Raw genomic sequence first — 72,089 nt, forward strand, 5'->3', positions numbered from 1 at the left:
TGTAGCAATGATCATTAAGAACTAGACATTAGCACAGACTATGTTGCTAATGAATAAATTGAATAAAGTTTTTTGTTTTTTAAAGATTAAGACTGGCCTGGTGAATCTAAATATTCCCATCACAGTGATCTGTAGCTGATATGTATATGCGTATTTAGTTGCAACTTCCTCTTAAAGCACTGCCAGGGATTTTTACTGACTTTAATCCATGGCCCTATTAGTGGAAAACAAAGAGAAACTACTGTACGAGGAGACACTATCACTACCTGACCTAGCCTATCTTCAGCTAACAACATTCTTTCAGCAGCTTTAATATCTTCCTCCTAACAAGCACCCTTGTGACTTGGGTTGCAGTAGCCTGCAGCTCAGTGGTAGTGACTGCCAAAGCAGTGCGCTGCCTGCTCCTGCCTGCTGCTGTGCTGAGCTCGGTGAATCTGCACTGTCAGTGCTTGGAGCAGGATGGAAATGTGACTTCAAATATACACAGTGCTGCAAAGTTCAAGTTTGAAAGCAGTTTTGGTGCATGCAGATCTGTAGATTCTTGTTTGCACATTTAACTCTAGAAATCAGTTATTTATTCTGATGATTAGTGAATATTTTTGTGCAAGGAATATCACTGTTGAATTCACAGTGTGTCATTGCTGTTAACTGGGGCAGAAAATGGCTTTTCAAAAATTTATGCAGCTTATCAGCTTTAAATAAATACTTGAACAGGTATGTCTTTATGATGAATGTTTAACTTGATAAGAAGAATAGTGGGGTTTTATTGGTTTTGTTTTTAAAATATAGGTTGCAGTGTCGTCATGACGGGACAGGAACCCTGAGTATAATGTAACTGTAATTAAAAAAATAATTGCATAAAAAATGGAAGCATAGCACTCATGATAACTGGAAGTAGGGGAGTTGGTGAGCTCAAACTATCTAATGAGTTGTGTTCACTTGTGGTCAGAAAATACAATTATATATTAAAATTATTGCTTTACCAATTACGTTGCACTTGTCTGAATCTTTTAATTTTAAAATACATATTTACTTCATGATTTGCATTTTTAGAGGGCACTTAATCTGAGGAATATTGATCATATGAAAACCTATTTCAGAATTATTATTTTAGCTCGTAAGTATAGATGATGAGCGATTTCACTGTAAAGAAATAAATGTGGAAAGTCAAAATTCTAATTTTTCTAACACTTCAAAAGCCACATCATAGCTTATATTACATGCTACATGGAATGGGCAGGTATAAGAGAAGAAATCCAAATTAGAGAGAAATTGCATGATGCTTTAAATAAAAGTTGAAGTGATGTGGGCTCAGGGGTAGAGAAATATGCTGAGAACTCCCTGCTTTTCCCTTTTAGGATCCTTTATAGTCTATATATTTCTAAAATATACACTTACACAAATTACATGACTCTATAAAAAATGGAAGATGGCATAGAATCAGAACGGTTTGGGTTGGAAGGGACCTTTAAATGTCATCTAGTTCAATCCCCCCTGCAATAAGCAAGGACACCTTCCCCTACATCAGGTTGCTCAGAACCCTGTCCAACCTGACCTTGAATGTTTCCAGGGATGGGGCATCTACCACCTCTCTGGGCAACCTGTGCCAGTGTCTCACCACCCTCACAGTAAAGAATTTATTCCTTATATTTAGTTTAAATCTACCCTCTTTCAGTTTAAAACTGTTACCCCTTGTTCTATCACGACAGGCCTGTCACCAAAATGGGATAAAAGAACCTATCGACACCAACGTGATGTAGATAAGCAGACGCTCCTTTATTAACGGCTGGGTGCATAGGGGGGTCCTCTCACCACCAACGCACACCGAACCCGTGTAGCATGCTGATTATATAGGATACAGTCACACATATTAATCAAGTTCTCATACATAAACATTTTAATTCCCATAACTCTTTTTCTTATTCCCACCTCTTTCCGGTCATGTGCACTTGAGTCCTGAAATGAGTCAGGGGGCTGCTTTAGTGACCACCACGGACTACTGACCTAAAAGAAAGACTGTCCAATGCCCTTGACTTAAGGACTTTGGCTCACATTGCAATTTTAACATGCTTTGAGGCCTTTTCACAACACAACTTTTAAAACACCTGGTCTACAGGGCAATACCAGGAACTGGTTGTATGGTTACTTTAAACTAAATACGTCTCTATGACTACTTAAAGCATTATACCACTATCTTCTATAAAAAACAGTATTTCTGTGAGATTCCTTTTATTAGTCCTAATCTTCCTTATCAAAATCACCAAAAATCATCAACTCAAATTAATAACAAATCAGTAACACCCAGTAACAGGCCCATGAAGAAAATCATAACCCTAACCTTTCCCTCAGTTGCTAGTACAGTCCTTTGTGCCCATATTGTTGGTTACCTGATTTTTGACCTGATTTGTGTAGTGAAATGAAACTGATTATTGTAGATACTGAAGGAGGTTTAAATCCACGTTTTACTGCACAGGAATCACACATACTAAAAAGAAAGCAACTGAAAGACAATTTACAGAGAGGTTAAGAGCACACAGAGTATGAGAGTAACAAAATTGTGGCCCCTGTGACAAAATGGCCCCTTTTAGGAAAGGGAGGTGCTTTCTGGGTCTGAAAAGCAGCCAGCCAATCAATGGATCACATGTGGCACGACACTGTGGAGAAATGGCAACCCCAGCGACAATAAGGTGGCTGCCTCAAACTGACACCCCAGAATGGTAGCTGAAGGAAAAAGGCAGCCCCTAAGAGGGGATGTGGGAGGAGCTTTCTGGCTGTGATGTGCTTCCAGGTGGAACAGGAAGGCGGAGGTAGAGCTGCCATCCAATCACAGGACAGCCTGAGAGCATGTGGATTATGGCATGGCAGAGAGGGTGTCCTCCAGGGGCAAAAGTAACCAGGATGGGGGCGGGGGTCCCGTGGCTGTGAGGTGACCTGGCCCAGTTTGGCAGTGGAGTAAGCTGGGCTCCAGTACCTGGCGCTTGGGCGGGTCCTCCTGGAGGAGGCTGAAATGTGGATGGATGCTGGAAATGTCAGGTTTTTCTGTGATATTGTGAGAAGGGTGTAGAAGACTGGCTCTGATCATTTCAGTTGAATATTCTTAATGCCCAAAGGTGATGTTTAGTGAAAGCTGGTGTTCTCACACTTTTTGATTAATATTTTTGTTAATACCAACAGAAGTAATTTAGTACCTTCAATGAAGGATTTTATGTATGCACATGGAATACCTTGACTTCATTTCTAAGAGAAAAAACACCTAATTAACTGTTTAATATTGCTTTTGTTATTTCCTTTATGATGTTCATAATTGCATTGCTGATTTTTAATTAAACATGTATTTCGTGAAATATGTCACATAAATAATCCTACTGAGCCATACTTTTAATAACTATTCATCATTCATTTAGTAGGTACAAAGGGCAGTGGAAACAATTACTGAAATATGCTTATACAAGGCAGAACAGAACACAGGAGACTTTACAGATCATCCCATTGTCTGATGGGTTTACAATGGACCCTATTTTAACAGATAAGATAGAATTATTGTTGTCCTTATTCCTTGTTATTAAAAATAATATCCTAATTTTTTCTAGCTAGTTTAGTTTTTTTAAGTATTACTTTGACTGTTCATGAGCTAAATATTTATGTCCTGAATGTCTTTTTTCTTTCTTTGGGACTTTTTGTCCTGCTTTGTTACAGATGGAGTTGTATGTACAGTTGACTGATCAGCTATTTAGATACTTTTTTAGATTCTGTTCTTCTGCGTGGCATGCAGAACTTTAAGATGAACAGATAAATTATGTGTATTTAATGAGACCCAGTTACCTTTTCAAATGCAGTGAGAAATTTCTGTGTTCAATGTAGTTGAATTCCATGTGATTATGTTCAGTGAAATGTTTCGTGCTTCAGTACTGTTCTGTTCAACCCAGAAGGTCTAATACAGGAAGAAGAGGTGGTGACAGAAGTGCCATAGGGCTGATCTTGCTTTAAATTTTAAGATTTAATTTTTATAAATTTTAACTATCAGGCATTTTTATTCAAAATGATTTTTAAAAAGGAAAAAAAGATTTTGGTATATTTTCAAATTTAAAAATACATTTAGCTGACATTCAAGTCAAAGGAAGATCACAGACATGCCTGAAAGCTTTTCTGAGTAGAAAAATTACTTTAGATTGCCTTACACATCCGTCCTTTACCAATGCCATAGTTACCATTAAATACTGGTGTTTTCCTGATCATGCTTACATTTAAATTGATCATTACCTTTTATCCTTATCTGCTGGGATGAACAGCAGTTTCATCCTCAATAATTCTAATATAGTTATGATATTTGTGTTCTTATGTGAATCCATTGAAAAAAACATTTAGAAGAACTTCTTTTGTTACATTTGCTTAACAATAATTATTTTTCAGCAGTCTTTTCAGCAGTTGAGATCAACTCATCACTACCTAGATTAACTTGGCAGTTAAATATTCTTATGAATAGGGTGGGCACATTTCCTTCATCTTCCTAAGATACACTGAGCTTCATAGAATCATAGAATCACAGAATGGTTTGGGTTGGAAGGGACCTCAAAGATTGTCTAGTTCCAACCCCCCTGTTATGTCAGGGCCACCTCCCACTAGAGGAGTTCACCCTTTTCTGTTGCCATGTACAGGAGTAATTGTTCTTTTTTATGGTTTCATGTTGAAGATCTTCCTTATGAGTTTACAGTTTACTGGTTTCTTTTGTTTGGCATATGTCTATGGCTGATTTAAGTCTTGTATGTGCATTTTCCTCACAATTTCCCATGGAGCATCTTTTTTAGACTTTGCTAAACCCAGCATAACTTTCATAGCCCAGTAAATACAGTATTGCCATAGTTTTTAGTATGCCACAAGTTTTATGTTAAACTAAAAACATGGTTCTCAGGACTTGTCAGGCTTTAGATTTGTCTTGGGCTGCTTAGAGATTTGTTTTAGCTTGTTTATCTGTAACAGTAACTGACTAATGACCACGTAATTGTTATATATACAGTTCTAGCTTTGGTTTAGCTTTATACAATTGTGTGGTGTAGAACCTATTTCTATACATATTTTGTAATTAATAGTAATAATTATTTTGTGTAGAAACAACTGTGATCCTAGAATAAAACAGCGTAGAGGAGTACAGATATAGAGGATAACAGGATCCTTCAAAGTACAGATACAGGACCATATTGGAGGCCCCAGGGCTATAAACAGTATGTCTGCAAGTCAGTTATTGGTCACCAAAGGATTGCAGCCCTGGGAAGTGGGCAAGACCAGTCTTAGGGGTAACAGGGAGAGTAAATGACAGGTACTTAATGTTTATATCAAATAGCAGCAGGAGCAGGGAGGTTCCAGAATGGAGGACAAGATGAGAGCTGAGGGTGATCTAGTATCCGCAGTGCCCTTTATGCCCAGGCTCACAGGGCCCAAACACGGATGGCAGAGACGGGGGATGGTGAGAAGGTCCATTGCTAGGACAAACCAGGTGCAAACCATCCAGGAGATATGGGGGATGAGGCCAGAAAGAGGGCTGGAGACTAGCTGCAATATACATTCCAGGGGTCTGCCCAGGAGGCAAGTTGCCTACGCCATAGGTCCAAGGTCCACTGAAGAGGCAGAGGCATAGATGGGTACACCTACAACATACATGACCCAGGCAGAGACTGAAGGCCTGAGCTTAAATGGGACTCTTGGGCAATTGACAAAACATGACAATGGGGTGGCCAGTTAAGGCTACATCAGGGCTGCTAAGGCCTATCTTGGAACTCTGACACATATCATAAATTCAGAGGTAATGTCCACTTGCAGACCAATAAGAAAGATCAAGGTGCAGTGTGTTAGTAATCAAAAATATGACCCTAAAGTGAGAATAAAGAAGTTATCAGCTTCATCATCATCTGCCCCTCCTAGTGAAAGATGCTGGTGACTCTCTGTATTCCATTACCTTATTTGAAGTAATTGACCCCAGGACCAGTAGGACAGGGGAAAGGCAAGCATAACGTCAGAAAAAGGGGCAGGTCCTAGAGTTTTTGTATATATTATTTTTTACTGCTATGACTTCTGAACTGTAAAAATTAGAATCATTTAAGTTGAATTAATAATTATTATTTGATTAGACTGTTAAGTTGTTAATTGGAATAACAGTTCTTGCTTTTGCATATATGATAGGTTTCTTTTGACTACAATGCGATTTTGAGCATGGCAAACTAGTGGAAATTTATGTAATGCATTCTGTATGGTTGATGCAGCGAACTGGTAACACCAGCATACAAATAAGCATTTCTTTGGCTAACCCAGATCACTGAGTCACAGATACGAAGAAGGAATAAGTCAATTGCATTTGATAACCTTGCTTGTATTAAGGGAAATTTAGGGGAAGGTCTAATCATGACTATTATGTCAGACAGTTCCAGGTTATTTGTTGCAAGAATTCTTTAAAGAAATGCATCACATTCTGACAGATTTATCTACAGAAAGGGCTTTATAATCAATGATGAACATTGGAAGACTATGTTCCCTATGTTTATAATAAATTCAAATAGGACTTTTTTCCAGAGGACTGACAGGTGATGCTAGACTAAAAGACCTGGGAGACAGGTCTGCTCTTCACCTCTGTTTTGCTTCTGATGACAGTTATTTTACTTAGACATGGAGCAGTGTTGTGGGTTAACCCCTGTAGGCACCACACAACCACTCGCTCACTTCCCCTCCCCACCCCCAGTGGGATGGGGGAAGAAGAAGAGTAAAAGCAAGGAAATGTGTGAGTTGAGATAAAAATTGTTTAATAATTGAAAGAGAAGTAGAAGAAGAGAGAAAGAAAGCAAAACAAAAGAAGTGATGCAAATATAATCACTCACCACCTTCCACAGGTAGACTGATACTCAGCGAGTTCCTGAGCAAAAGTTGGCTAACATTCCTAAACACCTCATCTCTGTTTTATTTCTGAGCATGATGTTATATGGCATGGAATATCTCTTTGGTTTGTTTGGGTCATCTGCCTGGTTGTGTCCCCTCCCAACCTCTTGTGCAGCCCTATTCGCTGGGGGAGGCAGAGTGAGATACCGAGAAGGCCTTGACACTGTGCAAACTCAACAGCTAAAACGTTAGTGTGTTATCAGCATTGTTCTGGTCACAAATGTAAAACAGCACCATGTAAGCTGCTATGAAGAAAATTAGCTCCATCCCAGCTGGACCCAGTACAAGCAGGCGTACACTAGGGAGGTGATTGTGTCTATTTGGCAGCAGATTTATCTGATGCTGAATAATAACCGATGATCCAATAGATTAATTATTTAAGAAGATGTTCAAATTTTCCTCGATATCTTAGGTATTTTAAAATTAAAAACCTTTTGGCTGTATAATTTGAGAGAAGAATTCGTGGTGACTTCTCCATATACCACTCTGTGTGGAGGTTGTTTAGAACATACTACTTAGGACAGAATCACTCCTTATGTTAAATACTGATTTTTAGAAAACAAAGATTTAGGATGAAGTTCTCTGGAAGGCATTTGTAGAACCCTTCAAAAAAGAGACTGTTGGAAATCATCTCAAATTTTGGCAGAGTTATAACTGGACTCCCAAATCTAAGCATTCCTCTGCAAGTATTCTACTCTTGAATGTTTTCCCCCAAGATTTTTGTTTTCACAGCAAGTATTATTAAATAAGCTGAATGAGTTACAGCTCTGCTTTTGCTTGGATTGATGGTAGTTCAACCTTTTGTTTAATAGCAGGTGCCTCTGGGAATAAAATGGTTCAGAATTAATTTCTTTTTCTTGGCTTTTCATCCTGTTCCTCACACCTGTTAATTTTATGGCCTGTCCCAAGCATACCTAAACATCTGGCAGCTTTCCTCTATGTCCTGCTGTATAAAAGTCTCCAAATTGTGTTGAAAACTTTCTCTCAGCCTTCCTTCCATTCCAGGCTCTTTACAGTTAAAGTAGAATCCATTTTCATAACACAGATGTTGAACTCTAAAACACAGGGACAGATGTCCCATGTGTATCATATATATATAAAAAAACAAATTTTCATTCAGATTTAGGAAGTTGGTCCACAATGGAACTGAAAAAGCAGTTTAGTTCTGAATTTTGCTTAGCCAGCTAAACCAGTTAGTTTAGGTTAAAGTAGCATGAAGATTAGGGAAGAGATAAATTTTTCTTTGAAAATCCAAGGGAGCTGAATCTCATTATGCTTCAAATATTTGACAATTAACAATTTAGTTTTAAAGCATGTTTATGTATGAAACCTGAATTCCAAAGTGACAGCCAGCCAGTAGTTCCCTGTCCCCTGAGGAGCAACATGTTGCTGATGATGGGGTGAAAGTAATGAAGACCATGCAGCCCACTTGCTAATGCTCCTGCTGTCTCAACACCTGAAATCTAAAACGTTGAGAGGAAACAAATTATTAAAGTAAATGCTGTTATGGATAATGTTTGCATAGAATGAAATAAGAAAACATACTGTGTATACTTTGGTAATGCTTTATTATGACTGTATCAACATCTGACAAAAGTTGTCAAACTAGTAATTAGACTCTTTAAATCCTATTCCAGCTGAAGAGAGGTTGTAATAAGCAAGCAAAATGATTTACAGAAGGAAAAAAACCAAAAGCTTCCTCCTGCTCATTTTAAAAATAATGTTCCAGAGCTCTGGATAAATGCAGCAATGCACAGGTTTCACCAGTTTAAATGAGTTCAGAGGGCAGCTGCTCTTTTGTCTTACAGCCTGTATTTACAGCTTGGGTCCTGCCAGCACTGCCAGAGACAGTGCAGATAATTACACTGCTTTATCCTGGATGTTTGGCTTCTTAGCGCTGAGAAACAGATTTTGACTCTCTGAGCTGAAAGGTAGAAAACATCTGCAATTCAAGATGTTCATCTGGCTTAATATTAAATGATATGTGTAAAAAGTATGTTTCTGAATGAAGACAGAGTGAAAATCCACATTTTTTACAAGACCCTCTCAATAATATATCAGTACACTTTTATTCAGAAATATTTCTAAGTGGATACAGAAATTTCTTTTCCAATAAAAGCATCAATACTGTCATAATCTTTAAACAAATGCAGAATCTATCTGCTGTGGATCTGCCATTGGATGAACTGCCATGTTAAAGGCATTCAGAATGTCATTTTTTAGTTAAACTTCTGGGTGAAAGTAATAAGTGGAATGAAATTTGGGAAGCAGATACCAGGCTAGAAGGGGCTACAAGAGACAATCTACTTTTTCTCTAGTATTGACTGTACCTTGCATAGTGAGCATTGGTCCAGCTTTAAGTAAACATCAGTAGGGAGAGCTCTAAAGATCCCAGGAATCTATCCTAATTTATGATTATTTCTATAGTCAGAATAAACTGTTTATCTCCTTTTTGTAGAAACTTTATGTGCTTGAAGAATACAGTGTTCCCTGTTTTTTTTCTCCATCTATGTTAAGCAATCCCAATATATTCAATCTTTCTTAAAAAAAAAAAAAAAAAAAGTTTGGAAAAAGGCTAGTGAGATAGGACAAAACATTAAGACCAGGAATGAAGGACATGTAGCTCAAGGCTCATCACAAGGAGTAACTGCAAACATCAACTCTCTCACTCTTTAGTATTTGCAAATGAAACAGAAAGAGGAGAAGGTGAAGGAGACAAAACTTGAGATTAAAGTAATATGTAATGACTATTTGGAGCTGAGTGTTTGTCGCTAAGACCCTGTTTAGACTTTAGTTCTGAGTGAGTCAATGCTTATAGCTTCAAGTGTCAAAAATAACAGCACTAGGACCAAAGAGATATCCAAACCTCAGCTGGACGTGGTCCTGAGCAATCTCATCTAACTGTACCTACCTGCAGCAGAGGATTGGATTAGATGACTCCCTGAGGTCCTTTCTAAACTAAACTTTACTGTGGTTCTGCAGATGTTCATAACAGTTTCACCAGAGCAATATAATTCATATGAAATAGAAAACCAAAAAGTTTGTTTGTAGTGATGTAGGTGGAAATTTGTTACATTTCAATTCACTTTTTCATTCATTTCACATCACACAGAGATACTTCTGAGTAAATTAACATGTTTTGCTGATCCTTAAATGAAGAGTTTTACCCTAATTTATGTATTCAGCTCTTGAGTTGTTTAACTCTTACTTCAGTATTTTTTAAAAAAACTCAGTTCCATGTCAGGATGGTAGGACCAAACAATAATCTCTAAATACAAAGTTAATAGTGAAATAAGGCTAGACTCATAAAAAGCTGTTTTTTCCTTTATTTTCTAAATTAAAACTTGCTATTTGCTACCCGAGTTTAAATCTAAAATTACTGTAATCTAAAATGAACTGAAACAACATATTTTCCCTGTTAGAATTCATTTTCCAAAATTTAGGCTGGCTTTAAAAGTCATTAGAACTGATAGAAGAGTACAAATTGAGCAGAAATTTTTTTTGGTAAGCAGCCAAAGAAGATTTGGAGTTGGTATCTGTGGTGGTTTGACTTTGGCTAAATGCCAGGTACCCACCAAGTCGCTCTATCACTTCCCCCCCCTTCCCATTTTTTTCTCAACAGGGCAAAGAGGGGAAAGAAAATAAGATAGGAAAAAAACCCCAACCCTTGTGGGTAAAACAAAAGCAGTTTTAATATAAGCAAAGCGAAGCAAAGGTCCGCGCGCAGAAGCAAAAAAAAGAAAACAGATTTATTCTCTACTTCCCATGAACAGGTGATGTCGGGCCTTCTCAGGAAGCAGGGCTCCAATACGCGTAGTGGTTGCCCCGGAGGACCAAGGGTGACCCCACCCCCTTCCTCCTTTCTCCCAGATTTATACTGAGCAGACATCAGATGGTCTGGAATATCCCTTTGGTCAGTTGGGGTCAGCTGTCCTGGTTGTGTCCCCTCACAAGATCTTGCCCACCCCATCCCACTGTGGGGGGGGAAATTTTGGAAAGAGCCTTGGTGCTGTGTAAGCACCACTCAGCAGTAGCCACACCACCAGTGTGCTATCAACACCCTGCCAGCTCCCAACATAAAACACAGCACCATGGGGGCTGCTACAGGGGAAAACCAATCCCGGCTCAGCCAGACCCAGTACAGTATCCTATGTTTTGAAGAAACGTATTTGTAGGCTAGGGAGAAGGTAACTCAGCACATATTTAAATTGATGTAAACATGGAAATAGTGGGAATGGAGGAAGCTATAGAGAACAGAAGCTCTAGAGAAATCATAGATAATTGCCACTTATAAAGCCTCCTGTTCTAGTGTCCCCAGATAGTGTGGTGCTTAGCACATTGATGTTACATGGCATTTATATGTAAAAATTCAGCTCCTCTTTAAGTTAGTGGAGATTTTACTGTTTAATTATGAATTAGAGAAATGTGTAAGTGTACAAGTGGAATGAAAGCCTCACTGACCTAGTCCATTGAGTTCTCTGTGCTACAGCCTTACCTTACTCCAGAACCTTTGGCATGGACTCTGTAGCGATGTTTGTGGATAGGTGAGTGTTTTGCACAGTGGTTAACACAGAAAGAAAAAAAAAATCACATAAAACTGAATACTAATTATCTGAAGGTCTCTTAGTTCTTTGTAAAAAATGTGTAGTAATGCACTAGCTGTATAATGTCCGATTCTTGTCCTCTTTATCCTGGTTTAAATTAGCTAAACTCTATTAAAGACAGCAATACCAACTTAACTGAAATATCAGGAGAAAGACCAGTAAGTTCCAGCCATTTATAGTTAAATTTATTTCTTCGATGTTTTGTTCTTTTTTCTTGGTATACATCCCACATTCCTTGGTCCAGAATTTGAAGTGGACTTCCATACCTATGATAGACAGGAATATTTGAAATTAGTAAACTAGCTTTGACCATCTTTAGTGACACACTTTTCAAATGAAAACAAGAATCTGTTAGAGGCTCTGCTCAGTTATGAAACGCAGAACTGTTTTTGAACTGAATATCTTCCTTAGATGAACTAGTGCTCTAGAACACCCAGATATATCATCTCTGAACACGATCAGCAATGAAGGCGAAATATATTCCGTGCTGTAATATCAAGAGCAAGTCAAGTGAATATTTTATTTGTTTGGCATTTGTGAGATTTTATGTGGAATATAGCATGAAGATTTGGGTACCCTGCTGTACAAGGGAGATTTTCCCAGCTGGAGAATGTCAGGTCATTAGGTAGGAGCATGTAATATCTGAGGAAAGGCTGAAGGAGCTTGCTTTGATTAGCCTGGATTAACCTGAATGGGGAGAATCTGATTACTGTCCTTGATTGCATAACGGAGGGTCCTAGAGAAGACAGGGCCAGACAACCAGTGAAAGGACAAGAGACAGTAAGCAGAAGTTGCAAAAAGGCAATTTTTGATTGGACATAAGGAGCATTGCTAAGCTCTGTGACTGATTGCCAAGAGAGATGTATTCTATGGAGACTGCCAAAAGTCAGTTGGACAAGCCCTGAGAGACCTAATCTAGCTTTGAAGTTAACCCCTGCTTTTAGGAGTAGGTTGGTATAAAAACTCCAGAGGTTCTTCCAACCTAAATTTTTCTAAAATTGTATTTATTTATGTTCTCGGAGTAGAACAAACAAAACATTTATATCATTGCTTGCAGCTGACATACAATTCTGGAAAAGATTCCCTCGAGAACAGTCCTCAGTTGTCCACTTTAAAACTCTTCAGTGTTTGGAGATCCAGAGAAAATTCACACATTCCTGGGTTACTACAGTCCAAAGGACTAGCCTAACATAGAGACATAAGCTTTTATTATTGAAAGCATCAGGAACCTGAGTGCATCATCGTAATTACCTTGACCAGCCTGTATAATCATCTTTCTTATCCTCTGCAACCTTTTCCCCCATTGCCTCTAGGAGTAGCTGTTTAGTCTGCTGTGGTATAGGGTGCATCGGTGTCACCTTGTGGCACACTTCTGTGAAAACTTTGAGAGCGAGCTGTGAGAAACTTCTTCAGAGACCTTTATCTATGCACCATCCACCTGTTGGTTTGGAAGCTGCTTAAGCTCAGGCCCTTGTCCTTGATCCATATCCAAGCAATGTTTTAGGTATGCTGTGCCTGGTCTTGTATTTGTCACTTCTGGCCTTGCCTTGCTGGCTTGATTTCAAAGCTTGACTTCTCACAGAATTATAAACTGAACCCAGGACTCTTGGCTGGACTGGATTACTATCCCCAGACCTCTCTGCTCACCTTGCTTGGGGTTGGTGGGATGGCACCTTGATCAGTGGGGATACTGACCTGCTGGCCTTCTCATTACCCCAGGCTCACGTTTCCACTCCTGCTGGTCCCTAACAGAAATCTCTAAATTATGTCCGAGATTATTGTACTTTGCTACTGAAAGGTAGTATGTTGTTACTTCAGGAGAAAGTCTAAATCTTTAGCATTTAAAATAATGATGGAAGCTGGAAAAAAAGCCAACTCGAACTGCTGTCACAAGGAGTACCCTAACTGCTAGAATAAAAATCACATTCTGTAAGAAAATGGCAAAAGAAGTTGCAGAGTTGATTCTCTGTAATGAAGGACTGAAGCCAGTTTCAGCGTATCTTCCCTTTTATGTCTTACAAAAGTTGCAGTTGCCCACTGAATCCTCTCAATGTATGTCTCTTGGGATCCGAGTTGAAATTATGGATATGAATCAGAAACAAGAGAAAATGAGAAAAAAATGTGTGTGGTAACATAAATCTTACCTAAAATGAGGAACTGCGAAAAAACAGCCTTTGTGTTTTTTGTTTTTTAATCAGTAAATACTCATATAAATAATTTATTGCAAGAAATGAGGATGGAAGCATTAACAGCAGAGGAAGTTATCAATGATTGTTTCCCTCAATTCTGAATGGCTTTCCAGTTCAGCTGAAAAGAAGTCTGAGTTCAAGTACTCTTCCCAATTCCAATGAAAATAGTTTTCATCTATGCCAGTAGTTAGCATGTAGGATTTCAAGGATTCATGGAACAAGATGTTTCGTGGGACATTTTGGTTCACTAGTCTCGTTTCCTTTACATAATCCATAGATTGTGTGATTTCCCCTGATACGGTAGTGTATAACTAAATGGAGAATAGCTTAGAGTACAATATACCTGAGTGTTACAAGTATGTTTACTCAAAGACAATCTTTTGCAATGTCCTATTTGTATTTACGTGGTACACCTTTCAGGTATATACAGTCATGTAGAGACTAAAGCAAGGATCAGGGTTTTTCCATACCTTGGCACTGATTACATTGGAGTAATAGTAAGGGGCAAGAGCACAAGGGAAGAGGTGTTATATCCTTTTTATGGAGAGGACACAAGCAAAGAAAAATAAAATTTGAACACAGCGCCATAGGAAAGGTTTCAACTGAACCAGTTCTTTAATACGAGGAGACAAACAAACTTTAAATTCTTTGTGATTGTAAAGGAATAATCACAAAATCCTTCTATAAGTGACATAGAGATTAGCCACCAAAACTCTGTGTAGAAGACAAGCTTGGTGGCATAGGTTGTTCTAAAACACTGCATGTGGTGCTAGTCTGTTGCAGGATGAGGGCCTACTCTAAAATAGAGAGGCATTTTATTCCCCCTAAAGATGACAGATTAAAAAGAAAATGTCCTTTAAATGTCTTGGAAACAACAATTCTCTGTTTTATTTAAAATAAATAGGAAAAAAAACCTCTCGGATTTGAAACCCTCTGAGAAGAAGCTGGGACAAGTTTTATTCATAAGCTCTATTTTAATTATTGGACAAATGCAAGAATTGATGTAATGAGTGTAAAAAGTTCATTTGGAATAGATTATTTTATATCTCAATATTTTAGTCTATATAATTAATTTTTAAGCTTCCTGTAATATTTTAAAATAAAATTAATTTGGTAGTTTTCTTTAAAAATAGAAAACTGAAAATTTTAAATACATTGTTAATTTTAAAACTGGTGGGAACCAGTTAGATCCTCATTTACCATCAGTAGAAAAGCTGACCTATATTTTAAATGCTAATGATGCTACTGACATTTGGAAGAATTTTATTCCAAAAGTTAAAGAAAATACATGACTTAGTCTAGTGGTAATTTTTTATTCTCTATAATGTTAAGCCTCATTTATGCTTTTAAACTTCATTAAAAATAACTGCATGCCATATTATTTTAAATGGCCTCTCTGATCAAAGAATGTATTTTTTTCCAGTATAATTTTCCTTTCCTTGTGCTAAGGACTTTCTATGGATTTTTAACTGTCACCTTACATATAATGTTATTTTTTCTTAAATCATAGAATTTTTTTTTCTTTCTGAGATATCTATTTTAAGCTCAAAATCTGACTACATGGAAGAGAATAAGCATTAGGAAACTGTCCATGTTATTCTTACATGCTGCAGAAATTCCTGTAGAAATTCTCTTCTGTGTCAAAGGACAATTAAACCACAGTTACTAGATACAGCATCATGCAATTCCAAATACAAATACAGGCTGGGCGATGAGTGCATTGAGAGCAGCACTGCAGAGGAGGACTTGGGGGTATTAGCGGGTGGAAAACTATGAGCCAGAAATGTGCGCTCGCAGCCCAGAAATCCAGTTGTGTCCTGGGCTGCATCAGGAGAAGTGTGGGCAGCAGGTCAAGGGAGGGGATTGTCGCCCTCTACTCTGCTCTGGTGAGAGTCCCCCTGCAGTGCTGGGTCCAGCTCTGGGGGCACCAACATCAGAAGGACACGGATCTGCTTGAGCAGGTCCAGAGGAGGCCACAAAGACGATCAGGGGGCTGGAGCACCTCCCCTGTGAGGACAGGCTGAGAGAGTTGGGGGTGTTCATACCAGAGAAGAGAAGGATCTGGGGAGACCTTAGAGCGGCCTCCCAGGACTTAAAGGGGCTACAGGAAAGCTGGGGAGGGACTCTATCAGGGACTGTAGTGATCGGATGAGGGGTAATGGTTTTAAACTGAAAGAGAGTAGATTTAGATTAGATATAAGAAAGAAATTCTTCCCTGTGAGGGTGGTGAGGCCCTGGCACAGGTTGCCCAGAGAAGCTGTGCCTGTCCCCTCCCTGGCAGGGTTCAAGGCCAGGTTGGACGGGGCTTTGGGCAACCTGGGCTAGTGGAAGGTGTCCCTGTGGCAGGGGGGTTGGAACTAGGTGATCCTTAAGGTCCCTTCCAACCCAAACCATCCTGTGATTCTATGGTTCTTTGCACTGCCTCTTGCACCAGGAAACTTCCTTTGACCATTCTGAGCTGAAGAATGGGCATTTTTAACAAACCTTACTGCATGACTCCTACCAAGAAAAGATGTTTTGCACCTACATAAGGCTGGCACAGTCTAGCCATAATCTCAAAGTATTATGTGACCTTTAGAAAAAAATATTATGATACCTCTTAAAGGATTAGAACTCATTTATTTTTCCTCTTTTCCAGTTCCCTGTATATTCAATTTGTTACAGTATCAGCTGGCTCATTAAACATTCCAGATAAATTTATCGGGAAACTGGGAAATATGGCTAATGAATTGCCATGATCAAAATTCATGGCAAATTCAAGTTAGAAGACACTGGAATGACTGGTCAACTGTTTCAGTTCAGTCATTCAGACCTTGTAAACTGGTATCTCTCAGGTTAAATTCCTCAATAACTGTAATTTAAATTTTTTTTTTTCATACAGCATATATTTTTAAATTTTAATTACTAATGAACATGTTTTGCCAGACCTATTTGAAATGAAAAATGAACAAAAAAGGTCTTTTGCCCCTCTTTGTCCTGCTGCCAACTTAGCTCCTTCCATGCCTTCAGGAATTTTTTCAGGACATCTCCTGGTAAATCCTTGATAACAATAAGCACAGCAAAATCCTGCTAAGTCAGAACTCCCGTTCTGAAGCTGAGAGGCAGTGGATTGATCTGGACAGATGCCTGACCTGAACCAATATGGTTATTCAGATTTTCTTAGCAGACAAAAGGGATGTTGAATTGGATAAAATAGAATTCTGCATTGTGCCTCTACCAATGCTGCAATTAAGATCTATTTTCTGATATTATTCATCTTGCAGACGATTACTGTTTGATAGCAATATATTCTTATGGAAGTCTCTAAATTCCTGTAATTTGCCATGACTCCACTAGAATGATACAATGATTATGATGCACCATCCTGTTTATAATTTTTCTCATGTTACAGTTGGGAAGGAATAAAGATCAGTCTGGAAAATCCTAATGAAATGGAGCTTTATTAGATAAATTTAAAAAATGTATCTAATGCAGAACAAAGACAGTGAAATTAGATGATTTAAAACACTTTCTTTTAATGTTTTCTGATATACAGAAAAGAACTCATTTTTATGCATAAAAATCTTCCTCGGTTTCCTAAACTTTCAAAAATCACCTCAGGGGTATCCAACAATAATCGGTACATTTGATCTTTTCTTCCTAGACAATGCTTTTTTTAATTATTACTAGGTAACGTTCAGTGCTGATAATGGAGATATATTTGAACTAATGTGTTTCTGAAGTCTCAAAAAGTACTTAAAATAATAGATACTAAAATAATAGTACTTAAAACATAACTTAAAATAATAGTACTTAAAAAATAGGCCAAAATTCAAACTGCTATATTGCAAGACCCTTCTGTGGGAGATAAGTAATGGCTTAATGATTTTTGGGCCACTACAGTCAAATAAACACATAAATTCCGAATCAGTGAAATATTTCAAAGTTTTTATGGATAATTTTAGGTGAGTCTTATGGCTGAGTGAAATTACCCTCTTAAAAGAACTGTTTTATGAAAAAGAATAACATTTCTTTGCAAAAGTACTTAGGATGACATCTGCAAATATAAGTTACAATCAAAATGGCAAACCAGGGAACAGCTGGTCTTTCTTGTAATGTTTGTAAACTGTACTTCCAGTGTTTTTCTGGGATTGCCTTGGTAGTAGGCAATAAACTTGGTTCTCTGAAATCTCACTTTTTTTAATTCTCTCTTACCATATATACTCTACAGTCTTACAACTAAAATATTCTCTGGATAACCTGCCTTTCCTTTAGCTGATGTGTTCTCAAGCTGCCTAAGTAATTAGATGAGAACAGATGAAAGGCTAGTAATAGACATAATGAGAAAATTAGTAAAAAACCAGAAAAATTTGAGTATTTCATTCCATTCCTGATCATGAACAGTTAATTCAAGATAGAAATATGTTTAAAAAAAACATGTAAAAGCTGATCTCTGCTGAAATACTTTTTGGGTTTGTTTCCAGTTTCATAATTCTGGGAAAGCATAATTTCTAAAACATTATTAGTGCTGTGCTTTCAAGTCTCATTTCAGAAGATAACTCAAGGTTATTGTAGAATAGGAAATGAAAATATTACAAAGTTTTATAACTTTCAGCAATGTTTGTTTTTTCTTAAGGTGGTCAGGACAAATTGAAGCTGTGTTTTTTGACTATGCATTTTTTTTACACCCCTTGCACTAGTATTTGTTGTCTTCTTTAAAGTGATCTCAAATAATAAAATAGTCATTTTCAAACAGTTTTGACTTCAGAAAACTCCTGTTTCTTCTAATGTTTTCATTCAGTTCATGTTGATTTTATGTTTTGGAATGAAAGCTGTAATTACTGAATATAATTAATAATAAATATCCCAAGGTATATTAACTTTCTAAACAAATAGATTAATGCTTAATATCCATAAGTAATATCCATTTTTATGTTAGGAATAACATTAAAAGGAATGAATCACAAAGTAAATTCACAAAGTAAACTAGCTTTCACTTAAAGCTGAAGGCTGGGCTGGGTTATACTCTTAGAATACTGGGCTGTAGATATCAAAAGCAAAGATAGTTACTTTATCTGCTCTGCAATTCCCTGTGCCATTTCACAAAGGTAATATGTGGTAAACATTTGAATGAGTTCTAAATAGTTATTATAGTATATTGAATAAATTCTTCTCTGGAAAATAGTTTTATTTGCTGAGAGAAAAATAACAGAGCACAGGACTTGAAGTTGAAAATCTCTTACAATGTCTTTTTCTAAGAAAACTGATTATAGTGTAACTGTTTGCAAAGTTTGTTCTTATGTTCACGATACAAACCAGAGGCTGAAAGAGAACTCTAAAATGAATGAATATGATTGAATTAATAGTTAATTTCAACAAATGAGCTGTCTTCCTGAAAATAATTTTCTGAATAGTTCTGTATAGGCATGGAAAGAAATGGAAGACCCCCAAAATCATCAGTGAAGTAAATAAAATCACTTTTGAAATTTGGCCTGTAACTGTTCCTTTAACACAGAACTGGAAAAATGTTGATAAAATCTCTGAATGCCAGATGGAGATTCTCCCCCGTAAACCTTTACATGTAGTTTTGTTTCGAGCTGGTGTGATACATCATGGGAATATTATATATATATATATAATATATATATATTATATATTAGATATATGGTTATATCTATTTTACCAAATAAGTATGTTAAGACAGGAGTATATCTGTACAGAAAACCAGTGCAGATTAATAATAACCATTCTGAATTTTGAGGACTTTGGTTTAAACTGCCTCTAATCTCATACCATGGATTGAATGCCTGTTAGTGGCTGGAGTGCCTTAGATATACTTCTGGAAAGCATTTTCTGGTTTAGATTTTTTCTAAAAGGACTTGAATTCTTGTGCTCCTAGACTTACGAAACATGAACTGAATTGTTAAATGGGGATGATGAAGAGTTACTTCAAAAGTACTCTTCTGGTCGAAGTCAGTGTAGATATAGTGTATGAAAATCAGCCAGCACTATTAAAGTAAGAGTGCATTTTTGCCTAGAGAGCTATTCCGCATAATTTAAGACTACCAGAACCCAGACCTTAAACACTATGTAGTGTGGTATAAGTAAAATTATAATTATAAGCAAAATAAGTAAAACCATATTAACAATGAGCATCAGTTGCTACTTTTGTAAAATTTGATCTAAAGGAATTCTCAGAATCAGCTGTAGCGACCGTAGCATGGATTAGGATCACAAAGTACATCTAAACTTTTTTATATTGGAGACTTAATATCTATTGTCAAAGGACTTTGCACAGAATGACAATAGATAGTGTGTGCAAAACAGCCTGCAGCTGTACACTGAACAGCAAAGAAAAAAGTAATTACAAGCACTTCAGGAAGAACTAATAAACGTTTCCTAAATCTGTTTTAAAGGAAACTGGAAAAGGACTTTGTCAGCATTCAGACAGCCCTCCAGGAGAACACAGCCTCTGACATTTTCATTGAACTATCTTTTCCCCACTCCCAGTTACCTTTAGGAAGAGGGAGATTTTAGAAGTTTGATTTGAAATGTTGAAGGTTTCTCATGAGTATTTCAAAAATGTAGCTCCTGAGAACTTCTTTGCCACAAATGTTTCTCCTAAATTGAAGAAACTTTACTGAAAAATTGAAACAGTCTATAAAATAGAAAATGTAGCTTCTGGGAGAGAGCTTATGGGTCAGGGTTAAAGGGAAGACAGGCCCTCTATAGACAGATAGGAGCAGCTTCACATTCACAAGCCCTGGTCCTAATGGGGGACTTGAACCACCCTGATATCTTTTGGAGGGACAACACTGCAGCACATAAACAGTCCAGGAGGTTCCTGGCATGTGTTGATGATAACTTCCTCCTCCAAGTGATAGAGGAGCCAACTAGGAGAAGTGTTATACTGGACCTTGTTCTCACCAAAAATGAGGGGCTGGTGGGGAGTGTGAAGCTCAAGGGCAGCCTTGGCTGCAGTGACCATGAAATGGTGGACTTCAAGATCCTTAGGGCAGCAAGGAGAGCGCACAGCAAGCTCGCTACCCTAGACTTCAGGAGAGCAGCCTTTGGCCTCTTCAGGGATCTGCTTGGCAGAGTAACATGGGATAAAGCCCTGGAGGGAAGAGGGGCCAAAGAAAGCTGGTTGATATTCAAGGATCACCTCCTCCAAACCCAGGACACGTGCATCCTGACAAAGACAAAGTCAGGTAAGAACACCAGGACACCTACATGCATGAACACGAAGCTCCTGGACAAGCTCAAGCATAAAAAGAAAGCCTATAGAGGGTGGAAGCAAGGATAGGTAGCCTGGGATGAATAAAGAGAAACTGTCAGGGTAACCAGGGATTAGTTTAGGAAGGCCAAAGCCCTGACAGAATTAAATCTGGCCAGGGACATGAAGGGCAACAAAAAAAGCTTTTACAGGTATGTCGGTGATAAAAGGAAGACTAGGGAAAATATGGGACCTCTCCAGAAGGAAAAGGGAGACTTGGTCACCTGGGATATGGAGAAGGCTGAAGTACTCAATGACTTTTTTGCCTCAGTGTTCACCATCAAGGGCTCCAGTTACACAGCCCAAGATGCAGAAGGCAAAGGAGGGGACTGGGAGAAGGAAGAACCATCCACTGTAGGAGAAGATCAGGTTTGAGATCATTTAAGGAACCTGAAGGTGCACAAGTCTATGGGACCTGATGAGATGCATCCAGGGGTCCTGAGGGAACTGGTGGATGAAGTGGCTAAGCCACTATCCATCATATTTGAGAAGTTGTGGCAGTCTGGTGAAGTTCCCACTGATTGGAAAAGGGGAAATATAACCCCCATTTTTAAAAAGGGAAAAAAAGAAGACCCAGGGAGCTACAGGCCAGTCAGTTTCACCTCTGCCTGGCAAGATCATGGAGCAGATCTTCCTGGAAGCTATGCTAGGACACATGGAAAATAAGGAGGTGATTGTTGACAGTCAACATGGCTTTGCTAAGGAGAAATTGTGCCTTCTACGATGGGGTTACAGCGCTGGTATGTAAGGGAAGAGCAACTGATGTCATCTGCCTGGACTTGTGCAAAGCATTTGACACTTTCCTGCATGACATTCTTGTCTCTAAATTGGAGAGGACCACTTGGTGGATAAGGAATTGGCTAGATGGTCGCACTCAAAGAGTGGATGTCAATGGCTTGATGTCCAAAGTGATGAGTGGCATTCCTCGGGGATCAGTGTTGGGGCCAGTTTTGTTTAACATCTCTGTTGGGTTTATGTGTGTGTGGCACATTTTTTGTAGTGGGGAAGAGGCTACAGCAGTGGCTCCTGTGAGAAGCTTCTAAAGCTCCCCCAGCTTCATGTCAGACCTGCCTCTGGGCAAGGCCGACCTAAGTAGTGATGGTGGTTGCGCCTCTTCAATAGCATATTTAAGAAGGGAAACTTGAGAGGAGGAGGAGTTGTGAAGGAAGTACCTCTGCAGACACTTAGGTCAGTGAAAGGAGGAGGAGGAGGACGAGTTGTGCTGGAGCAGAGACCCCCCTGCAGCCCATGGTGAGAGGGCAGGCTGCCTCCCTACAACCCATGGAGGTCACAGGTGCAGCAGATGCCCATCTGCAGCCCTTGGAGGACCCCAGGCTGGAGCAGGTGGCTGCACCCATAGAAGGCCAGGACTCTGAGAGCAGCCCGTGCAGTTCTAGTTTGACACTGGGAGGACTGCATCCCGTGGGAGGGACCCATGCAGGTGACTGATGTGGGCCAGCTGGATCAATGGGCTGAGGCCAGTTGTATGAGGTTCAACAAGGCTCACTGCAAGGTCCTGCACTTGGGTCACAACAATCCCATGTAATGTAACAGGCTTGGGGAAGAGCAGCTGGAAAACTGCCTGGCAGAAAAGCACCTGGGGGTGCTGGTCAACAGCCGGCTGAATATGAGCCAGTGGTGTGCTCAGGTGGCCAAGAAGACCAGTAGCATCCTGGCTTCTATCAGAAATAGTGTGGCCAGCAGGACTAGGGAAGTGATCACCCCCCTGTACTCGGCACTGGTGAGGCTGCACCTTGAATACTGTATTTATCGTTGAGCCCCTCATTACAAGGAAGACACTGAGGTGCTGGACCATGTCCAAAAAAGAGCAAGAAAGCTGGTGAAGGTTCTACAGGCGTGGCTGAGGGAACTGCGGTTGTTTAGCCTGGAGAAAAGGAGGTTGAGGGGAGACCTTCTCACTCTCTACAACTACCTGAAAGGAGGTTGTAGAGAGGTGGGTGTCAGTCTCTTCTCCCAAGTAACAAGTGATAGAATGAGAGGAAGTGGCCTCAAGTTGCACCAGGGGAGGTTTAGATTGAATTTTAGGAAAAATTTCTTCACTGAATGGGTTGTCAAGCACTGGAACAGGCTGCCCAGGGAAGTGGTTGAGTCACCATCCCTGGAGGTAATGTGGAGATATGACACCTAGGGACATGGTTTAGTGGTGGACTTGGCAGTGTTAGGTTAACAGTTGGACTCGAGCTTAAGGGTCTTTTCCAACCTAAATGATTTTATGATTCTATGATTAAGGAGGAATCCAAGTCCTGACTTATGAATGATTAAAACCAGGGATTATATTTCTCTGTATAAGTGTAGAAAATATTAGGTCTCAATAAAATATAAAAAAATAAAACTTAGATGAACAGAGTTAAGTTTTGCCCATGGTGATATTGTTAGAGCTGCAGGCAGGTGACTATGCCCTGGCCTGAAGATGAGCTAAGGGAACAGAATGAGGAAACTACTGGACATGACATGAGAAAATTGCTGGACATGACAGATAAAATGACAGAAGCTACAGATGTGCCAAGAGAGATAGCTATATTTATAGCTGGTTAAGTATGAGGCATTATGTGAGAGGTGGCCAGACTTCACAAATTACTGGAGAAGAACCTTCTGAGCAGTAGAGTCTCACAAGGATAATAGTACCAACATCGTTAATACAATTTAAGACTGAGATGACCTGGATAAAGATATTGGAAATACCAAATTTGGGTAAGATGTAGCAAAACTGCGCTACTGGGGATAAAGTACTGGCGGCAGGTTTTTATTTGGAAATTGAAGTGGAGAAAAGACAGGTCAATAAATATTAGAAAGAGTAATAAGGCATATAATAATGCAGTCCAAACTGTTCAGAGGTACCTGCTAGGCAACCATGCATTTGATCAACCATAACCTGGAACTGGACAATGAACCAAAGCTGTTTTTCCAAATATATTGTACATTGAGCATCCCTGTTTCAATGTGTCAGTGCCTGATCCAGGCCCTGATGATATCAACATCCTTCTACCATCCTAACATCCTGCTAGCATTTATATCTGTGGATAAAGGTGCACTTTCCTTGCTTTCCTCATGACTTTTGTTAATGCAAACCAATACATTGAATATACAAACTAATAACCTTCATGTTTCTGAGACAAAACTGTCACGTAGGTTTTAAAGGATATAACCCTGCAGACACTCTCCTGTCTGCAATAATTTGTGTACTTTCATGTACTTGAAACATTTGCATTTTCTACTTCTTCCCTATCAGACTGAAATGTGCACCTAATGTAAAACATTTTAATTTCAAAACACCTGCATCAGCTAAATATCCTTCAGGATCTGCTAAACATGGGGGGATATAACAATCACACAATTGCATTTGTTTTCTTATAAAGTCAAATTATTACTTTAAGAAGCTACACAGGAAATTTTTTATGACTTAAAATAGGTCTCTTCTTTATACATAGATTCGAGGTATTCTAGCCCCTATGAATTTCTTTGCTTATTTTTCAATTTGATGGAATTATATTAGTAAGATTGTGCTTTCTGAACTGCTGGTGGGAATTAAATTCCTAGGTGTGAAAAAGGGAACAAATCAGAAGAACAGAGCAGATGCAAAGCAGAGAGTCTTTGTTTCAGTGTAGAATCTATTAAATTAGGGTAAATGAGACAAAAAGGGTAAATGAGAAAAAAATGTGGAAAACAATAACTGGTAGGGGGTTCTTCTTTTCATATTACATGTTCTTCCCTGCCTCACCTCCCAGTCATCTCTGTTACAACAGTACAGGGAGGAGGTTTAATTTCAGTTTCATAGATTTGTTTGTTCATCTTCAGTTATAGTGGATAAAATTAAGCTTTATTCACGTTAGGGAAATGCACACTATTGTCATCCCCTTCTGAATTCTTATGCAAGAGGAAAGGCTGTCTTCACATTTTTTGATATACTTGATTTTTTTTTTGTTTGTTTGTTTGTTTGTTTTCTGGATCACGCTGTACATTCCAGTAGGTCATGCTTAATCTCTAGGCCATTCAGGCCAAATTTAAAGTAGGCTATAGATTTAATTCAAGAAAGTAAATAATGTAGCGTAGCAGTGTAGGAAGGCTTAAGAACTGCTATAGCTATGACTGCATAATACAGCCAGTAACTTATTAGGGGAGTCATACATTTTTTTCATACCTGTGATGTAAGTTTTGGGAGTATGTCTCAGATTGTGCCAAAACAATGCTTGCCATATGTGAGAGATAATCAAGAACAGATTTAAACTTTTGGATACATCCTGTAATTTTGAACTAAACTAAAGAAACTTTATCATGAACATTGCCAGGCATCTCCTTCTGTGACTATATCGATCCTTGTTTGTGTTGTTTTATTTTTCCCCTCCAAGCATCTTTGATTCCTTTAACACTTGGTACACTTGCATGAAAATGTGATATCTGTTGTCTAAGAGTTTGATGTCTGCTTCTTATTTTTGATTTGTATTCACAATCTCCTGTTTTATCCATCATAATTGTTTACTCTGGAAGTAATTTTGATATCACAGTAAAAGCATTATGGCTCTAGGAGAGAGTTAAACAGCAGGAATAGAAGAGTTATTTCTAGCAAAGATACTTTCCATGCAAACTTTCTTAAAAAAATAAGGTAGGAGATGTACAGAGACTATGACATGAGAAAGCTACTTTGTGAAGTCTTCCATGTGTCAAGAACTTTTGCAATAATTTTTCCATTGGAAGAGCTGTGTTTCCTACCGCGGTGTGACATGCAGCAACAGCAAAACTGCATTGCACCTATACCATCTGTTACAAAGGTTGTCTAGAAATGTTCCATTAATTTCCAAGTCTATATCAACAGGTATTCAGAGTAGTCAAAATAACACAGCTGCTCAGCATTCAGCTACAATTACACATAATTCTAACTATATTTGGTTGTAACTTATTAGACTATATTAAGTTGCAGATGATAAAATATTTTGCCCTTTAGCAGACATGGAAAATAGTTCCATCTGCAGAGGGAAATGGTCTGCTCAGACTGCAGAGCAAACTGGAAGATTGCAATAGTAACAGGACTGCTGGAAGCAAGTACACACAATCCTCTCCCTGGGAGATACTCCTCAAGAAACAAAGTAAAACAGACATCCTTGGAGGAAAACACCAGAAATGCATCTACTTGATTGCTCACGTAAGTCCTACACAGTGGGAGCGGTGAGAAAGTCTAGAGCTGCTGAGCAGCAAGAAGAAGCTTCTTTCTTTCTATTATCTGGGACCATTGTACCATACCCCTTCTAAAGACTTGGAAGAAAGCCTGGAGGAAAATTCAGGTGAAGGAAAAGGCTTCAAACACTGGCAAATTGCTTGTTGGCCTTGATAAGACCAGAACAGAGAATGCAGGAGTTAAGAAATGGATAGGCCAATGAAAAGAGATATTTGAAGGGGGAAGAAGGTGCAGGTTTGAATATGAGTAAGCCTAGGAAAGCTGAACCTTCCTATGCCTTAGATCTTGCCTTCAATTAAGCTATTAGACTTCAAAGCTGAGAAAGATTTGCACACATTTGCATAGACGAATGTCATGAAACAGGACACAGGATTATCAATACTTATCCAAAAAGCAGTGCTGTTCTAGCTATTTCTTTATAGTGTTGAATGATGGTCATGTAGCTGGGAAATACAAGCCAAATTACTGAAACCCTTAGCAATAAGAAATTCCTTCTAAAGAGGAAAAAGGAATCACAGTGTTTCTCTCTGGCTTCATTTGTGATATGCTAAAATGATAATTCCATTTCAAACATGTAAACATTTCTTTAAGCATAAAGAAGTTGTTTCCCAGTCACGCTGCATGCAGATGGGCTTTTTATCAGTCTCACTAAGCAGAAGGAAGACTGTCATGGAAATGAATAGAATAGAATAGAATAGAATAGAATAGAATAGAATAGAATAGAATAGAATAGAATAGAATAGAATAGAATAGAATAGAATAGAATAGAATATTGCAGTTGGATATTAATATCATTGATGTTTTAGCTCAGTCAGGCTTAACAAGGATCAACAAGACTGCATCTTCTCTTTCTGTACTCAAACAGCATGAAACTGACTTAAGGCAGGTGTAGAATTTTCTGACTTTTATAGGTTAAACCTGAATTTGCTAGAGGAATCATTATATCATCCATTATTCCTTCAAACCACAAAGACATGGACCATAAGGAAACAAATGAGTAGTATTTTCTGTTTATCACCAGTATTTCATAGACCACAAATTTAATATGCAATCAGAGTTTTATTTCTCACTGATACTTTTTGCACTTTGTCCTTTGTCACAGACACCATGCAACCTTCAGCAGGTTATTTCATTTCTCTCTGTCTTAGTTTTGCTAATGTAATATCAAGGCCAGGGCCTTAATATGTACCTGGAATAGCTACGTCAGTGTACAGGTAATAGTCTTCAGTCATGTGAAACAGTTTGGGGCTTTTTTTAAGTCCATAAAGTAACTGAATTTTATAGCATATGCTGCAAACAGTTGCCTACTGCTGACACCTATATGCTGTATGACTGTTTATCTAAACTGTTGTCCTTGTAGAGATAGAGTGAATTGTAAATAACCAGAAGTGTGCATACTTTCTAATCCTAACCCTACACCTAAGACCAGCCTGTTGACCAGCCTAATGGTAAAATATCAACATGCTAGCAAAACTGGAGATTATCAAATGAGAGGCTGAAGGGAACTTATTACAGTAGACAGTTTAGTCTAAGCTTTTCTTTTTGGGGCTTCTTAAAAGTTAACTGAAGAAATACCCAGTTAAGTCTTTAAACAGAGTAAACAGTTGAATTTTCATTGCTTTTTTTTTTTTTTTTTTTTTTTTACAGTGAAAACCAGATTTGAATGTAGTCTGCAATGACTTGATTGTATGTCTTTGAAATATCATTCCTAATGGTGCAAGAAATGGTTTCTTATTTCTCGGATTTAGAAAGCAATCCTACTTACTGTTTTCATGTCCCAGCTTAGTAGGAAGATCACAAGATTTATTTGAGGTTTTTTTTTTTGAGAAACTGATGTGTGTATTGGAATAAAGGAGGAAAAGAATCTTGTTTCTACAGCTTGAATTGCAAGAAAGAAGCTTGTTTATGTTACTGTTTTATATATATTTGCCATTTCTCTGTACTTTGCGTAAGAGGTTTCACACAAAAAATTTCATCCTAAATATGTGAAACCAGAGCATTCTTCTGAAATGGGGGGAAACAGTGTTTCCAGAATACTCCAGACTTCTTGTTATCTTTTCTCCAAACAAACCCTATACTCAGTAGGAAATAATACCTAATGTTTGAGTGAAAGTTCCAGTAGTAGGCTTTAATGGCCCTGATGAACCTCATCTGGTGTTTCCATCCACTCCATGCCCATGGGGTGCCTGACCAAGATGTGTTGTAGGAGTCTCTGGTTCAGCCACAGCCATTCCTAGGCCTTGCAGAGACCCTGTTAACCCAGATCTGACTGGTGATCACAGGGATGGGTCTGACTGGTTACTACCAGTACACCTGATCCCATCCCTGACCTGTGGCGAGGACCCCACTTTGCCAGACATGTGATCCCACCTGACTCCCTGTTCCTTAGGTAGCAGCTGCCCTTCACTACTCCCTGACTTAATTTGATGAAAGCAAACACCCAGCTACTGCCTTGCTTGATCCAATATTCCTCATGAGAGCATGGTAGTCATTTGCTTCAATGGGAGATATGTCCACCCAAAAACTAGAACAGCAGTTGTAGCAATTGCAACAGCAATGCAACACTGAGAACCGTTCTGTATCACAAATAAAAAAAAACAGATGGTCAGGAAATAATCAGCAATATAAACCATATTTGTTTTAAAATTACTTTCCTCAAAAAGAAACAAGAAAAAACAGTGCAAAAGCGAACCTTTACTCTCCTGATATTTCTGTAATACAGCACTGTAGGAATTCTGCCACATTTTTCTCTTGAGTGAACTTTGCTCATTAGTTAGAGTAACACACAGGAAGATTTATTAGAATTTTTGCTGCTGATGTATTATCATATTGAGATGAAGTGTGAGGAGAATTCAAAAGACATAACACGATATTCAAAAGAAACAGAAAATATGCATGCATTAGTTGCACAGATCACCCTGAAACAGGACGGTTTACAAGCAGCTTGGAACAGGCTGTGGTACACATCTACCACAACGAACATCACATGACTTCTGCTTGCTGCCAAAGCGGAGTGACACCTTAAAGTTTATTAATCAGGTTATAATTAATAGTGTAATCAGCAGCTACAGGGTACAACTCTGGTAGCATTGGTAATACTGTGGTGGCGTAGCCAGACACTGTGTATATGCGTTTTACTAAGGAAAAGAGGAGCAGAAGGGATTAGAAATAGACTGAATCCTGCTGAATACCTAAAAATATGACCAGCAAGAAAAAAAAATTAAAATGTCAGCAATATCAGTAGAAGATGAGATCTTTCTTTTCAGGAAGGGAGGAAGTGGCATAAGAACATCAAGCATAAGCAAGGCAGACTGGAGAAGGAAGAAGATGAGCCTACTGTGGTTCCCACTTCTCTTGTCAGAGAGATCTCCAGCATGATCGTCCTGACCCCACGACTAGAAGATGCCAAGGACTATAGTCATGTACTGGTTTTAGCTGGGATACAGTTAAATTTCTTTATGGTAGTTTGTATGGGACGATATTTTGGATTTTGTGCTGAAAATAGTGTTGATAACACACTGATGTTTCAGTTTTTGCTGAGCAGTGCTTACACAGCATTTTCTGCCTCTCACCCCACCCCAGCAGTGAGTAGGCTGGGGGTGCACAAGAAGTTGGGAGGGGACACAGCTGGGACAGCTGACCCCAGCTGACCCAAGGGATATCCCAGACCATATGATGTTATGATCAGCAATAAAACTGGTGGGTGGGGGTTGCCGTTGCTCAGGGACTGGCTGGGCATCCGTCTGTTGGTGGTGAGAACTGTTTTCTTTTGCATCACTTTTTTTTCTTGGGTTTTATTTTCCTCTGTTGTTTTTTTTCTTGCATTTTTTTTTTTTAAATCATCACTAAGTATACAGCATTGGCTCCATAATATTGTATACTCACAGCTAGTTTAGAATATCGTGTTGAAAGCTAACAGTTTTGCAGTTGTAGTGATGATTTTTATAATGTGTAACAATTAACTGTTAGCATAAAGTGTGTTGTAAATGAATGAATCCAATAAAGTTTGGTTTTAGATCTTAAAATTGGCCTGATCTCTCATTCTTTTAAATACTCCCATTATAGTGATCTCTAATTTCCTTGGTGATATATGCTAGGATGCCACACATCACACTTCTGAAGTACAAAGACCATTAGAAGAGAAACATTGTGACTGAAGTAACAAGGCTGGTTGACATTTGAAAGGCCTGAAAATGAGACAGCTTTTTCCCACTGTTTTACATTGGTGTACTTAAAATTTTCACCTGTCTGAGCTTTTCAAAGGAGTATAACATCTTGATACTTCCTTGTTTTATTGCGTACTGAGATGTGCTGAAGTAAATTTCTAATTTTATCCACAGAATTTCAATTCTTTTACTAGTAATTGGCTTTTAATGAACTTTATTTAACAATATGAATAATTCCTCTTTTTAGAAATTGGATCTTGCTTTTCCTTCAGCACACAATTAATTTGCCATTCTTTTATTATTGGTAACTTGCCAGTAAGACCACTAAGACATGACCTAAAGTGATTTTTGAAACCTAGGAGAAACAGACTAGAGTCTGCTATAACTAGCAACTGGAGTGTAGAGACATCCTTATACAAGATATACAAAAAATTTATAGAAAAAAATGCTTTCTCAGCCGGTTCTCATAATGCTGTTCTACAATTGGTCTGCACCTTTTTCTCGTCAAATGCCCCATGTTTTTACTGAGAGGTATGTGTAACATGGGTCCTATTATGTATGTGTAGTTTAAACTGTAAGCAAACAGTAATGGAATCTACTTCATACAGAACCCAAGGACCATGCACAACTACAGTGTGGTATTCTGCTCTTCGCTTCAAGTGGGAGCATTAGTTAGGTCACCTGAGTCTCATGACCAGGCTATCATTTCATGTCTAGGTCACCCTTTCTCTGACTTAGAATAGATGTGTTTGAATTTTTAAGTGTCAGGACGCAAGGTAGCTTGATAAGTTTGTTTTTTTTTTTTTTTTTTTAAGATTAATTCTACTTTAATAAAACCATCTATTTCCCTGGAACAATTTTATAATAACCAGTACACACTTTTATATACATGCTTGCTTTGGTGCAGCAGATTCACATTTCTTAGAGAAGTACACCTTCTGGTGTGCACAGAATGGCACTTCAGTGGTTCAAATGTGATTAACGTTGTTTGTTTCAGAATTATGGCTTTACCATTGAGTTACCTGGGTTTTTCAGAAGAGACTTGTAAAAAAATATACTTCTGGAGAATGTGATGGAGGAAATACTTGCCACAGGGTGTTGAATTCAGCTTCCACTACTGTTTCTTCCGATCTTACCACCTCACTCTCCAATGCTTTCTATTGCTATTGGGGACTTTGTCTAAAACATTTGTATAAAACTTTTACATCCATGAATAGCTCCATTCAAGTGAAATGAATGTGGTGTTACTTAACATGAATAAGCCTTTGGAATCCTTAACAAAATAGTTATTTTTAGAATTTAGGGTGTGAGTTTTCACCATTAAAAAATCCAGATAATCTGTGAAATGAGTCAGCAAACAAATTTTTAAAGAATGCTACAACTTTCTGCTCCACCTCCAAGAAGAGGAAAAGAGGGAGACTCTTAATGTCTTTGTTAATTCTTTTATTGATCGCTAATGCTTCACTAGTGTTCGTTACACAGAACAGAGGATGCATCTGGTGAGGATAAGAGTTCAAGAAACTGTTGATCTGCCTTTTTCTTTCCAATGCTGGACTGAGATGTAAATTTACATGATACCATGACAAACAGAAGGGAATAAATTCACCTTTCTGGTGTCCCTTTGCCGCAAAGCAGAAGAAACTCTATAATGCTGCAATTATGTATTGGATCAACTATATTTACCTGGATTTATCCCTTTCTATAGCAGTTAGTATTGGACAGTCTGGTCTGGGCTCATCTTCCATCTGTTTAATGGGAGAATAAAAGTTTTATAGTCTAATAACTTGGCAAGTTTGACAGTGTTCTTAATGTTGTGTTCAGAACTATAAAATATCCGTTCAAGTAGTACATCTGGAGGAAGGACATAATCAAATATGTTCTTGTAATTAAATTGAATGAACAAGCAATGTAAAAGTTTGTAGGCAAAATATACTTCATCAGAAGCAAGACTTAAAAAATGTTTGATTTGATTATGTGAATTTGTAAGCAGCTGTCTAATGACTAATCTGAACTGCTGTTTTCAGATCCTATTTCTGGAAGTAATAGATAGCAATTTCCTACCCCCTTAAAAAAATTAATAATGCTTGTTGTGTTTTATTCCTATGTTACTTGTTTTTCGTACACAAAGTTTCTTCTCATTCTATGAATGTTTCCCACTTCACATCAATCTCTGAGCTCTTTCATCAGGAACATTTCATATGTCTATTTTTTGAATTTGATGACATTGTACAGTTAATTGAAATTCCTCTCATTTTTGTTCTTTGTGAGATTTAAGCCAAGTATAACTACACTTGCATAAAACTCTGAAGTATTTTCCTTGTCATTTGTACAACCTGTTCCGATCTTACTTTGTCATCTTCGAAATGAATCTATAAACAGCAAAATATTCCAGGTGAGACTTCTGTCTCTTATTCCCTAGTACTCCTCTCATTTCTGGGCAAGTAAGTAATGACATTAGCAGAATCAGTATATTCCCAGTTATTATTATATAATTTCATGATTTAGTTTCATTATGCAATATTGGCAGAAAAAAAAGAGTCTTAATTATTTGTACTTGCTCCTTAGAAAAGTCATGTGCACACTCAGTAAAATCAAAAGCTCTACCTAAGCATGTTCGTCCAAACTTAAACTAACCAGATTAATCACCAGAGTAGTTTGAGGTTATAAAATGGGGGCAGATATAATTCTCAGAATAAACTACACATGGAATATTATAACAGCCAAAGGCACGTCAGAGGAGGCATTGTTTACCAAGGAAATATGGCCTTTGCTTCTGGGGAAGAAATACAGGCATTCCACATTTTCGACATGGTAGAAGCACTATGGGCTGTTCCAGACTAATGTTAAATAGCAAACAAAATGAAATACCTCCTCCAGGCCAAGAAATTTAAAAGTTTCAGGCAAGAAAAATAGAACAAAATCAGTTTCCCTCATGAATCACTGCTTTTGCAAAAACGTCCTCTTCTCCCCCCATTCTGGTTATTTACAATAATAAATTTGATTCAAAATTTCTGCATTTAGGTAGGACAGGATATAGGAAGGAGGTGAAATTTTGTGAATGATTAATATAAGCCCTATTTATTTAGCTCTGGAAAGAAGATATCATTTTTGTAGTCTGTATTCTTTGCTTGTTCACATGTTTTAAAAAAACTTGATATTTTAGAATTCTGCCGATGGCTGACAGTAAAGAAAAACTGTCTTTTTTTCTGCCTGTTATGAAGAAAGTGACAATAATTTTGTTAGGCTGGTTTATTACATTAGAAGGGAAGAAGATGATGAGCAGGGAATTAATCAAATGACAAACCAATCCTAGAGAAACTGTGAAATATTAGTTTTCTTTTCTTTTAGTAAATAGGGTACATCTGGAAGTAAACTAGACCATATCTGATTAGTTTAAAAAATAATAGCTATGATTTCTTCTTGATATTTGTCACCTAGAGCAAATTAATTGAAGGTCCCACAAAGCATAGATAACCTAATAATAGAGCAGGACTGATGTATAATGAAAACTTTCAAATAATGTATTTTTATCTGCCAGAAGAGTTACAATTATTGTTTACTTATTACATATTGCCAGTTAGATACTACATGTAAGCTTTAAAGGAACTCAGTAATGATAAAGGAGGGTTTTTTTGGGAAGAAGAGTAAGTGACCCAAAACTCTGATCATCTGCTTACTCCTTCCATGTTCTCTGAAGCAGATGTTGTTCAATACGTTGCTGAAATATGGTGTTAGATAGAAAGGCAACCCCGATGCTGTGTGTTACTCATTTGTAGAAAATGGACCTTAAGTGGTGGAAAGGGACTGAATCAGTCTCTCATATATTTTACCTTCTGAATTTATACATATTAGAATTTTCAAGACTTACAGGAATGCAAACCCCAGATTGAATGAGCTCTAGAATGTTTGCTGGGTCAGGGAAATTTTTATTTTTGCTTACTTCTTACCTACATGAATACTCAGACTTACTGGAATTTGGGAGGAGAACTGGTTACAAAAAAACACCACAAACAAGCAAACAACCCCCCTCTCAGAACAACACCTGTGTATGCATGCACAGAAATATATTTATAAAATATATGTATTATTATATGTATCAGAATAAGGTATACTTGCATAAATATACGTGTGTGCACACCTATACATATTTATATAATACAATAAGTCGTATTTATACATGTGTATATATAAATACAGTATTTCACTTATAAAAGCTATCAGTGTCACAGTGATGAAATGAGACCTACCTCAACAGAAAAAATAAAGAAGCTTCAAGTAAATAGGAAAGGTCCAAGGAAAAAGAAGATTTATAACTTAGGTTAGACCTCCCTAACTTTCACAGTGAGTGGAAGGCAGTCACTTGTAGCAGGAGTTCAGTACATAAAGTATGCTCCGAACTCAAATGTGTCACCATAAAACCAGAAAAGATATGTTTCAATGTTGAGTGAATAGTCTCCTGGCATCGCTCTGTCTGCTATAGTAAAAAAATATATGATCAGGTACGTGCAGAAAAGATCTTCTGTATGTGTTATAAACATGTCAGTTTTAAAAATCAAGCAGGATAGCTTTCTAAAAATCTGAGTTCACATTCAGACAAAAAGAAATAAAGACTAAAGGTCTAAGACAACGAGAACATTCAGTACTTAAAAAGTATCTTTAGCGTTTAAACTAAGCTATTTCAACTAGAAATGCAGGATAAAAAAAATTGTTGACTGTTTATGCAGTGCAACTAGTGCAGGCTGAACATAATGAGTACATAAATTGTTGTGAAATTCAGATTTTGAGTTGTATGAGTCATGCAACTCTTCACTATTGCACTACAGTAAACACCATCTCTCCCATCTGATGTACATCAGAAAGCTGATGATGAGTATTCTGGGGTTTTTTCTTTTGATCTGCTCTGACAGTCTTGATGACATTGAGAGATAGGAGAAAAACTAGTGAGGGACACCTCTCTGAAGGACATGTCCTGTGGGGAGCTAAAACTCTTTTAAAAATATTGTCAAATTTTGTTGATCAGCATAGAGTATTTTATAGACATACTTGTGCATCTTATAATATGCTGGGAAAACCACTAATTCCCATGAGGAGTTTGCATTAATAATACTAAAATCTTTAAATTACATTAATTTATTTCAATGGGACTGAAATTAAAGATTGTGCAACTTTTCAGGAGTCACTGAATAGATTAACTCTCCATGTAAAGCAGTGATCTAAACACATGCTGACATCATTCACAAAAATTGTACATTCTTTAGTGTAGAAATAGCATCTCAGCAAGCAAAGCAAAGTAGGGGCAAGAAGGACAATGAAATCCAATGAGAATCCTGTAGAAAAGAAAATCAATAGCATCATTTCCCTAATAGCTTGTTTATTAGATATTGTTAAAAAATAAATCAGCAAACCCATTCTGCCCTGAATTCTTAGTCTTGGAAGCAATTTAAAGTAGAAGTCAGATTGAACAAGTATTAGCCAATTAGCCAAAAGCAAATGCTTCAAGACTTGCAATAAGAATAAAAGAAGTGGTGGCAAATGGTCAGTTAATAGTTGCAGTGGTCATCTACGTCCCACAAAGCAAATAAATATAGTAATTACCAGAACATTCAGAAGTCAGTGTATAAAACATGTATATAATCTACCAAAGCTGTCTCATCTGGGCAATAAATTTATTATTATTGCATCTGCTGATAAATGCACGCTTTAACATATTTCTGCTATGCAGGCTTTTTGAGAAGGCTAATAACAACATTTCAAGGGTAGGTTGCTAAATGGCAAATTGCACTAAGATTCAGGACATACTTTAGCCATTCACAGATCTGAGTAAAGTTCCCAGACTTAGCACTGGGCTGTAGGGAACAAATTTATTGCTAAATCTTGAGGTTTAGTTTTTGTTCTCTTTTTTCTGTTCCAATGAATCCAAAAGTAGTTGCAATGTTCTTCTCAGCTCCCTTAATTCATAAATCTCAGACGTGGAGCATATATATAGTATGGCATCTTGGGGTTGTTTAGGAATGCCTCTGCAAACAAATTAATCTTACCCATAACAGTCTGAGATTATTAGTGTAAATAGCTTATTTCTCATTATCCTGATTACACTGGGCAAATAAACATTATTTGCCTTATGCTGTCAGGACTGTTTTATTTATTCCAAATGTAATATTTTTATATTCCTAAAAATATGGGACTGATTTCCCTGTGGTGAATGCAAAGGTAAATTTTGGGAATGCTGATTGCTTGAGGCCAGTTAACTTTCTTTGTTTTCTGGCTTGGAGACTTGGCAGTCATTTAATGAAACTTTATTGTTATATGATAAGTGGTTTCTTTGAACATAGGTATCATTCACCTTGCCTGAGAGAAAGCATGATTAAATGTCTTATTGGAGTTTTTATAAGTTGTTGGAGCATCTTGTCATATTCTGTGCTTGCTGATTTTTCAAAAGGAGCATTCAAAGAGGACCCCGCTATGCAGCACACCATGTCCAAAGAACAAGTCATAAGAAAATGCCTTTTCAGTTATTTATCTTCTGTCATATAGAGGAGGGAGGATATTGTGAGAATGCATCCCTTCTGGCAGATAATGTGGCAGATCTAAGTTATAATTGTGCTATGAGTTACAATGTTGAGGTAAGGATAAAGTCTATACGGGATAGGTTACGTGAAGAGTCTTTTGCAACTAGTTCAGGTATGTTTCATGCATATGAAGTGCTCAGGCTTGGACAACAGGCCCAAGCCAGAGTTGACCTATAGATGAATCCTGTATATTTTATAACTGATAACCATTGTGCTAGTAGGTATTGTACTAAGTTATAACAACCCATTTATGCTGGTGTAAAGAGTGCTAAAGTATTGAAATACTGCAGCTTGAACAACAGGCCCCAAGCTGAAGCTGCTAACTTAGCATGTAGTCATTAATAAAATATGTAAACTCGCTAGTGAAAGACAAAATATAATCAGTAGTGAGGAGAGAATGTATCCAACTTTCCATTCGCAGCCTTGTTCAAGGCTGAGAACCCAAGTATTTGGCCTTGTTAGAAACTCCCTCGGTTCCCCCCCGAGCCCTGGCCAGGCTTCGGGTGGAATCCAACAGGAGAATGAAACCAGAAACTTTCTGCTCAAAACAAAGATGCCAGCTGTTCTGGCTTGTCGACCTCTGGTATATAAGGCTGGACCCATTTGCAGCGACTTTGGGTGCCTCACCTATGGGTGGACGCACCGCGTAGGATTTCCCCCTTGCCGGGACTGGCTCTCCAAATCCTCGCTGTAACCGGGGCTGCCCAGCGCCTGCGGGTCTGGATGATGATGATAATATATGCAAGTGGTGATGCATTTCTCTTAATTACTATTCTCTCTCTCTCTCGTGTAGTAATGATTTGATGCATTACCCTGTATTTTCTTGTTTGTTGCTTTAAGTGCACTATTCTGCCTTTTCTTACTGCATGTTTTCTGTAGTACGCTGTTACATTACTTGGTTATCACCAGTAAAATACGCCTGCTCTTTTCACTCTGGTGTCCGAGTTTAACTGGTATCCTTAATCAGCAAAACACATAGACTATGCCAGTCAATACAAACCAGTAAAACACATGCAATATAGGCCCATGGGCTGGACAAACGACAAGAAATCAGCAGAACATCAGTTTGGTGAGTCTGAGCTGACCTAGAAGATATTGTAAGGATGCTCGTGGCAGAGCCAGCTGGAAAGCAGGAACTGGAGTTGAAGTCTTCTTTCCTCCCTAGTTTTATGCACTTCTCCCAAAAGAAAAGGGGGTGACCTCATCTGCCCTTGACATAGTTCAAAATATTTTGGAGACCAGGACCTTTTCTGATTTCACTGGGTTCCTTTCTTGCTTATTCTGCAGGATTATCCGTTTCCAGCATACAGCTCTCCTGCTTCTCAATTCCCTACCTTGCTGATTGTTACCGTTTCCAAGTGTTCACCCTCTCTGTGCTACTGTACAGACTATCTCTGATCACCCCTTTGTGGTTACATATATTTGCGTAAATGTATATATTTATGCTTAGCTGCACCACAAAAGACTGAAGGATGTGACACTCTTACAAAAAGTGTTGTAAGATGCATTTTGTAACATTGCTAGCTGTGCTGTTTTAGTGTGCTTATGCCTTGATGCAAGGGCAGAAAATATTAACTACCTTTTGCTTAGGCTGCTTCTGCTTTATGCAGGAAACAGGCCCCTGCATTAACTCTGTTACACTGTTTTGAATAACTTCAGAATAGCTTAGCCACTTGATGAAAGTGATGCTGATCTGTCACTTGTTCTTGCACATCACATGGCTCCTGTTTCAAAACAACAAAAAAATGAAGATGGCTTACAACTATTAAGAATTTTAAAGCACAGTGGCCACAGTGAAGCCATTAAATTGCCTGCTTTGGAGACAGCCTACCCACTTGAAACCACGATTATTTAGAAAGTACACCTCCAGCTGGGACCATTGCTCGCTTCAGTGCTTTAGTTTCTTTGAGCTGTAGCTTGAAAACAAAAACATCTTAACATTTCAAAAAGTGTACTTGGCTTTAACGCTATGGAAAGGTGTGAATCAGTGGTTTTTCTGCATGGTGTATTGGTCTTCAGTTTGCTTTCCTTTTGCTGCTGATTTTTTCACAGTAGTGTGTATTTTTGGAGTTGCCTAAGTACTTCAGATTGTGTTTGTTTTAAATGAGTTTGTTTTAAAAGAGTGAAAGAACATATTCCCAGAAGCTGTTCGCTGCTTTGGTTGTTTGAGTGGTGTGCCATAGAGTTCCCCTGGCAGTGAGACTGTTGGGTAAGTAATCATCACTCTTAGGACTTTGAAGACAGTATGTTTTCACAGACTGTGTTATCAGTGTTTTAGCTTGAAGGTTTTGTTTTTCAAACAGTGAACTTCATGCAAATTCCTCATTTCCAATCCATTTCCCTGGCTGAAACTTCCTTTTCTGTGTTCTTAAAGGCAACATCACTGGTCTAGTTGTTTGTCATTATGGTGGTGGTTCTGATATTTTGGGGGCTTTTGTTTTTGGTTTTGCTTTTCTTCTTACAATTTTTTTTTTTTTTTTTTTTGAGATTGAACTTGTTCAGTGACTGCCAGGCCAGCACTGGAACATTAACTTTTAAACCAATTTGGGAACCTTTGTCCCATGTATAAAAGCTAGTTTTGCCTATTCTGTTTCCTGATTCTGATAGAAGCTGGATCAAAGTATTGTGGTTATTTGCTGTTACATGGGCTGAGACATAAGATGTCAGTGTCTCTTTAGCTTTTAAATTAAAAGAGTAGGAAACCATTTTGATTTTTTTTTTATGACAAGTTATGCACTTGATGGAGCACAGAAGAACCTTTCCATTCTTAATTTCTTTGGAATGGCAACAGGGACTAGGTGTATGTATTGCTCAAGTGTAATAGCAGAAGCCACAGAAGAAAGGAGGAGGTCCAACAGGTATAATCTGCAAAGGTTGATGGGAATAGGACAATATCTCTTAAATCAGTATATCCAAATGTAGAGAAGCCAACGCCTCACTTGCAATTATCTGTTCCTGATGTCTGAGCAGATCTTTGAGGGGGAAATAAAAGGGTGTTTCATTCTTCATTTTAGCTGCAGACAATGCACAACCAAGAGATGCTTTACAGATTTACTGGAATTGCGGCATTCAGCAGCATGTCAGTAGATCTGTGCCCATACCAAAGAAGCCTCCAGAAATCATCCAGGATAGCAGTATGTGTAAGCAAGTAAATATATACTTAAAGATCAGATCATGGAGGAACAATCCAGCAATGAGAGTTGAACTGTTAAGAAATATGACAATAAGGATACAACGAAATTGTGCATTCTATATCTAATATAATCTGTTAAAACATGACTACTAGATACTTAAGGTGATGTAAACATTAAATGAGTCAAACTAATTAAAAACACCTATAAAATGCAATGATGTTTGCTAAATGAATCCCAGTGTGCTCCAATTAAATACTTAGCACTTCCGCTGAAATATCTAGATAATTGCTAAGCTGTGAATATTTTATTTTGCAAGGGTGCTGTGATCATACTTGCCGTACCTGGGTAAGATGGCTCTCCTTGGAAGCTGTAGAACTGGCGTTTGCATTGCTTTAACGTATTGTCTCAGGGGAAATGCATGCCTGTAGATGAGGTGTTTCTTTGTGACACATACAATTCAACTGAACATTATTCACAGTTTTGCCAACACTTCTCCAGAGTGTTTGAAGAAGTTATTTAAGAACTCTAGGAGTTGGGAAAAAAATGTGCATTTGAAACATAATGGATGTGTTGAGAAGAAGAAAAAAAAAAAAAAAAAAAGTAGTGTAGTTGACAGATTTTTTATAGCTGTGGAATGAATAGTGTTTTAATCCTTTGCACGGGAGAAAGGGTGAGGGAACAAAATAAATCAAATTAAAGGTCACAGGTAGTGCTTTGTCTTCATAACAAAAAGTTTACCTTAACAATTTATAAAGAGCCTTATTTTTCTGTTTTCTGTAATGACTCACAGTCTTTCTTCTTAGCGTTATTTAAATTGCCTAAGAAAGTATTTTGTTAGTCAGCTTTTAACATATTGAACTGCTTTGTACATAGCTGTTTTGGGGCTGCCTGCTTTGGAATAGTTAACTTTTCAACAGTAGTAATATCAATATTCTTTCAATTGTTTCTTGGTTTGTCTAGAACTACTGTTTCTTCAAAATACTAGTGTTAAGGTCATCAGCTATAGGTGTTCAAATTAATGAAATAAAGAGAACCTCATAAAGTAACAAGCACAGCAGTTGTTTGAAAGTATTGTTAGCATGCCTGACAAGTGTAGCAGTTCCTGATTAAAAGGAAAACAAAAACCTGGAGGAAAATACACAGTTTCAGCCCCAACCCACAAACAGGGAATATATACGGAAGTTTCACCCTGTCAGTCCATGTGTTGAAGTTCCTTTTAAAATTAATGATGAGTTCTTGTTAGGTTTGTTTGGCTGCGGCAGCAGATTGATGCTTTGTTCAAATTCTCTTTGCCTTAGAGCATTTTTCTTTCCATCTTGGAAGAAACATTCAATTCATTATGCACATTTGGCCCAAGAGAAGAAGTTTAAGAAATGTGTGATTGTAATGCTTGGAATTAGAACTGGTTTTTAAAAGTTTTTATTTGGAAAACTAAAAAATTAGCAAGTCATGTTTGCCCTGTTTAATGATTAATTTAGAAAAAGACCTGCTGATGTTGCCTTTGCCAAACCATTGCATTGACTGCTTATGTTTGAAAGGTAGCACTGCAGTTCAGATGGCAAAGTAGAATCTCTCGTGGAGTCTTTTTAAAACGTTTTAAAAGCACTATGAACTCTTATTAAATCAATAATTTGAAAAAGTTATAATATTAAAAAATATAATACCATCATTTCACATAACCTTTGATAGTTCACATAGAATAAATTCAATACTGATATTTTCTTAGCAGTTTCTAAGGTAAGGCCATAAAATTCCCTTGACTTTTCTGTTGGAGAAATACCCTGACAAAGTATTTTAAAAGTAAATATGACATTTTTCTTTGGATTTTAGATTATTCAGAAATAAGATTATTGGCTTTTTCTCTAGCTTATTGGTAACAATCCAAAGCTCCAAATGTTTGAATTTATAAAACCCATAATTCTAAATTGCAGTAAAACTACTGCGAAGAAATATTTTTCAGGTCGTCTGGAAAAGTATTGTTTATGTAGGTGGGGATAATTTTGCAGAGTCTTCTTCGATGTTCTGTGCTTGTTGACAAGATTAAATGCTGAATAGTAGAGCTGCCTTTGAGTTAGTAAATGGTATTTGCAGTAAAGCCTCTTTCAGTTTAGTAATACTACTTCAAATGTCCTAGTGATTAGACTGTAACAACTCATGTCTGTGTTTTTGAGGCTTCAAAAGTGTGTGGCTTCTCAGCATAATTATTTTCTTTCCCTTTTGTCTATGCAAAACATGTTGCACAGAATTTCCTTATAAGAATTGCATAGCCAAAACAATGCTCTTTTCCTCCTGCTTTCTTTTGATTTTTTTTTTCTTTTTCTTGTTTTTCGAAGGTACTTGATTTTATTTACATCTTTAATCAAACTTTTATCTATGGTTGCATTATATATTTTGCTTCAGCAAAATGAGGGTCTGCAATAACATAGGAACCGTGGCTCAGCTCTTGTGTCGTAGTAGGAGTGTGATACACAGAGTCCTTCTTGTTCTTATCCATACAAGAACAAAAATCAGAATTGCATTGCTGATCTCCTTCCTGTTTTCCTGAAAAGCTGAGGCTTTGCTTGTAATTTCTACTGTTTTATTGACGCAAGCAGGTTCTTCAGGCCTTCCTATAAGAGGCATTTGAAGACAGATTCTGCAAACTGTTGCACCACATGGGGAATTTTCATTCCATGGCAGTTTTAACAATGGTGAAATTAGCTGGGTTCATGTGTCATTTACCTTCAGAGGCTAAATGGAAATGAAAAAGAGGATGCAGTGCATGGATCTTATGCAAATGTCTGTAGGTATCTTTGGTTTTTGAAGTTCTTATTCCAGCTTTCATTGTTCCTGTTTTCTTCAGACTGAGCTTATTGAAAGTGTATTATGTCTTCTAAGTCAGAATGGTCTTGCAAAAGGACACTATATATTTTTTGAATGTGGAAAAACATGATAATATTTAAATACACATATTGAGAATTGTTTACTTATAGAAAAGTACTTCTTCTTCTCCAACACTCTTGACAAACATATATCATAGTAAAAATGTCTACACCAGATTTTCTGTTTTGTTTGTTTCTCTTTAAATTCTGGGACAAAGAACATGGGAACTATGGATATTCAGCAAACATCTAAATGGGGGTTATGGTAAGACGTTTACTTCTGAAGGTATCTTAAGTCTTCATTCATTTTATAAGGCACTACCGAGACAGAATACACATCTAGGCCTACAGAACTGAAGCAAATGGTTTACCTCAGCACTATAAAAGCAGTGCATTTTCTTTCTTTTTTTCTTTATTTCTGTTACTTGTATAACATAAGTGATTTACTGTGTTACAAAACCAGATTAATTTGTGGTAAAGCATTTGCAAGAGTCTGACCACTGCCTTCCTGGGAACAAGGTTGATTTCCAAACACTTTTATCATGGGAGCATAGGCTGCAAATCCCCAATAATTTTGCATAGCTCTTTAAGTAACTAGTTTAAATGGCTACTAAATTCTTTAGATAGCAGGTTTTTATAATGGGACATTTTGAATGCACTACTGAATTCAAGGACATAAACTTCAGCTAGATCTTTCAAATAGAAGATATACATATTCTGTTCCAAGAATATGTAAAACTCACCTTTAATTTTGCTTCTGCATCGGTATCATGTCAAGCCAGTTTTCCATTTTATATTGTAAAAAAGAAGCACAAGAGTAAATTGTACAACTTTTTGCATGAACATAATCCAGGAAAAGCCAACTATTACTGGTGAGATTCTGGTCCATAGTTTCCATAGGCCAGAAAATTGGAAGATAAATCACTATTCTCTGATTTGTTATTAAAAATAAAATGTAAACATGATTTGGAAGCTTTTCCTAAAAGTTTCCAGCATAATCGTTTCACATTTAAAGAAGCAATGCACAAAACTTAAATGGGTTTTTACTCTCTGCATGCCAGCTATGTGAAAAATATGTCTCAGGTGTCTTACATTTCTGATATGTCCTGGACAAATGGAGGCTGGTGGAAGAAATATTTTTATTTATTTTCAAATTTACCTTTTAAAAAGAAGTACTTTGCTTACATTGCATTTAGGCAGAAGATTTTTTTCACTAATAAATTTTATTGCTTAAGCATGCATTGCTGCATTGAATACTTGGTATAGAATGAACTGTAGTCCTGACTGAAGCTTGTTGTGGTATCAAGGTACAAAGCAACAATAAACAGGTAAAAAAATCACAGTGAGAACAGTGAACTCCACGTTTAACGTTGTGTTTTGAAATATCCCATCCTTCATTAACAATATTTAGAAATGAACTTTTTTTTTTTCCATTGGAATAGTTGCAGGATCCCTACTGACTTCCATTTTTATCTTGAAAAACTTTTTCAGCTGATGTCAGCTGACTAAAATTTGGATTTCATAAATAAACGTAGTGAAATATGAAGATCCTGAGCAATATTTATTTCGGAAGTCATGAGTACAAAATGTTGTCCAGGGAAACTGTATATTGCAGTTGACATAGACCTTTAATGTTTGGTTTCTTATTAGTGGTAACAATTGCAGAGCTAATCTTTGTATAAATCAATGGCAAGCTGATTAATTTCATAGCTGAAAATTCTATTATCTGAAGTTCCCAAGTGTTATGCTTTCACCTGCATAGGAATTAGCCTAGCAATGAAGTCAGAAAGTAAACTATTGTTTCTACATGGTTGGCTGTGTGTGGATGAAATTATATTTTATGCTCAAGATGTAGCTTTAACTTTTATCTTGTATTTAGATAGATAGACAGACAGACAGAACTTACCATACAGTCAGTTTGTATAATGTTTGTTATAAAAATATATAAGCCTTATAATGCTAAATTTATAAAATCTTTATATCCATAAAATATTTTGGAGTTTTGTATTGGCTACCCTTAAATTTTTCCACATATACACTGTATATCATTGTATTTATAGATCTCTTATTACTTATTTAGAAAAAAATGCTGTGATTTGAAGGATGTTGTTAATGTGAATAACAACATTTCTAGACAGCTTGTGGAAACTAATGATCATGAATATACAGTAACCTACAAGTAGTTTATAAAGACTGCATGTCAGAGTCCTCTTTTCTAGGCAGATTAGCAGACTTTTTGCCACGTAGTTTTTTGGCTTTTATTGTGTACATGTCTCTCAGGGGCTAAGGCTTCCCCTGTATTCAATATTACCTGAATTTTAGTCTTGCACGGAGACTATTAGTACTAAGACTGTTAGAGAATTAGTGGATACCATTGAAATTTAAAAAAAAAAAAAAAATTATACAGGTACTTTAAAACCAACTATTGAAATAATATTGATACTTGTTTGTAGCATGATAATGCCCATTACATCATGAATAAAAGTTCATTGTGGTGCTGTACACTTGCAAATAACACATGGTTTTCACCCCAAAGAAGTGAACTCATCCTCCATTAAAATATGTATTAGAATTGTACAGGAGCATACTTGATTTTTGCTGTTTTATCAAGCTGTTTTATCAAATACTGTGGTATTTGATTTCTTCTTCTCTACAATGCTGAGAAAAACACAATAATTGTAAGTAGTCTTCTTATAAGATGCCAGAAATACAGGTGTTTTCAGCTCACACAGTAGGTGTCCACTGGTATTACCAGGAATCATGTCAAAAGTTGAAAAAAAAATCCTTTAAATATTATCAATATTCCAGATTAAATGCCAAATAAAATCATCATCTCGTAAATCATAAGGCAGCATAATAATGATATCCTTCTGTTACAACTTAGTCTGAGCAATGTTTTTCATCCCCATAGAGTTGTGCAGGGCCACAGTGTTTATGACCAACCATAGGCAAATTAATATGGGAATTCAGAGAGGCCATTCTGCAGGTCTTTGGTTTCCCAGCAGAAGGTGTGCAGCTGGTTGCTGGACCACTGAACAAGCAAGAGGAAGTCCTGCTCAGACTGGTTTCTTCACTAGACTTACAGTGTCACTGGACTGCAGCACTCCCTCACCCCTGACATAACCTTATCCCATGTCTTTGTTATACCATGGTCAAACTACTTCAAACATATGCTGTTAAAAAAGCTTAGCCATTACCCCCAGCTTGTGCAGAATACAGTAGGGCGATTACTATGAAGTTTGGGTGGAGGTTTTTAGATCCTTCCCGCTGCTTTACTGTGCACAAACTGCTTGTTGGCGTTTTGATGGAGTTCAAGGTTTTAGTCTAAAAGTTTAAAGCCGTTAATAGAGTGGGTCACACTCTCTTGCTGGAATTCTGATCTTTAGGAATCTTTCATCTCGCTGTCAGAAATCTGAGGGAAAAGGTTAATCGTTGTGAGGGGTAGAAAGAAAGCTTCAGTTTGGCTTACATCTTCGTGGCTGTGCTGTCAGATCTGTGAAGAGCCTTTAAAGAGGAAGAAGTAGTATGGTCCTGGGCTCTTGAAAGAGGCATAAAGACTTTATTTACCTTTACAGATATTGGGGAGACACCTCTGATTCCTCTTGACTCTTTTTTCCTTAAGGTCAAAGGTTGAAATATAAAGAGCTTAGCACAGCTATAGCCACACCTCTGTACTTCCAGGGTATGTTCTTAGCATTGGATGATATGGCAGTTCATCTTCATGTAACTGAGACGTTGGTTGCATTCAAAACCAGAAGATCCATATCATAGGAAGAAAATGGTTCCTAAATCCTTTAAGTGGTCCTACATCCACACTGACTATTTCTGGTACTTCCATACCTTCACAGTAGGAGGTGAACTGAGCTGCTCCATTTCTCTGACTCCTAGCATGTGTTTCAATATGAGGCAAAGTTTGCTTTAGGCTAAGAAACCAAGGTAGTAACCAAATTTACTTTTCTGTTTAGAGGACCTGGTTCTAGAATAATTCTGTCTTAACTTTAAAAGACAGCTTTGCAGTATATTAGAGTTCCAAGATCATGCAATTCATAGAGCTGTAATTTTGATAGGACACTGAAAGATATGAAGATGATAGTTTTTTTTATTTCAAAATTTAATTTCTGGAGGACTTTGCAATTAAAAAAGGTCCATCTTTTGGCAAAAATGACTAGAGTGGCTTGATATGTGACATCTCCAGAGATCTAGTTTGTGTATGTTTCCATAAATATTACGATGAAGGATAATTTAGATAGTGAGTCAGTTAACTAATTCCCATGTAAAAAGATGCCTTCACCTTAGAAAAACAAAATTAAAAAATTAGAAATACAGAAGTTTTGTGCAAATCTGTTGTCTTCAGCTCCTCAAAGGCAACAATAAAGTTTGAACATATCTCCTTCTCTGCTATTGAACAGTAGATCAATTATTTTGCATAGTCATGCGGTTTTCTCCTTTCTAGAAATATGAAATGCTTTCCAATTGCATCAATATTTTTAACAACTGTTCAAGGGAAGATATTTCAAACAGAGAGGGTAGTCAGACTTCACTGGTGTGTCTGAATAGTTGGTAAAAAATTAGCATATCACCCAAAAAGCCACTTCTTTTCAAGATGTAAATAGAATTCTAAATATTTGCTGTGGGTGTGTTAACCTGTAATCCATTTAATATCAGCATAGTTGGAAGTTTATTCTTTAAGGTTTCCTTTCACACAGCTTTTCAACCTGTCAAAGTTTGGGTAGAATTCTAGTTTTTATGTCTTCTGTTTCTTTTGTTTGATTTTTTTTTTTTTTTTCTGTTAAAAGTCTGAAGAGAGTGTTTCTGTGTGAATTCACTCAGAGGGCTAAGAACATGAAAAAACTAGACATTGAAGGCCAGCTGGCATTTGACCAGGTTTCAGTGATTTCAGTCAAATACCTAGAATTTTCTAAATTCTAAATGACTTAAGCATGACTGATTGAAATTCTTACTGTAAAGTTCCCCCGATCCTGTAGTAGTTTCAAGCACCAGGGACAAATCCCTACTGCAAAATGATGAAATCATGATGACCATTCATAACATGTCAACTTGAAGACTTGGCACTGGGTTGCAGTTCAGAAATACCAAATCTACCATTTAAGCGAAGCAAAATTCTTCTAAACCTATTTTTATGAAACCAGTGTGAAACACAACACTCAAGAACTGTATACTGTATAGATGTATTTTTTGTGGAAACAGTTGTTATGATAACAATGAATTTTTTTTTCATTATAAACAGAATAAATAGAGAATAAAAGCTTTGCATGTCAGGTTACACCCACTTTGGTTCTTTATATAAAATACCATTAATTTTTGTATGGTGCTAATAATGTTAATTGATAGGGCGGTGAGAGAGGAATTTTGAGATTATGCAATGCTTGTAATCTGAACTCTCACTATCCAGTAAGCATTGAAAATTTGTATGCTGTTTAGATAAAATTTTGTTGCACTTCTATAAGTCAGCAGTCTCCACTAACAATTTGTTTACAGTTATTGCACATCATTTAAACTGTTTATAGATTTTTAAAAAAATAATTAATCTTACCTTTTTCCCTTTCCTTCTAATAAAAAATTTTATTTACAAATTATAATTCAATTATAACTCAAACCTCTCTATTCTGCATAAAAATTCATTTTAGCCCTGGACAACATGAGAAGATTACAAATGAGAACATTGGAAAATAAACCAGGATATAGGAATTATTTATGCAAATGAGTATTTTATTGCAATGAGCATAATGTGTTTATGTTCTGAGTGGCTTTAAAATCAAATTTATTTCTGTGGGTATGAGGACATAAATGGAAGTTTACAAGAAGAAGATCCGTATTCTCTTGCCTGTAGTAATAAGATTCTGTAAGTTTTGAGCAAATGGAAAGTGAGCTGAAGAAAGAGACAGATTAGTTTACATCTTCTCCCAACTAAGCACTCTGTAAAGTGTGAAAGACGCATTCCATACCATCGTAATGTTTAGCATAGAGACTAACATTAATACTATTTACCCATGTACTTAAACCTGTAGGCACAGATGATGAAAGCACTCATCTTAGAAATAATGTTAGTTAGTCTATCTTGTTTAAGTAATACTACAAAACCACTCCTAATCTTTCTTAATATACTTATGATTTGGGAAATTTTATTTGTGAAGTATTATTCAGAGAACTGTTAAACAATCTGTAAATTATTAAACCGACTATTCATTCTGCTACATGGCCAACATTTTTAAAGACTGTTTTCCCATCTTATAAGAAAATAAAAAATTGGCAGCTGAAAAAAGAGTGGACCATACAGTCTTATTGTCTTTATCCAAGGTAGCCTTAGGAACTATTTGATCAGTTACTGTCTTGGACTTCTGATAGGAAAGCATATGAAACTGAATGACTAGAAACTAAAATTAGCTAACTTCACTAGAAAAATTGGATGAAAACTTCTAAGGGTGAATGAACAGCAATAACTTCTAAGGGTATTTGAACAACTGACTTAAGGTTATAGTGGTCTCGTAGTTTTTTGACTGACTGAACATTATTGTCTGCTTGAGCTATAATAGATTTGCTACAAGAATCCATGGCAGTATAAATGATATGATATATGATCCTGGTGGTCTGATCCAGCATTAAAATCTGAGACAGTAATTATCTGAAGCTGTGGTGACTCTGTTGTTTCTCCTGTCATGATAACCGTTACAAGATAGATCGTTTATAGTTTGAAGAAAATTTTGTTGGCTTTTTTTTTTTTTTTCTTTCTGTGATAATTTTCATTTTCGATGTGATGTATTTTTCATTCTGTGATAATTTTTTCATTTTGGAGAGTTTTGGCTCTCCAACACTGACTAGAACATGAAATGTATGTTGGCAAGAGCCAAGCCAGTTTTAGTGAAGAAAGCACTGAGAATGAACACTGAATATGGAGATAATACTTATTTTGGATTTCTGTAAGACTCAAAAAGCCCTCTTGATTAAATGAATTCAATATTTTGATGCAATCACAGATGTTGCATTCAGATTAGAGCCAATCCTCAATAATAGACTAATGGACTAATTAATAGACTAATAGACTAGCAGAATAATAGACTAAAAATAATATCAGAACATAAGATCAAATTCGTTGAGTGAAGGTGTATTTCAATTTAATCATCATAAAGTATTACTTACGTAGCAATATAAGGTACCAGAGTGATCAGTTCTGTGTACCTAGTTTTGAAGTCAGATACCTGCAAGTCCTGCACAACTAGTTTCATTGCAGTCCTGCATACAACCTGAAGTTCTTTCTGTCTGTGCTGTTGATCTTGGCAGCTACAAGTGATTGTAAACATACTTCTATACATTGTCAGGTTATGCCCCGCACCTGGTTCTACCCAGCTGTCACGTTTACGTTACTGTAAGAACCATAAAATTATGATCTGTCATTTGTGTTCATACTCTTGAGGCTTTAGTATCTTCCTGTACCTGCACTTTGAAGGCCTCTACTATCATGTTGTGCTTGTACTCTTGGTGTCCCCTGCAACAATCCTATTTTTTAAAAACAGCCTTCAAGATGTCTCTTTGTAAAAACAAAGCTAATTTTTAATTAGCACAACTCAGTGACACATACGTCTTGAACAGTTCACTCCACAAAAGTAATAGTCATCAAGAATATACTATGTGCCATATATGCTAATATCTCAATCATAATATGTTACAAATATCGTACCTTGGTAACTGCTTGCTATTCCTATTTATTATTTGCATCAATATAACTGTTTTATTATAAAAATTGTTTACAGTGCACATAACCATGTCAGACACTCCCATGAACAAATTTAGCAAGCTATCTTACAGAGAAACCATTTCAAAATTTCACTCCTTTAAAAGTTAAAAACTTTTACTTTCTGGTATAAATTTTGTTCAGTTAGTGTCAAGCTTTCGTTCTGATCATTGCTCTGTTTATCACACCTTTGTCTTTTTTCTTTGCTTCCTGTCTCAGTTTGAATATTCTAATTAAAAATTATAATGCTCTAAAAAAGGCTTTGGATAACTTGCAAGGGCCAATTGATATATCAAGCGGCAGAAGATTTTTTTTTTTCTTACTTCTGGGACTGAAGTAATGAAAGAATAACATGGCACTACTTGTTTTTTTCTGGAATAGAGAAAAATATTCATAAAATATTTTGAGATATTACTTATGCATGATAATGTTTGACAGCATATGGTCATTCACTGAAAATTTTATTTTCACAAAAATTTTGTTGGTGATTTTGTACAGTGAGGAGACTAAAGGTTGAATATGACACAGTAATTATTTAAACCCCAATCAAGTTTAAAGGAACAGAATAATAAACCTGTTAACAAAAACCCACCAAAGTTAAACACACCTCTAAAACTGACAGATATTTACAGGAAATTTATATACAATTGCATAGAACATCTGACTTTGATCTAGTGTTAGGGTACATCAGTATAGACACTTCCTATAACCTTGATCATATTCTTAATAATTTAGAATAATAAATGCAAAGTTAGCAGCTTGAGACTTCCAAGTAGAGACTTCTTAAAGCTTCCAAAATACGCAAAATTAGGGTAATATTTCTTTTGGAATTTTGAAATAATGTTTTTAAGGTAGAAGATAGCATATCACCAGGATCCACTGGAGATTTGCAAGTAAAAATGCATAATGTATCCTTTTAATATTTTATTTTGCAGGCAATCATATTATTTTGAAAGCTACATAACAAACATACTCATTTAGATTGAAATACCGTAGGGGTTTGTATGAGAATCTGACTATAATGTAAAGCAACATTGTAAGGAAAACATACGATGAAACTTAACTGAAAAATTAGCTGCAATGATACTTACAGGAAAGAAAAAAACACTAATGAAAATAAGCTGGTTTACAAGGAACCTGATTTGATATTTAGAGGCCCTGGCAAAAGTTGATATCTGAATACCTTTTAAAAGAATCATGGACAACTTAATTTAGAAACTGGCAAACTGTTTTTCTGATTGAAGTAGATTTTTTAAGAAAATATACAGAAGAATTTATCTAGTCACAGTAAATTATTTATAATATACATCCAAATATATGTAACATTAACATAGGATTCATGCTTTGATTTCATGATTTATTTAAAGTGAACAATGTGTGGGTTATTCTCAAAGGAAAAAGTAGTTCTTTTCCTCTCAGCCCTGATCACGTGCATGGTCCCCATCCATCGTGCCAGCACCGCCACTCATGCGAGAAGCTGGACAAGGAAACTGGTCTGTCCGAAAGCTAATGAACCAGAGGACAAATCTCAGGGAGAAACCACCTGTTCAGACAGCAGCCCACATTTACATCGGTTTTAAGTTACTGGGACATTGCAGGCACAGCTGCAATTGTTGCTAGGCAATGATTTATGTGATTGTCTATGTGCTTTTGCACATAAAGAATATGCTTATACCTGCAAATCACAAAATGTGCAAAATACTGCAGTCAATATATTTTCAATCTGTTTTTTTTTTCAAAATGCTAAACTTTCTTGCTGGTACAGAAATTGCCTGAACTAGCAGTACTTATACAAGAAGGTCAATAATTCAATATTAACTGAAACAAATTTTCTACGATTAAGCTCTTTTTTTTTGTTACCAAAGATTCCTTTTCATAGAAGAAGTACACTTCACTTTGCAAAGAGAGCAATAATTTCTGATTAGTTTTTACTTTTAGCAATTCATTCAGTGGTCACAAGCACATTTATTTACAAAGGTGAAGAAAAAAACAGTGACACTTAGCAGGTACTGCTGCATTGTTCTTAAAAGCTAACACAATTAAATTAAAATTATAGTTGAGCATGAGCAGCTACTAGACACACAGAGATGAAGGAGAGTGATGCCCTGATTCTGAGACCTATAGAGCATTGCTGTGTGGAAAGGCAGGTGTATCTGTGCATTGCATAGACAACTAGCCTGTGAATGACCCCTGTGTTCACATGTCCAACTGATATCAGTAAAAATATCCATATTGGTCATATTCAGACTAATGAATGGCTCCTTTTCTGTTTACTTCGGTAGCAAGACTCCTTCACAATTTGCAGTGGAACATATATATAGGTGAAAAAACCCACGTAACTTAAGGTCTATCACTAGAATTTAATCTCTGATACTTCTGATTTAAATAATAAATGATGCTTATCTACCCACAATTGTTAACAGAATGTACTGAGTTTTTTTCAAACTACTAACTTACAGAATATTCAGGACTTAGGTTGCTTTTCAATAATATCTTTGGTAATAAGAAACTAGTACTAAACTTTGGATTTTCATCCTTTAAAACCATGGACTTGCACTTACCGTATGAAAAGTGCAATTGATTCCTATTTAGCTATAATGAATTTATGCCTAGGTTATATTGAACGGAGTGAGTGATGTGCAGTGTAGTGAATCACACTTCTGATGCTCACTCCATCTTGTGTGACACATGGAGGGATGTAAACTCCTTGGAAATAGAATTCCCATGTTTCTCTTCAGTCAATTCACTGCAAATATTGTCTAGTCGAGTCAGTAAGGGATGGTTTTAAGCAGAAGCAAGGGTGGATGATCAATAATAAAGCTTCTCTAATGAATTAAATTACACCAGTGATACTTTCTTATTGTTCCAGACAGTAGTGCTTGGCTCTCACCAGCCCATGGGCAATAATACAGAGCAAGTAACATGATCTCAGTTGATGTCAGTTATTGCTTTCCTATTCCCCCTATCCAGCAAAGGATTTTAGAGCCATGGATTGGGACTTCTAGTCTGAAATACATTTGAAGAGGTCAAGAGACGTTACTGGAAGTCTTCTGGGAAAGATTTTCTACTCTTACGAAAGATATGACATGTAAAACAATGCCTATTTCAAAGTATTCTTCCTTCTTTTTGTTCATTAAAAAAAGTGCTTTAAAAAGGCCTGAAAGAAATTTTAATTAACTTCTGTCATCTTACTGTCATAGTTTCTGTTACTGTGTTTTACATGCATGGCACCAATGCTTCACATATGATGTGGATCTAAGTTTTGAATTAGATTATATCACCAGTTAAACCTTGGATACAGGCAATTGCATTGGAATATTACCTTATGGTATTTTTTCTCTCTCCCCCATTTTTTTTTAAATTGGGGAGGGGAGAAGGCAGAATTACATATGTATCTTAATGTATGTGGGTTTTTTGCTTTGGAGGCTTCTTTCTTCCTTGGTTGTTTAGGGTTTTTTCTTGGGTTTTGGGTTGTTTTGGGTTTTTGGGGTTTGTTTGTTTGTTTGTTTTGGTTTGTTTGTTTGATTGTTTGTTTTTTAACATATGCAGCTCTAAACAAATTGCTGGGTTTGGTTGTGTGGTTTTTTTTGCTAGACTTCTCGTGAATGACACTAACAATCCAGTACAGAAAGATTTTCCTACCTTGTTTTCTGAGATATTTCTGAGAATGTTTTGTTTTGTTTCAGTTAAATTCTATTTTGTTAATGAATCAGTCAATTTTATATTTTTGCATGCCTATGTTTAGGAAAATTCTCTGTCCATGAACTTTAGTTTTAAATTTTATGTAAAAATTCATTTCAGTATTCTTTGTCTATGCTATATGAGGTAATATCTGTGTGATATAAGAAGTTTGTTTTCAGATTGAAATTTCTCAGATGCCTGGATACACTGACATACAAACACTTCTCCATGAGGTAAACATGTCCGAAGAAGAGCAAGGAAGCTGGTGAAGGGTCTAGAGCATGAGTCTTATTAGGAGTGGCTGAGGGAACCGGTGTTGTTTAGCCTGGAGAAAAGGAGAGTGAGGGGAGACCTCATCGCCCTCTACAACCAGCTGAAAGGAGATTGTAGCGAGGTGGGTGTCAGTCTCTTCTCCTAAGTAACAAGTGAAAGGATGAGAGGAAACGGCCTCAAGTTGTGCCAGGGGAGGTTTGGATTGGATATTAGGAAAAATTTCTTCACTGAAAGGGATGTCAAGTTTTAGAACAGGCTGCCCAAGGAAGTGGATTCACCATCCCTGAAGGTATTTAAAAGACCTGTAGATGTGGTGCTTAGGGACATGGTTTAGTGGTGGACTTGGCAGTGTTAGGTTAACGGTTGGACTTGATGATCTTAATGGTCTTTTCCAACCTGAATGACTCTATGATACTAAGTTGCCACAATATTCATACTTCAGTAGGAAATATAAACAGTTGTCTGTCAAACTATATAATGACCTCACATCAAAGTTACATACCAGTTTTATATGAGTAATAGTTTTTTTGAAGATCTACATATACCTTCAGTGGGAATCATAATGATACCTTGAGATTGACAGACTATGCAACTGTTAGGGTTTTGATGACAACTTTAAAACAAACTACAAAATTTTCCAGAATATTTCGTTTTTATGCAAATCTTTTTTCTCTATGTTTAAAATCTTAAGGTAAAAAGTATAAATATTATCTTCTCTTTTACATAGTTAAGGATTTGCTTCATGCAGTTGGATCTCTGTAGGAACATTGCTTAAAAAAATAAACAGTTTCTGCAGGATATAATCAAGAAAGCTGGGTTCTCAATCATAGTTTAATTTTTTGCGTATACAGTAGACCACCTCTGAGGACAATGTACAGTTGAGGCTTTGTTGCTTTTTCTATTCCAAAGTTGTTAAAAATGAATATCTTTCATTAAATGCTGCTGGAGTCACAACTGCTCAGAAACATTGAAATTCAAACCTGCAGTATTCAAAGATGTTCTGGTTAAAAAATACATGTTTTTATATAGCGTTATTTTTCTGTGACATTCTCCAAAATTGTAGTCTACTTCAGATCCATAATCCTTCACCACTTGTTTTTCTGTGCTCATGGCTCTTAAATTCTATGGAATTATTTCTGAGAAATGTGTTGGATTTTCCCATTCTCAGGTCTATACTGTACTCTCACAGAATTCCCTGTGCTCCTTAGTATCAATAATCCATTGCTTTGATAACATATATGTGTGATATTTGGACTTGGTTCTTTTTGAAAAGTTCTTTTTACAGGAATGTCCCCAGTAGCTTCACTATATTAAAGAAAAAGAGAGAAAATGGACATGATGGAAGGAACAAGTGTTTCTAATTCATGTGTACTGTATATGTTTTGTTTTAAAAGGCATTTCTAGAGGAAGAAAGGGAAGGTTGTCAATTTGATCCTCAGGAAAGAGTTGGGGCGGTAGTTTCAAATGTTCACTTCTCCAGGGAAACAGTGTGGGTTTGGACAGGAAGACCTGACAGGGATTTTTCTTTTTTACTGTAGAATAGTGATTTGTACCCGAGCTTGATCAGAGTTTGCAGTCAGCCTGACAACTTCAACTGTTAGGTACTTAGGCAGCCAAAGGCACTAGAACTTTGCTTCACACATGCTCAATATAGTTGTCTTTTGGAAGAAGTCAGTGAAAACAAATTGCCTCCTAGACCACAGAGAAGATAACTTGGCTCTAACTTTTGCTTTTCCAGGGACCGTACCAGTACTTAACCAAGCATTTACAGGAGATAGATTGAAAAATACAGGGAATTCCCAGTGAAGTCAATCCAAAAGAACACGAATCTCTTTGAGTGTGAATTTGTCAATGGAGAAACCTACTCTTCCAAACTCTGCAAAAGCAGATCATATTATCGTTCAGTTTTCTTCTAACGAGATTTGTAAAAAAATTCTGGTTGCAAGAACATTCCAGAGTCATCCCTCCAACATGCTTGCACTGGTTTTAGCTGGGATAGAGTTAATTTTTTTCATAATAGCTAGTGTGGGACTATGTTTTGGATTTGTGATGAAAACAGTGCTGATAACACAGGGATGTTTTAGTTATCGCTGAGCAGTGCTTACACAGTGTCAAGGCCTTTTCTGCCTCTCACACCACCCTGCCAGTGAGTAGGCTGGTGGAGTATTGGCAGAAGCTGGGAGGGGACACTATCAGGACAGCTGACCCCAACTGATGAAAGGGATATCTGAGATCATATGACATCAAGATCAGCATATAAAGCTGGGGGAAGAAGAAGGAAGGGGGAGATGTTCAGAGTGATAGTGTTTGTCTTCCCCAGTCACCATTACATGTGATGGATCCCTGCTCTCCTGGAGATGGCTGAGCACCTGCCTGCCAATGGAAAGCAGTGAATGAATTCATTGTTTTGCTTTGCTTGCTTGCGTGGCTTTTGCTTTACCTATTAAACTGTCTTTATCTCAACCTATGAGTTTTCTCACTTTTACTTTTCCAGTTGTCTCCTCCATCCCACTGGGGGCTGTTTGGGGCTTAGTTACTGGCTGGGGTTAAACCATGACACTGCTGTTCAAAGAAAATCAAAATAGATCAGGTTGATCAGGGTCTCAAGTTGAGTCTTGAACACCTCCAAGATTGGAGACTTCATAATGAAAGGACTTAAACAAATTAATTTCTGATTAAGATTAAACTGTGATGCATGAAAGTTTTGCTTGTGTTTGTTTTCCAAGGGTGCCTCAACTGTCTCCCCTCGGCCTCTTTATCGGTCTAGACAAAAGTAAAACATTCCCTATATAGCTCGCTGACGGCAGACTCAAAGCCCTCAGTGGGCACTTGGGCAAACCAAGATGAGGGGAACTCAAACAAAAGGACACAGAGATACTCGCAGGGAAGATAATCTTGCTGATTTAGGAAGAAGACACCTGGACTTCACTTCACAGTGCATGCTCTGGAAAGAAGGTCGACTAGTGACCACCATGAAGAAGACCACTTACTTCTTCCCTCGACCACTGAAGACCCTCACTATTTTTACCACGCATGCTTGGATTATGTAAATGAATTCCAGGAACTCATTATCATAAGACACCCCTTTCCAGGAAATCTGATGAATATGTATGATTTGTGTGTATGTAAACTGATGTCCCTTGCTAGTTCGGGGGAGCCCTTATGGTGGAGAATCCCCAGGGTGACCCCAGCGCTGTTAATAAAGAATATCTGCTTAACAGTTCTATGGGATTCTGACTGTTGCGTGAATTTCTTTGTTTCAATACTGAACATCTTTCAGTATTTGATCACCCTCACAGTAAGTTTATTTTTTCTCTTGTATCTGATCAAAATTGCACATGTTTTAACTTATATGTGTTGCCTCTCATCCTACTGCTCTGCACCTTTGAGAAGAGTCTGGCTCCATTTCCCTGTATCCTCCGTAGACAACAAAAAGACTCCCCTAAGCCTTCTCTTCTCCAGGCTGAACTGTCTCAGCTCTCCCAGCCTATCCATGGGTGGCCTGTGCTCCAGCCCTCTGACCATCTTGGAAGACTCCTGTGTACTCACTGCAGTATGTCAATAACTTTTGTGTGATGGTAAGTCCCGAAGTGGACACAGTATTCCAGATGTGGTCTCACAAGTGCCAGATGATTATATTTGACCTTCTGAATACACTTTTACTACACTTTTACCACACCCTTGGGTGTGGTTTGTCTTTGTATTGGGTCTGGCTGAGTTGAAGTTAATTTTCCCCATAGCAGCCCTCATAGTATTGTGCTTTATATCGGTAGCTAGAAAGGCACTGATAACACATTAGTGTTTTGGCTACTGTTGAGCACTCCTGGTACAGCATCAAGGCTGTCTCTCCAACATTCCCCCCTCACCAGTAGGCTGGGGATGGGCAAGGTCTTGGGAGAGGACATAACCAGGACAGCTGACCCAAACTGACCACAGGGATGTTCTATACCATATGACATCTGCTCAACAATAAAACCAAAAGAAAGAAGGACAGGGTGGGGGTATTTGTTATTATGACATTTGTCTTCTGGAGCAACTGCTACATGTACTGAAGCCTGACTTCCATGGAAGTGGCTGGACATCACCTGCTGATGGGAAGTAGAGAATAAATCTTATGTTTTCCTTTGCTTCTGAACATGGCCTTTGTTTTTGCTTTATTAAACTGCCTTTATCCTGACCCATGAGATTTTTTTATCTTATTTTTCCCCCGCCTCATCCTGCTGAGGAGGGGAGTGATAGAGCGGCTTAGTGAGCATCTGGCATCCAGCTAAGGTTAACCCACCACAGCCTTCCTCACTGCAAGGCCACATGGTTAGCTCAGGTTTATCCTATTGTCCAGAACTGCCCCCAGATCCTTTCCTGAAGAGCTGCTTCCAAGACAGTCAGTTCCAGCCTCAACGGCATGGGTTATTTTTTTCCAAAATTTGCATTTGCTTTTGTTGGACTTGATGGTGTTTGTGACAGCCATTTCTCCAGCTCCAGCATATTCAGGTCCCTCTGAATAGCATCTCTCCAGCATATTGACCTCCCCCAAACTTGGTGTTGTCCACAAGCTTGCTGAAAGTGCACTCCATTGCATTATTCTAGGCTGTGAAACATAAATTGGTTCTACTATTGATCCCTGTGGATTGGACTGATACCACAATCTGTTTCATGGTCTATGAAATCTGGGATTATGCTCCTAGTTTACTCCTCTGCATCTGGTGTGTTGCTGTCCATTATTGGACTATTTTGGTTTAATGAGTTCTCTTTGAAAAGTTTTGCTCATGCCATCTTATAATAAAAACATTGGTAGAAAATTCTAGGTCCTAAGGGTCCAGAACATCCCAAATGCACACACTGCTTCCTGGAAAGACATCTGAGAATGTGAAAGACTCTACTTGTAAAAACCTGAATGCCTGAACAGTCTAGGGAACTAGTGTCAATGTAGGCTGACATCCTGCAGTCTTCTGAGGCTGTGTAGCCTTTAGTCCTTCTGGATAGCTTTCTGGTGGTTCCCATGAACAAATCAAGTGTTATGTTCAGCAGCTTCTTCCATACAAGTATCTTGGACAGTCTGCAGTAAAAATTTTCTCAGTAATTCTGGCTTCCTAATCACTTGAGAGGAAATCTTTGTTTATCTATTGGTTTTATTTGTTAAAGTCTTTTGAGGTTAGTCTATTTTACGGTTGAAGCTAAAATAGGCGAACTCCACATAGTATCTCCTCACAGTGGCCATAAGCGAGAGTTAGAGATGAGAATGACTTTATACTAATTGCAGTGGAAGATGCTGTCTTGCCTCAGGTAACCGATGGTGTGCTCAGGCTGTGTACACACATATTCATAGACCATTTCAAAGAAAACCACTTAATGGTAATCAACCCTTTTATTTGCAGCTGCTTACTTCAAGAGTGGAAGTACTATAAATACTTGTTACATATAGAATAAATATTACAGAAGATAAAATATTTTTTCCACTTCATCACCCTTAGTCTTTTAACTGACCTTATAATGAGGCTTTATAAAATCCTAATGGGGTCTGATTCATGTTTTCTTGCTACCAGTGGAGCTTTGTGGGGTGACTTTGGTCCTCCATATGGAAGTCATTCCTGAATAGAGTTCTGCAGTGGGGAAGCGTAATGGCATTTCAATCACTGTCAGAAGTTAGAGTGGTTAGTCCAATCATCGCCTCACAGTAATTACATTGAGGATTGGGTTAATTTTTGATCACTCTCTCATTTACGCTAAGACACATCGTTTTAATGTACACACTGACACATTGAGATGGACCATTTATGAGAGGTGATGGACTCTAGTGCCATTAAGTTTTAATGCATCATTAATTTTCTAGGCAGATGCAAAGCAAGGACTATGATATTCTGTTCTTCATTCCCAAGGTTGACTTAAAAGTCAGTGACCTCTCTTGATTGAGTGGTCATTAAAATAGTCTATACTATAGTCATTTCAATCTTCAGAGCATATAAATATTAGGAATTTAAAAAAATCATGCAAATTTTGTCTAAGACTCCGGATTATTAATTTCAACATTAAAATAATGCATAGACTTATCTTCAAATGTACCTGAGAGAACCCTTTAGATTCCCTTACCTCCTTTGTACAAGGTGAAATTCTATCAAAAATGATTGCATAACAGTAAAAGCATTTCAGGCATTCAGTCTACAAAGATTTAGCATATTCAATTTTTAGGTATTTAAATCATGCCCCTCAGCTGAAAATTTTTGTGGAGGCAGGAAAAAAACAGTGCTTAACCATATAATAGAGAGGATGATAATATCTCCAGAGGTTCAAGATCCAAGGAGGTGCAATATCATTGTGCAAAGCTGCTAGTGTAGCTTCTGTTTCCTGGCCCACTCCTTGACTGTGGGTACAGCTTCTATTCTGGGATTGGTTGCACAGATGCTCATGGGCAGAGTGTTCACTAGAAAAACCCACAGAACTAATTTGTTGGGTTCATCAGCACAGGATTAACCTTCACATGGGGAATCTAATCCCTTGAACAGAGTTTCCAGGTGTTGTTCAGGGGACAATGGGAATCTCCACCTCTAACATCCCTGCAATATTTTCTGCTGGATTAGCTGAGACTCACCAAGCTGTTGTTCTTTTCATAGGTGGGAACAGATTCTGATACTAATTTAAAATCATGTGCATAGAGTTTTGCCAGTTCTTCAGTCTACAACAGGAACTGCATGGTGTCTCCTAACTTTCCTTGTCTCCTTCATCAACATATCCTGGTATGCAAATAGTGCCTCTCAGATGGTCTAAGCACAGGAGAAGCTGCCTGGGACAATTCCCTAAAACTGCCTCAGATCCCTCACAAAGAGCTCCTGTACCCATTATTCAGTCTCTTTGCTGCAGAGTTATCGTGGACTTGAGTCAATCACCTTCTTGTGAATCTGCCAGATGTCCAGTTAATCTCTTTGCTATAAATCATTCTCTTGTCTCACACCAGTCCCTTGTTTCCTCCATGCAGGGATTATCTACGGGGCTCCAGCATGAGCCAGGGATTGAGGATTATGTGTGCAGAAGCAACCTTCACACCCTGGTACATCACAGTTATAATTTTAGTGCAAATTAAAAACTCCACATGTTTTGCCACACCATGTGTGGCAAAATCGACATTTTCTGTTTTCTCTGTTTGCACTAAATCATCAGGTAGGTTTGGTGTGAACACATGAATTTCTGTTTAATTACTCCAGATGGATTTTTGATATTTCTTTTTTTTTACATTAAAATAGAAACAGGTGAGGTTTGGTTTTTTGTTTGTTTGACTTGCTCTGTTTTGGTTGTTGTTGTTTGTTTGCTTGTTTTCTTTTAGTCACTGTTGGAATAAAATACTGGTTTTTGTGTAATTAGATGTGTGACTGAGAAAAAATGAATGTAAATATATCAGTGTGCTTGTTGTTGCTTCTCCTGGCGCATGTCATGCAAGTGAAAATAAATACATTATCTCTTTGGAACCATGATAGAGGACCTCTTGGACACCTCCTTGGGTATGTCGTTATGCCTCTGTGATCATCCAGTGAGTGAAAACTAAAATAATTCTCAGTGCTAAGGATATTACGGTAACCCCCAGCAGGGTTAGCAAGCCTGTCCAAAAAAACTTTAAGACCAAAAGAGAAAGACAAATGCAGGGCAATATGGTGCTACCAGGCCTGAGAATGTCTTATCTGTCATGTTTTGGGAAAATAGGTACATATTAGGATGGACACTGAGAAGTGAAGCTTCCTCTCCTCCATGCTGGAACTTTCTTCAATATAAATGTGATGAATGCCTTAGAGGAGCTGGACTGTAACATAAGTGGGGACTTTTCTTTTGAAGTGGGAGTGGTGGTTAAGTACATAGTATTTACAAAAATGTCCTTTCAAAGAGAAGAGCAAAAGGTAGTTCAGCTTTCACAGCTGGAGGAACCACCCAAGATTCTTTCAGTGAGAAGAAATAGATGCAGATTGTTCTTCTTTCATCTCTACAGATATTTCATGACAACATTATTGTTATTTTGCAAAGACTAAATTAACAGAAAAATAAGGAGAAAACCAGCATTTTCAGAAACTTAATAAAAGATCCTTCTTTCTTATCCTAATCACATTTACCAACCTAGTGACTTCTTTTCTTGTTCCTGAAATGCACCAGAATAATTTTCTTCCCACAAGTACTATTGACTGCTGTCCTCTAAAAGTTGAATGTATCTGCACTGTTTGTTTGGGTTTTGTTGTCAGTAACCTTTTTTTTTTCAGTTGTTATAAAATTTGAGTACATCCTCTGAAATACATGGGGCTGGGGAACCAATATTGCCCTGAAGACTGCACTGTATTTTAATAAGGACTGTGCATCACTCGTCCAAATGTGCTCTAATAGCCCATGGGCTTGTGTTAGGGATTGTTTCCCATGCAATTTCTGAATGTACTTATTGGTAAACATGTATAACTGTTCATCCTTTCTAAAATTACTGAAGTGTGAGGAGGAAAGAGCAGTAGAGAGGGGCTTTTATGGACTGACCACAACCCCTCATTCCCTGTTCCCCCTGCACCTCTTGGGGAGATGGGCAGGTAGAAGAGTTGGGAATAAAGGAGTGAAGTTGAGCCTGGGAAGGTGTGTGTATGGTGGAAGGTGTTGTTTTAATTTGGTCTTGTTTCTTATTACCCAAACCTATTTTAGTTGGTAATCAATTAAAATAATTTTCCCTTTGAGTCTGGTTTGTCTGTAACTGTAATTGGTAAGTGATCTCCCTGTCTTTAGTTTTTATTGCAATCTGTGAGCTTTTTCATCTTATTTTCTCCCCTGCCCTGTTGAGGAAGGAAAGCAAGAGAGCAGCTGGGTGGCATCTGGGAGCCAGTTGAGGTAAACCCACCACAGTACAACATCTTTATTGATACAATATATCAATATTGATATAGGAAAAAAATACTGCTTTGAAATCAGCTTTCATAAAACATCAAGTTTTATAAAATTATCAGTACAGGAGAAGGTGGGAGTATCACAGTGGAGGAATTAGAGGTGTGTGAGAGTGATGTAAACGGAATTTATAATGATGTCATTCTTCTTTGCAATACTTTTACCTTTTATGATCATAAAATAGCCCTGAATTACATTAGTTTTGAGATTACATGAAAGTTACCAGTCTAGGCAGGGAGATTTTGCCACAGCCTTCTAAGACTGGGCAAAAAACTTCATTTGTTTAGGAGTGTTGTATGATTTCATTGACTGTAATAACATTAGGTTCGATCAGTGATCCCCAGTAGGAGCAACATCAGTTCCCATGGATTGCTATCATATCTTTACCTCAGTAGAGTATTTGTTGAACACATAGTAGACAAAAGTAGTTACCTATTCATAAATATTTACATATCAGATTACTGACTTAAAAGCTTAAGTATAACAAGTTTGGGATGTTACTTTATCTATGGTATTTAGAATAGTTCTAGCATAAGGACCTCAGTTGTGATTGGACCATTTTCTGCATTTATGTAAACATGCAGCTTGAGATGAGTAATTCCTTTGACTAGATTTGTTTATAATGTTGTTGTTTCAATAATTATTGCATTAGGTAGATAAAATGTTATCTGGACGCATAACACGCATTCTAAATCAAACAAAATAAGATGACATTAAAATTTGTAGTAACTATTAAATTTAGAATTAAAACCTCACAGTTTGTTAAGGAGTTCATTAACACGTTTATGAGTTGAACAAGTGGGTTAATGTAGATTCACTAACACAGCAGTTTTGTGCACTCAGGACCCAGCTTAGTGATGGTCAAAATGAATTTGGCATGACCATTGAGCCTTTCTCACTGCATGTTCAGAGCTTCTGTCTATAAATGGTGGTGGATGGAACTCTGGAGGCTATAACTCAGTTTTGTTACTGGTGAGAAATCTTAATTGAGACTCGTCCTTAAAAGGAGCTGAATTGTGTTAACTTTGACTGATTTTTAAAGGAAGTAACCTCACTGTTAACTACAATATCCAAGAAAGAATATTCTTAACACAGAAAAAAATATACAAAGGAAAAATGTATATAGGACATTGAATGACTCGAGCGTGTCCAGAGAAGGGCAACGGAGCTGGTGCAGGGTCTGGAGCACAAGTCTGATGGGGAGCGGCTGAGGGAACTGGGGGGGTTTAGTTTGGAGAAGAGGAGGCTGAGGGGAGACCTCATGGCCCTCTACAACTACCTGAAAGGAGGTTGCAGAGAGCTGGGGATGAGTCTCTTTAACCAAGTAATGAGCGATAAGACAAGAGGTAATGGCCTCAAGTTGCACCAGGGAAGGTTTAGACTGGATATTAGGAAGTATTTCTTTCCAGAAGGGGTTGTTGGGCGTTGGAATGGGCTTCCCAGGGAGATGGTGGAGTCCCCATCCCTGGAGGTGTTTAAGAGTTGGGGCGATATAGCGCTGAGGGATATGGTGTAGTTGGGAACTGCCAATGCTAGGTTAAAGGTTGGACTAGATGATCTTCAAGGTCCTTTCCAACCTAGATGATTCTATGATTCTATATAGGTCAGATAGTCAAAGCCACGTACACAATCACTGCTGATTCTTGGTGTTCAGTTCTGAAGCTCAGGTAGTGACTATTTACTAAAGGTTTACCAGTAAAGTAAACTTAAGTTTACTTTCTTAAAATATTCTTAAAAAAATAAAAAAAATTCAAAACTTGTTTTGCTTAACTGAAGGTCTGTTCCAATGACTGTTCCCTGTGTAATGACAAATCCTATTGCAAATAAGAAAACTGCTTAAACAAGATGTTTATATCATACAGCATATTGCAGCACATTTTATCATTCATGTAGCTTAAATATGAATATAAATTGATGATTTTTTTCTTTCTTGTGCTTGGCTGGAAATGTAAGTACTTTTTTTCTTTTTACTAACCTACCAATGATTTTTCAGAGTAAAGAGTCTTTCTATGTCATTAGACTATGACTTCTTGTAAATATGTAAATTTTATCAACTCATAAATATTAGCATTTAGTTGGTGTTGAAGGATGTAAATACAGCTTTGTGGCATTTGGAACTGGGAGATGAAGAAAGGGAGGAAGAAGTAACAAGGTACAATTTTTTTCAAGTTCAAAAGCTGAAAATAGATTTCTGGAATTAAAGTACATGGATGTTTCATTGCATTTTCAGCTCACAACCATTTTTTAAAATTACAGTCAAGGTTAACCTCACTGATTTTCCCTTGGTCATGTCAGCTATTCTATTCGGGTTACATATAAAGTCAAATATATCATAGACATTTTCTAGTCAAACACAATAACTTAACTTTGGTATGATACCAGTTTCTCCCATCTCAAAAGAAAGCTATCTGTACAATCTGTTTCTAGAGGCAGCAGAGACGCTGGGTACATAAGTCCTACACTAGTGCCATTGGCATCACTAGCTGAATAATCATCAATTTTGGGTCATGGTAATTAAGTTTTTAAGCTATGTTTTCACTAGCAAGATTGTGTACACACTAAAGAGTATCCGTATATTTGTAAGTCTCCTCAGGGATATTCTGTGAATTATGTTAATGGGAAAAAAATTATAATTTCACCTACAATGACTTATGAAATAGTCACTGATTTGTGATACCAGAGAATCATAGTCCCAGTTGCTAATGTGCATGGCACTATCTGACACTATCTGACAGGCTTTGGTGGCATTTCCAAATCACTGGGTTTGGGTTTGTTTGCTTGTTTGTTTGTTTAAGATGGAAAGTTCTAGAAATTCTATAAATATGTAGAAATCAGAGTATACCCTGATAATGTAGTAGGGGTGTGTGCATAAACAAATTCTAATTAGAATAAAACCACACAAATACCGGTGGGAGGTGGAAGAAACCTGACTTTTCTGTCTCAACAGAGTAAGGTCTAGCAGTAGTGACTAAATTTTTAAATATGGGTCACTACAATTTGCGGAATCCTTACAAATGTAGATGTGTACTTTTGTATATACCTGAACAAGGTATGTACCTCTCATAGGGAGAAACAGAAAGTTGAAAAGTTACACTGATCCCCATCAAGAATGCAACAGTGCTCCACAGATAAATTAATTTGCCTAAAACTATGTATTTTTCTGTGGATATTTAAGAAACATTACATAAAGGAGTTATTTCAACACTGCGTTGTCTTATTTACTTGAATGGGTAGGGTGGGGAAAACGTTGTTATTTATACCTCTAACAGCCCAGAACAGTAGTAAATATACTTAACTTTAAATATAGTGGGCAAGAATAACCTGCTTTGACATTGCCTTTTGTACAAGATGGCATTTACCAGGACAGCCTATGGCTCTTTTTAGTTTCCTTGGCCAAATACCAGTATGGTAATACACACAGCTTGAACAAGATAAGAAAGCAATTGAACAAGTGTGGCTTAATAAAGACTCCAGTAGGAAAAGCATCGACTCTGTACAAGTTCAAGTTATGAAACATACTGGACAACTGGATTTTTACAGGTGTTAGCAAGTTCCAATTAGACAGAAAGCAGAGAGGGTTGTGGTTTTGAACGTATGAGAGAACCTTCATTTGCATGGAAACAAATCTGACATATATGTTACAGCTCCTAACTATACAATTTTTTAATTTATCCAAGCAGTTGCAAATAATGAATAAATATTGAAAGCAGTACTTAAGTAATTAGGTAAGAGATCCTTGTGAAGAAGAGGAGAGCAACCTGTTCTGAGTATGTGTTGAAAAAGAGAGATAACGATAAGTTTACTGAGGGTTTAGGTTAGACATTTCCATAGTCAGATGGATTCCAGGTAATTTATTTTAGTATGAAATACTTCATTATGAAGACTTTTTAAAGCATGCTAGGGAAATATCTATTAGAAATATCTTGCATACAGATGATATTTCCTTGCAACAGAAAATCAGACCAGAAGAGGAGTAGTAGTCTCTTTTAGCTTTGTTTTCTGTGATTATAATTCTCTGTGATGGTCTTGGAAAACAAAACAAAGCAGTACTGTCTGGCTTGGGAGATTTTGGCTTGGACCAGTGTCAGGTGGCACATAAATTAATATTACATAGGGCCATTTTTATTTGTGTGTTTATGTATCAAAGCAGAAAATACGCCTTGTGTTAAACCTCTGCAGTAAGTCACATACTGAAAAGCCTGAAAAAGGCTTCAAACACTGACAGAAGTTGCCAGAGGGGTTATAGAATTTCCTGACTTGGAGATATTCCAAATTTGAGTGGGCAAAGCCCTGAGCAACCTGATCTATGCTGGCCCTGTGCAGAGCAGGGATTGGAACGGGTGACTTCCAGAGGCTCTTTCCAACCTTTATCATCCTATAATGCTATGATTTGAAAGGGCATAGTAAAGTAGTCCTCACTTTGTTTTATCTTTTGATGTCTGAGTATGCAGAATCTGATATGCTTCAAGGGATAGAGATAATATTGCACGTAATTGTATATTTCCTGTCTAAACCTGAAGTATTGAGTCAGGCAAGTGTTCATGGGAACCTTGACTCAAGTAGTATAACACTGTGATAGTGAATGCATAATGACCTTAAAATATTTTAGACAGAATTTCATGCTCATGTTATTAGGTATTAACTTAGTAAACCATGATTTTGGTTAAAACTCTATTTGATGACAAATTACTTGGTTGGTTGGTTGGTTTAGACATGCTAAAATAAGCAATTTTTAATGGGATTAGAAAGGCTGCTGCCTTCAGGTAAGTATTCTTACATCACAGGCATCTGCAGTTGTTCTTATTTGTATGTGGTTTAATGAAATTCTTTTTTACTGGATGAGTAAGACCTCGTTTCAGCGAAACACAGTTAGTGATAGCAGCTAAACTGGCACTGCAGTTCTAATTGTGGGGAGAGGCAATAGGAGAGTTAGAAATGATGACCTGGACAAAAAATTTATGTATATGAAGCAATCAGAACAAAGCACTTCTTTCAAGTTGGCTGGCTCTTGGAACAGTTTTTTGGGGGTGGTTTCAACCATAGATGGTACACAGCCTGGAGAAATTCTAGGACCAAAGTAATAACTCGTTAAAAGTGAAGAGATTTTTCTCATCATTTTATACAGGATAAAGATAAAAAACAAACATGCTTTGTAGTCTTAGATATAGATATACATGATCTCTCTTTCTGATACACTGAAAATATACTCCTATGACTTGGAGAAAAAATTCAGGCTAACTTACAAAATGGGTAATCATAATCTGGTGAGAGGTGTAGGTGACCTTGTATGAAAGTAAATGTGAACCTTTCAGTCTGATTTTGAATGGCTTGACAGGAAAACTAATTTAATCCATCTGTCCATACAGGAGAATGAATAGGAGAAGATAGTATTTAATGGGTCATTTTCATCTGAAAGTGCAGTATTGGCTAATTTGGTGTTGAAATACCACCTACAAATACATTCCTTACAATGTAAAGAAAAGGATGTGCAAAAAACGAAGTTTTAAAGGAACCACAGAAAGCACTGAAAAAAATTGCATTAACATAGAGATTTAAAGAGTATGATCTATTCAGTGTATCTAAAAGAAGACTGAAATGTCACTCGATCAAGAAGTCAAATCCTTTTCAATAACATATTTTTAGAGAGTCTAATTTAGCAGAGAATGTCACAGTGAAAACCAGAGCTGGAAGCTCAGGACAGACAGATTCAAACTGATTTTAAAATGATTTATAAAGGAAACAATCTATCAGAAAAAAATAGTAGAATAGTAGGTATTTTTCATTTCACAGTGTCTTCAGAATAGGTCTTCCAAGAACATATGGTTCAGTTGAACACAGAATATTGGACTCAAAGAAATAGTAAGTCAAAGTTAGTGGTCTGTGCTATAGGTAGAAAATTATTTCTCCCACCCTCCAGATATTCACACAGAACTATAAGGATTGCGTCCATTCCATGCAAGAAGTTGAAAGTGGCTTCAGTGTTTCATATATTCTGAAATGGAAGTAATTTCTGTTCCAGGAAATCTACAGAAGAGACTGAAATTATGAATAAATGTCAGGGGAAAGAAATAACACTTTCCACCAAAATACACATGAAGAAATAATTCAGAAAAGAAATGCTAGAAAACACTTGGAAACATTTTACCCTTACTTTTTTCCCTCTCCCCCTCTATTAAACATAATGTAACTGTCTAAAAGATAGATTCTTTCTGTTGTACTGATCTGGAAGAAACATTTAGGGTTGTTTTTTTTTTTAGTTTGGGCTTTTTTTTTTTTTTTTTTTTTGTCGTGCATTCTAGGAAAATCAAACAGACCTGAAGTAACTTACTGAGTTCATTGCATTCATCCAGTCAGCAGCTCTGAGATATGCAATTTATTGTGCCCACCCCATTCGCCTTACAGACACCATCTGGATGATAATTTAGGAAACAACTTCATTGTCTACCAACATTTTTTTGGGGTCTTGATTAAAAAATTATCCTTTTAAGCCTACATAGTACTTCCTGACAGTTCCTAAAATACAGTTACTTGCAACTACATTATTTGGTCTCGTTTAGCATCCTTTTTGAAAGACAGGGATTAAGCAGCACTTCTGATATAGCAGTTCATTTTACAGGACACTGCAATGAACCCTTTAGGGATGAATGAAGTTGCCCACCTATAAAGGATGAATTTCTTTCACAAGCTGAACTTACAGGCTGTCATAAATCCCTCTTTAAAAAAAGCTTAAGATTTACAGGTCTTTTGCACAAATCCTTAAGTGAGAAGTTTGTCATTCAGATTCTGTTCTTCACTACTGCTCATCAGTATTGTTCTATGTAATAGTGTAAGTACAAGATCACAATAATATCCAGACATATTACGTAGAACTATTTCTACATCCAGAAGTCATTGTATCTGACGCTGGACCTCTTGGTTGCTAGTTAATGCGATGATTAAGAAAGAATAGGTTAACGAATGAAATGTGATGTCTAGAAAACTGGACTAATAATTAAAACAGCAACTTCTTCCCCATTATGCCGCTAAAGCATGAAACGTCATTTCACCTATCCATTTTATTCATTATCTTTTCCTGGTAAAAATGTAGGTAATCTGGAACTGTCCAGCTTTTTGCAGTGTCTGTTGCAGTGAAGCTCCAAATGTACTTATTGCATTGCAATATAATATAGTATAATATAATATAATATAATATAATATAATATAATATAATATAATATAATAATATAATATAATATAATATAATATAATATAATATAATATAATATAATATAATAATATAATATAATATAATATAATATAATATAATATAATATAATATAATATAATATAATATAATATAATATAATATAATATAATATAATATAATATAATATAATGAATTGTATATTGAACATTATAGTATAATATTAAATAATGCAATGCAGTGCAATACGATACGATATGATAAATATAACATAATAATCTCTTCTTTCTGGCATGAAGAGAAAAAAGGTATGTTTCTCTCAACAATCTTAGATAATGATCTGCCAACAACATTACAATGTCTATCACCCCAGGAAAGATTTTTGCCTTTACTAATACAAAGCCTGAGGCTTTGTACGGAGTCAAAAGTGCAGGGTCTCGGGACTTTTCTGGTTTCATCTTAGGCTGAGCGGATTTTGGTTTTGTTAGGTTTGATAACAGTTGTTTAGCAATCAGATAACTGTTGCCTCGTTTTGTTTTAGTTTTACCTCAGTTTATAAAGATAAAAATTAATTATTCGGTGTGAATTGAATTGCTTATGCCATACAGAATAAAATGTTGTGTGGAAGATTTTAGATACAGGGTGATCCCAGAAGTCTCAAGCTGCTCATACCAGTCACGGTGGTCAATCAGTGGTTGTTACAGGGATAAAACCTCATTGGTATGTTTCACCAGATTCAGCTTTTACTGATTTATATTTGTTCACATGATTTTATGCTGCATCCATTTAATACAGTTTCTTTTTGTTTGGTTGAGTTTTTTTAAATCTCTTTATCTAAGGAAATTCAGATATGGTTTGTAAATGTGTGTCACTGGTAAACTGCTATATGGTAGTTAAATCTGAATGACTAAACCCAATGACTTTAGAAATAATCCATTTGTAATTCTTCAATCCCCTGCAATAAGCAAAGTATTAAATTTCCTTCCTCCCTCTAACCTCATTGCCAATGGAAATCCACATTAAAGGGAGAATAAGAAGAATATTGACCTTTTCTCTTCAATTAATACCAACTAATTATGACACATTCTGACCACTTAATCTATGTATTGTAAAATAATTGGTCTCTGCAAGGATCAGAATGTATTTTCCTGCAGGTGAAATTATTAAATAACTATGGATTACTGAAATTGTGACACTTTAAGTTCTTGATGTGTCTGAGCTGAAATACAGCCCCTAGACCACAGACAAGGAGCAGAGGTGGGGGTCTCAGGAGAGGTCAGACATGGCAATTGCAGCCTATTGGAGTACTCAGGGCCATGACATATATTTAAGCCATCTGACCAAAAATATGTCAAGTAATGCCAACCGTAGGCACATGGAAACTTTAATTAGCTGATCTTTAAAGTTGTATATTATTTCC

Source organism: Strix uralensis, chromosome 8 (assembly GCF_047716275.1).
Source record: "Strix uralensis isolate ZFMK-TIS-50842 chromosome 8, bStrUra1, whole genome shotgun sequence".
Classification (NCBI taxonomy): Eukaryota; Metazoa; Chordata; class Aves; order Strigiformes; family Strigidae; genus Strix; species Strix uralensis.